Source organism: Humulus lupulus, chromosome 3 (genome assembly GCF_963169125.1).
Source record: "Humulus lupulus chromosome 3, drHumLupu1.1, whole genome shotgun sequence".
Taxonomy (NCBI): domain Eukaryota; kingdom Viridiplantae; phylum Streptophyta; class Magnoliopsida; order Rosales; family Cannabaceae; genus Humulus; species Humulus lupulus.
In genome coordinates, this window is record NC_084795.1 from 72,861,352 (window position 1) to 72,933,440 (window position 72,089).

At 37.0% G+C, this 72,089-nt stretch overlaps 1 protein-coding gene and 2 long non-coding RNA genes across 3 annotated transcripts; 2 read left to right on the forward strand and 1 right to left on the reverse strand.

The window, feature by feature from the left end:
- The first annotated feature begins 22,114 nt into the window (after positions 1-22,114).
- LOC133822823 (uncharacterized) lies at positions 22,115-24,052 on the forward strand. Its single transcript, XR_009888044.1, has 3 exons — positions 22,115-22,765; positions 22,841-22,899; positions 23,649-24,052. It is a non-coding gene; the product is annotated as an uncharacterized LOC133822823 (long non-coding RNA).
- Positions 24,053-27,433: 3,381 nt separating this feature from the next.
- Positions 27,434-34,258, reverse strand: LOC133822824 (protein STRICTOSIDINE SYNTHASE-LIKE 10-like). Its single transcript, XM_062255265.1, has 3 exons — positions 33,907-34,258; positions 32,858-33,127; positions 27,434-28,043 (listed from the first exon to the last, which is right to left on the reverse strand). Exons 1-3 carry the CDS (start codon positions 34,191-34,193, stop codon positions 27,512-27,514), a joined length of 1,089 nt encoding a protein of 362 aa, XP_062111249.1. The 5' UTR covers positions 34,194-34,258; the 3' UTR covers positions 27,434-27,511.
- On the forward strand, positions 27,554-28,143 carry LOC133822825 (uncharacterized). The gene is made up of 2 exons (XR_009888045.1): positions 27,554-27,693; positions 27,805-28,143. It is a non-coding gene; the product is annotated as an uncharacterized LOC133822825 (long non-coding RNA).
- Positions 34,259-72,089: the final 37,831 nt, after the last annotated feature.

The following is a 72,089-nucleotide window of genomic DNA, read 5'->3' on the forward strand; positions in this document are numbered from 1 at the left end:
TGAAGGTTAATTCATAACTAAATTATGAATTTGAGCTCAATAACCTTTCAGTCCCAAAAGTCAACCCTTAAGAGAACCATCATTCAATCTCTTGCGAGAAGGTATAGATTCCATATCTGTATACTATGTCCCCAGCCATCTATATTAATGAGTTCCCAAAACAAAAGTTTTTAGCCTGATCATTCTGACAGACCCTAACAAGTGAATCAAAGAACTCATATAACATAAACAGGAGTTCATAGTAACCTCAGGATTAAGATCTATTTGTATATGATCATCAGTTGATATATTTAATTAATACTTCGAAACGGTATTTAACTAAGTATTAATAAACATATCTGGTCCAGTTCTATATATTCTCTAATATATAAAGCACCTCCACTAAAGTGTCCTACCACACTAGTGATTCAGATCTAGATCACATGTATTCATAATACTAGTGGACCGTACTTGCAGTAATTAATCTAAAGATTCCATAACTTTATTTTACTGCGAACTATTCAAGTTCATTTATCTCAAACACAATCCTCTCGTACTAATACGTGTTTGAGATTACATACTTGAACTTAGGAATTTTCCTGATATTTACATAATATTATCATAGAATAATATAGTCCATAAAATATATGCATAAAAAATTCAATTTATTTATTTATTTTATAAAAACAATGTCTACTACATATGCTTTCACGGCACATCTCCAACAACAGTTTGGCGCCGTCTGTGGGAAGGATAAGTGTCAAGCCACTGTTCTTCCATTAGTTCCAGCAGGAAGAAATGCCAAGACGTTCTAAATGACTGAGAGAGCCACGAGAGGTGGAGGTCCGCCTTGATGGAGATCAGTTGAAGGCCTCCTTGAAGAACCCTCCTCTGCCCAGAGATGTGGAGGCCCCAAAGGAACCCGAGGTTCACGGAGTAGAGAGGGAGGCTTCATCCCCGACCGTCCCTCCAGATGAGAATCATCCAAGGTTAGCAACTACCCCTGCAAAAGATGTCGGCGAGTTCCCGCCCCCAAGGCCGCCACAGGTGCCAAACTCCAGCCGGCAGGATCCGGGCCCATCGATGCGGGGACCTGACAAGCATCCCCGGGTCCATTCCGTGAGCTCGAGTTCAAGGTCTCAATTCTATGAAGAGGAGATACATGAACTGCACCACAAGAACCAAAGGCTTGAAATCACCTTAGAGAACATGCAAGAGGTGTTGAATGGCCTGTTGCAAGGGAAGTCAAACATATCTCTTCCTAAGCGAAAAGAGAGAGGCCAAGAGGGGGCAGAGACCACCGTCCTAGTAGAGAATGGGAGGACTCGACTCTCCACCAGTAATACCCCCCGGGTGAAGCAGCACGAACGTCCTAGACCACCGAAGCAGCCTCTGAGGCCAGAGTAGAAGAACAATGCTGGCCCTCATAACGACGTCGAACTCACCTCAAGGAGGACACCCTCAGATCTATGAGAGGAACTCAACAAGAGAAGGGCGGATAAAAGGACTACACCTCCTATAGCGCCTCGGGAAGGCAAAGGAAAGGGAGATGCAAGCCCGTCCACGTTGAGAGACTCCTTGAAAAAGAGGAGACAAGACCTAGACACAGAGATGAGAAGCCTACGGAGCAAGATCATCACCACATCTGGAGGACAAGCCGTCGAGGATGAGTTCGACCATGAATTGCGCTTTGTTAAGAAGATCCAAGCCATCCGGCTCCCAGCCAACTTCAAGGAGCCTCATATGACCCCCTATGAAGGAAACACAGATCCTAAGTACCATCTGGACACGTTTAACGACCTGATGAGGTTAAGGGGGATTAGTAGCGGAGCCAGGTGCCATTGCTTTGCTGTCACATTGAAAGGACCTGCATACAAATGGTTCAAGAGACTTCGACCAGGATCCATCAGGTCTTGGCAGTAGTTTTCTGATGAATTTCTCCAACAGCATCACGTCGTGCGTGATTACACAATGTCAGGCACCATCCTCGCCAACGTGAAGCAGGGAGAAAATGAGAGTCTAAAGGGCTACATCCACAGGTTTAACATGGAGGCAGCCAAGGTAGGGAGCTTGACCCGCAGGGAGTTGAAAATGGCCATCATAGCCGGAGTGCGTCCGGGAAGCAAATTGTGGGATAATATGCTCAAAAGGGAAGTCACTGACCTAGATGACTTCTACGAGAGGGCACAAAAGTACATTCGTGTGGAGGATGGCCATGCGAACTTGAAGGCAGGAAAAAGTGAGTCCCATGTAAAGCCCCCAGCCAATGAAGGGTCGAATGGAGCGAAAAAGAAGAGGGCATATGAAGGGTCGAGAGATGATCAACATAGAAGGACCAAATGTGGAAGCGACCATAGGCAAACAGCTTACACCTTCTATATGAGCCTGGTGGACACCAGAGAACATATCTACCTCACAAATGAGGACTGGGTTCCCTTCAAAAGTCCCCCACCGATGGTAAAAAACCGGTCCAAGAGGGACCCTAGAAAATACTGTCAATACCACAAGGATATCGGCCATACCATGGCAAAATGTACCCATTTGAAGGAAGAAATTGAAGAGCTCATCCGAAGGGGACACCTGGGCCGATATGTCAGAAGGGAGAAGCAGAAATCTGAGGACGTGCCAGTGATACCTCGAACACAAGGAGGAGCCCCAGAGATACAAGGAGAGGTGAGAACGATCTTCAGAGATCCGGGGTTTGGGGGAGAGTCCAAGAAGGGTCGAGACAGCTACGCTAGAGAAGCCAGACGGGGTCCACCACCGTGTGTCATGAGTTTGGAGCAGCGACCCCCGAAAAGCTTAAAGGGAGAAAATGACTCAATCACTTTCACAGAGGAGGATGCACGAGGGGTGCACTTTCCCCATAATGATCCTTTGGTGTTGACAGTTCAGTTGGCCAACATGCAGGTGCATCGGGTCCTCGCAGACAACGAAAGTTCCGTAGATATCTTATATCGCCCCACCTTGGAGAAGATGGGTTTGGGTGTCAGACACCTGAAACCCTGTCAATCCTCCTTATACGGGTTCATGGGGGACTCGATACAACCCTTAGGGGTGATTGAATTGGCACTCACCATGGGAGAACAACCCCGACAGACCACAGTCATGTCAAACTTCGTCGTAGTAGATTGTGCTTCAGCTTTCAATGCGGTATTGGGGAGACCATCCCTAAGATAATTGAAAGCGATCACTTCAATATATCACCTCGCCGTCAAGTTCCCAACTCCTGGTGGAGTAGCGAGTATGAAAGGAGAACAAAGAGAGGCAAAGAAATGTTATAACACCTCCCTTCGCACGTCTGTGAAACTGCGAGAACTGATGGTGATGGTGGTGCATGGGGGCGCAAACCCGCAGGAACTAGACCCCAGAATCAAGGAGGAGCCAGGGGCTGAGCCTGTGGAGGAGGTAAAGGAGATCACAGTGATGGAAGAGCCATTGCGAAAGTTGAAGGTGGGAAAAAACCTTCGGAGCGACGCGAAGGAGAAGTTGGTAAGGTTTTTGAAGGACAATCTGGATGTATTTGCTTGAAGTCACGAATACATGGTAGGAATAGATCCAGCCATCATGTGCCACCATTTGAATATCGCCTCTAAGGCAAGGCACGTCAGGCAGAAAAGACGTGCGCTTGATCCAGAGAGGTACACAGCCTTAAAGGAGGAGGTGGACAAGTAGAAGGCCAATGGGTTCATCCATGAATCCTTCTATCCTGTATGGGTGTCGAACCCAGTGCTAGTCCCGAAACCGAATGGAAAATGGAGGACTTGCATTGACTTCTCAAACCTCAATAAGGCTTGTCCTAAGGACAGTTTTTCGCCTCCAAGGATAGATCAGCTGGTGGATGCAACGGCCGGGCATGAGTTACTTAGCTTTATGGATGCCTACTCTAGATACAACCAGATACCTAGGAACCCAGCCGACAAAGAGCATATGTCATTTATAACGGATAAAGGACTCTACTGTTATAAGGTGATGCCTTTCGGATTAAAGAACGCGGGTGCCACCTATCAAAGATTGGTGAACAAAATGTTCGCTAACCAGATGAGGAACATGGAGGTATACATTGACGATATGCTGGTGAAGACCAAAAATGCCACAGAACTCAATAAAGACCTAGGAGAGATGTTTGACACACTCAGGAAGTACAGAATGAAGTTGAATCCGCTCAAGTGCACTTTCGGTGTATCCTCGGGAAAGTTCTTAGGTTTCATGGTCAACTCCAGAGGCATCGAAGCTAATCTTGATAAGATAAAGGCCCTAATAGAAATGATCCCACCCAAGAACAGGAAGGAGGTGCAATGCCTAACAGGACGAGTGGCAGCCCTTAATAGGTTCATCTCGCGGTCTACGGACAAGTGCCTCCCCTTCTTCAATATCCTAAAAGGGAGCAAAAAGTTCGCTTGGGATGAAGAATGTGAGGATGCTTTTGTCAAGCTGAAGGAGCACTTAGGGAAGCCACCCTTGTTGGCAAAACCTGAAATGGGCGAAAGGCTATATTTATACTTGGCAGTATCCGAGCATGCCATAAGTGCTGCCCTGGTTAAAGGAGAGAAGAAACACCAGCAACCTGTGTACTACATCAGTAAATGGTTAGTAGATGTGGGGAACCGATACCTGGAGATAGAGAAGTTGGCATACACATTAGTTGTTGCTTCAAGGAAGTTCAGGCCCTATTTCCATGCCCATGTGATCAAAGTACTCACCAATAGACCTTTAAGGCAGGTCTTGCATACACCTGAAACCTCGGGGAGACTGATGAAGTGGTCGATCGAGTTGAGTCAATTTGACATCGCTTATACCCCAAGGACCTCCATCAATGGGCAAGTGCTCGCAGACTTCATAGTGGAATTCACCTATCGACCAAATGGAGGAAGAGATGAAGAAGAGGGACAGGTAGCCATAGAAGGAGAGCCAAGGAGTTCTGAAGAATGGAGCCTGCATGTGGATGGAGCATCCAACGAAGGAGGATCTGGAGCAGGTATCGTGATGACTGGACCCGAAGGACACAAGATGTACTGCGCGATACGGTTTGGGTTCGAAGCCTCGAACAATGAGGCAGAATACGAAGCGCTTCTAGTAGGGTTGCGGTTGGCCTAGGGGCTAAAGGTAACACATCTACACATCTTTAGTGACTCACAGTTGGTGGTATTCCAGGTGAAGGGCGAGTATCGAGCGAGGGGTCCCAAGATGGTTGCATACTTGGAAAGGGTAATAGACTATTTGGGGCAGTTGGTGGAGTATAGCATAGAGCAAATCCTGAGAGAGAGGAATACCCATGCTGATGCCCTCGCGAAGCTGGCTTCCACTAAAGATGGGGATACCCTTGAATCAGTGCCTGTGGAATACTTACCAAGGCCAAGCATTGTTAATTCAGACATTCACATGGTTAGCATCCAAAAGGAGTCATGGGCCAACCCTATTATAAGCTACCTGAAGGATGGAGTTGTGCCAACAGACAAGAGGGAGGCTCGAAGGCTAGTATATAAAGCAGCCCGATACACCTTGCTAGATGGGATCTTATACAAGGGGGGGTTTTCTGTGCCACTCTTGCGATGTGTTGATGAGGAAGAGGCTGTGAAGGTACTGTATGAAATACATGAGGGTGAATGCGGCAACCATGCGAGTGGACCATCCACGGCTCAGAAAGCCATGAGGCAAGGGTACTTCTAGCCCTCCGTGGAGAAAGATGCAAATGATTTCGCAAGGAAATGTGACAAATGCCGAGGCACGCAAACTACTCCCAAAAACCCCCGAATGAATTAACTAGCATGACCAGCCCTTGGCCCTTTGCTATCTGGGGAATAGACCTGATCGGCGCCCTTCCCCCAAGTAGAGGTGGAGAAAAGTACGTGGTAGTAGCTGTAGATTACTTCACCAAGTGGGTTGAGGCGGAACCTCTAGTAAAGATAACGGCCCAGCATATCACCACCTTTGTAAACAAATTCATTGTCTGCAGATATGGAGTGCCCTACAAAATTATTTCTGACAACGGCACCTAGTTTGAAGGGGAAATGTTTGAGGAGTACTGTAGGGAAAGGGGGATAAGGAGAAGTTTCTCGGCTGTTGTGCATCCACAGGCCAATGGGCAGGTGGAGGCCATTAACAAAGTCCTTAAGAGGAACTTAAAAACAAAGCTAGAGAAGATGAAAGGGGCTTGGGTCGAGGAGTTACCTAATGTGCTCTGGGCCTACAGAACCACTCCGCGCACAACCACTGGAGAGACCCCTTTCTCCTTAGCATATGGATGTGAGGTTGTCCTCCCGATTGAGATGAAGGTTAACTCCTACAGGATACAGGCATATGAGGACCAGGTCAACCATGCGGCAATGGCCAAAAGCTTAGACATGCTAGAAGAAAGAAGGGAAAAGGCGCAAATGAGAGTGGCGGTATACCAGCAGCGGGCAGCAAGGTACTACAACTCAAGGGTGCGAGAGAGAACATTCAGAGTAGGCGACCTGGTATTAAGAAAAGTACTCCCCAAATGCGAGACCCGGGGGCGGGGGTGCTTGGGGCGAGCTGGGAAGGGCCCTACCAAGTCGCTCGATACATACCACCAAACACCTATAAGCTATCGCGCATGGATGACACCGTCATACCTCGAGCATGGAATGCGGAACACCTCAAGAAGTACTACCAGTAAGACTTCCACATCTGATGCAAGAAGTATATGTGTTTAGTTTGTTGCATGTCATGTTAGCTTAGTAGACAAGAATCAAAGAGGTTGTCTAGATAACCTCCCAAGTAGATGTAAATTTTCATATATATTGTTGTAACCTGCCTACTATGAATGAAACTATTCACAACTTTGCATGTTATTTTTCTTCTCTATGCGAGCATCAACCAAAGTGCATGCTGAAATAAATTTCACCAAGCACTTGGGGGGTAGGACAGGAGGCACAAGTATAAGCAAAAATCTCTTATATTCAAAAGGATTAGCTACCCTTATGAATATCAAGGGAATAGTTTAAAAGGATGACCTCCAACCAAAGGCCGACACCCCAGGGGGTGAAGCCGTAAGGAAGGAATCTCCCAATAAGTCTAGAACGGTCATTAAGCCGGCTAGCCAAAAAGGGTCCTACAAGAGACCCTTGAAGAAATAGTACTATATATAATGACGAGAAGGACGCTTCTTGCAAGAAACAGTAAGCGCACGCAAAGAATATGAAATGACCCCAAGAGCCTAATGGGTTAACGTGTCCTTACAAGTATAATCAAGGTGCACCAGAAATATTATCATCATCAGATCAAGGAAGATATATGTAATCCACAAATAATAATAATAATAATAATAATAATAAGAGGGACTTACCAAAGTCCCTTAAGTTTGATGAACACAAAAAAAAGGAGAGAAAGGGGAAATAATGTGAGGGATGACATAGCAACAACATACATAGGCTGAATACAAAGGAACCTACAAATCTCCATCCTAACCCTTCCACTCAAAAATCTTCTCGACGGCATATTCTCCAAAGGGAGACAGGTCAACGGTGGGGTTTGTCCTCCATACAACATTCAGCATGCGCTCGACTATGCGATTCTCGGCATTCACAAGCTCAGCCTCGAGCGCAATAATCCTCTCGTTTAAAGTATGGATGGTAGCCTCCAGCTAAGTGTTGGTGTGAGAGGTTGATGCAGCCTGGGCTAAAGCGGCGTCCCTCTGGCAAACCGCCTCAGTCAGTTGGCTTGACAAGATGTCCTTTGCCGCCTTGGCCACCGATAGGTTCCCCAATGCCTCCTTGAGCTCGCGTTGTAACCGTTGAGTTAATGAGGAGTTTGAGGCAATCATCTGATGACTCAAGATAGAAGCCTAAGTAAGGGCGAGGACATAGAATAAAGCCTCAAGGGTCAGGCAATATCAAGAAAAAATGAAAACAAAAAAATATATATCTGTCACAAATGAATAAACCCGAGTGTCTCGACAAATACCTGCAAGGAGGCTCGCATGTAGGCATCTTCTAGCTCAGCGTCGGGGACATTGTGCAAAGTTCCCCACTCGTCTTTGGGAAAGTTTCCCAAATAATGGCTCATGGCTTCCCCATACTGGCTCGCCAGAGGATGATCTTCGAAAGCAGAAACATAAGCTTGAACGGGGGAGATGCATGTGCTTGCCGAGGCACGCTTTGTCAGGGATGGGGACTGAGAAGGTCCTGATCCATCCGTAGTTGTGCAGGGAGCAGAAGAGCACGGAGTCATCTCCTTAGGTAAAGAGGCACCTGAAGACGCCCACCTAGGACGCCTCTCCGAGGGTAGAGGAGCCCCAGCAAAAGAAGGAATAACGAAATTCCTTTTAGGCACGAAGGGGCGGGAGACAGAGGCATCAAAGGCAAACTCGTCGCCAAGCACCGACGGTGACATCTGAGAGGTAACATCGCCAGTATAACTGTCATTGGCCATGCCCCTAGCCCTGCCGGCAACAGAGTGCAAGCACGAGTAGTTCTCAGACACCACTGTCTCCTCGACGTCCATATGATCGCCCGAAGGGTAGACATAGTCCTTATCGGCTACCTCATCATAATTACCTTCATTGTGGTCGTATAGCCACGGATCCGCAGGTTCAGATGAGGAGGGGCATGGACCCGCAGATTCGGGTGATGCAGGGCATGGATCCACAGATTCAGATGAGGCAAGGCGTAGGTCCGCGGATTCAGAGGAAACGGAGCATAGAGTGACGGTCTGGTCCGGGGTCAGCAGCCTATACAAGTGAAGGTTGCTCTCTGTAAAAAGGGCGCTGGCTTGTTTGCATTCACTCGGCAAGGCCAGGATTTTCATCACTCGGTCACGAGCCGACGGTTTCAAGGTGGAGCCAACAACCCCTAAGAGACCTGCCATCAAAAGAAAAGAAATAACTACAATTAGAAAAACCATCGAAGAAAAGCCGAGTAAAAAGAGAAACCTCTCATGTATGAGATCAAAGTGAGAATAGTCTTACTTGGGGTGTTGAAGCTAGTGTGTTGGGTGTGCCCACTATAAGTGAAGAAGTAGTTTGTCTTCCACGAGCCCTTATTGAAATGGAGCCCTCCATGAGGGAATTCCCTTTATGGGCCATGGCTTTTTGGAGCTGGTAGAACCCGGGGGCAGATGTATTCGGCCTAAGGGTATAGAAGTAATGAACCTCATTGATAGAAGGCCCTCTGGAATGCACCTGATGGTACAACACATATAAGCTGCTAAGCGTCACCCAAGAGTTGGGGGACAATTGTAGAGGCGCCAGTTCAAAGTAGTTAAGAACTTTGACGAAAAAAGGGTAAAGCGATAGAGCCCCACCAGATCGGATTATGGAATCGCTGAAGGCCATGAACCCTTCTGGCGGTTTAGATGCGCGTTCATTACGCTTTGGGATGACGAACTTGAGATTTGATGCTAACTGATGAGCCTTTAGCATGTTGGTCAGTTTATTCATGGTAAGGCTGGACCTGCCCGTTTCTTCGGAAGTGTCAGAGGTTCTCTTCAGCATCTCGGGTACCTAGGCAGAGATAGGCAGTTTATGAGCCATAGACTTTCTAAGGATCCTTGAAAACCCCCCACGTGTCCTATATCTACCAGCACTTTGCTTGACCCTAGGGCGTAAGACTGGGGGCAGGGGAGGAAACGTGGGTGGGATCATAGAAAGGAACTCCGGTTCAACCGATTCACATCTACCGCCTTCGAAGAAGGGACCCCTATGACCGGGAGACTCATCACGACAAAAGGAAAAGGCTCAAGGGGCAAGTTTTCTTCTAGGCAAGCAATTTCAGAAAGGCAATCCTGAAGGATTGTTTGTAGCTGGGAAATGTATGTCGCATGCTAGGGGGAGAAACCTAAACCCCCGTCCCTGGTATTGGATTCTAGCTCCTTCTCCTAGTCGCACACTTTCTGTCTGAGGTAGGACAGTCTCCGGAGGTAGAGCATTCACACACCCCCATGGTTAAAGGGTCTACGTATGTTGGCCTCCGAGTTGGAGGATGACAACTCAATGAATTCAACATTGGATGGACCTTTGGGACATCGCCTAGACGCCATGGACCAGCTAGGACTCAAAGGCGTATATGCGTAAGGGTAACCCTATATCTACAACATGAGTGTGAGGGGTATAAGAAAAGGGCCTATGCATATGTACTTGAAATGCCATACGAAAAGAATGACAAACTCTGAAGAATGAGTGTCGTACAACCAGTAATTCTACCCCCGTGTAATCAATATAAAACAAAAAAAAAGAAAAAAGAGGAAGGAGGCATACCTGGAGGTATATGTATGAAGCCGAAGGTGTGCAAGGATAGACTTGTGGAGGCATAGGGTCGGTTGAGCGATAAGCAAGGGCAAGACCGTAGGAGCAAGAGAATGCCTAGCGTCACCGCAATGCTAGCCCAAAAAAAAAACCAAAAGAATCAGGAAAAATAAGGAAAAAAAAAGGAGGATGCATAAATGAAATGGAAGGAAAATTACCTCAAGAATGCTTTTGTGGTGGATGGAACCTTTGAAGTCTTGAAAGTGGTTTGGAGGGAATACCACTAAGCTAGGCAAGTTTTGATGTGGAGAAATGACTTCAAGCCTTGGGGTATTTATAAGGAAAGTCAAGGCCCCCTAGCCATTGGATTCAAGTCCATATGAATGGTGGAGATAAAGAGTATGGGTAGCCTTGAAATCCGCGATTGAGAATGATTGGCCCTTATGCAATCTTAGGAACATTCATGGATCCCCCAAAAGTTAGATGGTTTTTGTGTTTCTTTGGACACTATAAAGAAACACAACTTTAAGACTCACTTTGTGTTTCTTCAAGCAACATTGGGTAACGCTCCAAGGTTGAGTCCACCAAAATTGGCCGTACACATCAAACAAGAGAAGAAGAAAAAAGTCTACAAGCACACTTGAAAGTGTACTTATAGACTTGGGGGCAAGTGTAAATGTCGAGTAATATCCTAAGAAATATTTGAAATGGTGTCCATTCTTGAAGGCTTTGCAAGGTCCAATGTGCCCATGCTAGGGTGATAAGCTCAAGTGTCGAGATGCATAAACACATGCATCCGAGCATAAGTCTTCAAGGGCTGTCATGTGAGGGACTCGCCATGCAAGGCTACCCTATGTCTCGCTATGCGAGGCTGCCTTGTGCCGCGCCGTACAAGGCTCCTGCGCGCACCCTAGTACCCAAACATGGGTACCTCGAGGCACCACCCTCGCTATGCGAGGGTCAAGGCCAGCCTCCCATGCACACCCTAGTACCCGAATATGGGTACCCCGAGGCACCACCCTCGCTATGCGAGGTTCAAGGCCAGCCTCCCGCGTGCTGCGTCTACACGAAGCATCGCGCCCAGCCATCATGTGATCTGCCTAGGCTATCCTCGTTATGCGAGGCACCCTCGCTATGCGAGGGTGCAGCCTCGCTGCTTCTCACGAGTCCCGCGCCCATAGGCGCACGCATCCGCACCATTGGCCAGTCTCGCTATGTGAGGGTGAAACCTCGCTACTTCTCATGTGTGAACCTTGTTCCGCCACAAACACTCCCCGCGCCTAGGTTTCTCATGACATGTATAGTTTGGAGCCTCCTCGATATATGCACGAGGAACACTTGGAAACACCAAGCGGGTATGTCAAATAATCATTAGGTGCTAAACATGAATTGATGAGGACGACTGGGTACAAGGTACGTACACTGATATAGGGTGTACGATCATATAGGGGTCAGAGGCGTGGCCCTATCATCTGTGTCTGACGAGTAGTGGCGGTACGCACTTGTACGGAGAGTGGAGGCACTACCTGAGCACCCCCGAAAATATTCTAGAGTCCACAGTATGATGTCCTGCACCACTACTTGGGCATTGTCAGGGTAGACACCACTATGTCTTGAGCCACTACCCTCACCCTGTACTTGCATACGTCCATGTCCACTGGGACCTACTTGTATCAGGGGGCCAATAGAGCCCACCTATAAATAGGTTTTGACCCCTCAGGTTAAGGGGTTGGAAAACTGATTGTATGAGGGGACGTTTAAGAAAGATATGATCTTTGTTCCATTGTAGTTCTGTTTTTTCTGTTGATTCAAGTTCTTTCCATCTGATTCTTAGCTATCCTTAGTATAATAATCTAAGTTTTCTAACCTTAAATCATTGACGAATTCTTACCGTCAACAAGGGGCACCCCCTGGAGGATGGAGATAACTGAGCTGGACGTTTAGATTCGGGGGAAACCTCCTCATGCGCCCATTCAACATCACCCTTGTCCGAGTGAGGTTCTTCCGGAGTTGCCTTCTTCTTTTGCTCAAAAATGTGCCATAGCAGGTCGAGCTCTGAAACCCTGGATAGACCATAGTGATTAAGGTTGGCCATTGTAAAGAGATGGGCAACCATTTTCATTGCAAGGTCTACGCCAAGGAAGACATCTAGCGGCGCCGCCTCCGACTCAGGTACGTCGGGGATACTGAAGCTCTCTGAACAATCAACTCAGTTATCAATATGAGTATAATTTCCATAATAGCAAACTCAATATAAAAGGAAAGACTTGAAGTACTTACTTGGAGATAAGCGAAAATGTTCGCGGACGGAAAGGGGACCTTTCATAAAGAAAAAATCCTGCTTCCAGGAACCCAAGATAGAAACAAAGCCCTCTATCAAGGAGACCTGAGAGTTGGCTTTCTGTAAAAAGTAGAAGCCCTTAGATTTAGGAGTGGGCATAAGATTATACATAAAATTCACCTCCTGGGTCATGGGAGCGCGACTGTTAAGCTTCATGAACGCCATATACAGGCAGCTTAAGGTCAACCATCTGTTGGGTGCCAGCTAAAGCGGAGCAAGTTCGAAGTGATTCATGACCATGACGAAGAATGGTTGTAAGGGAATGGTCCCACCCGCCTTCAAAATATGTTCGCTCATAGCGACATAGCCCTGGGGGGGATTATCAACCCGGCACTTGTTGCAGGGTACATATAGCTTGTACTCTTTGCTAATGTGGTATTTTTTGGACAGCTCCAGCAGCCTGTTTTCTGACACGTGGGAAATGATGGTGGACACCAACAAAGGACCGGAGTCCAGCTTCTCAAGAGTGACCTGTCGTCCCATTCTCTTTGACATGTGTTCAAAACCAAGGGAAAAGGGGGAGGTTAAAACAGAGCATTTTACCCTCCATTTTCTTCTTCTTGCGTGAGTTTTCCACCGGGACATTGGGTGTGGAAGCATCAAACACGGGTGGATTAAGGACAGGGGTTGAGGGGAAGCAGGGGTGACCTCGGGGCTACTATAGGGAGAACACGGGGCTGGGGTTTCTGGAGGGAGGTTTCCCTACATGAACTCTAGCTCCATTCGTAGGTCAAGGAGGTTCACTCTAAGGCTTGCAATGTGATCATGAAGATCAAAGGAGAATGGGACTCCATCACCCCTCAAAGCCGAATCTATCTCACTCTCCACCACCCAGATTTTATGCCTAAGATCGGTCATGCGCTCAAGGTGACATATACGGGCCCTCCTCAAGGTGTCGTAGTTTTGGTAAGGGTTGTTTTCGGGGGACCCCTAGTCTGAGGACAAGTCTACAAACTCGACCCCTGGAAGAACGCAAGACGACCCCTCATATGCCATAAAGTCATGTCTCATTGGTGATATGGGTACAAGAGTATGTGGAAAGTGTACTACAAAACACAAAGGAATAAGCTCAAAACTTCTAGACACAAGTGCTCGAAATAACCAACTATGGGGTGCAAGGGAGGGTATATGTGCAAACAAGTGCATATACATGAATTAGCTCACGAGGAGCTCCGGCCAAGACAACCCTTCCCAAGTAATGCTAATTTAGACTCATTAAGCACAAGAAAGGGTGAAGGCGTACCTTGAGCGGGTAAATCCGTGCACCGTCGCAGCTGTAGAAATACCAGGGGTCGAAAGTACACACCTACAAAAAGAAAGAGATAGATGTTTTGGTCTCCTAGCACATATATAGATATTTACATAAAAAAAAAGGAGAAAAGAAAGACAAAGTGCCCTTACGAGGGATAGAACCACTCACCTCATGGAAGATTTAAAGTCAAAAGTACCACCAAGCTAAGAAAAGAAAGTGTAGTAATTGTCTTTGAGAAGAAGACCTATTTATAGGAGGCACAAACTCATCCTAGCTGTTGAATCCAATGCTTGATATATGGTAAAAAAAAAATGAATCCAAACACCCACATTGGGATCCGCAAAGCCAAATGATAGGCTCACATTCAATCTCAAGGGATCATGAGGATCACAACCTCCAAAGTGTGTTTTTACATACTACCAAAGGAAAGAAACACATTAACACAACCTATGCTTTGAAGAAACCATAGCGAAGAGTCTACCAGAGCACCTAAAGGCCCTCTCCTAGACTGGGGGGCAAGTGTGGATGCTAAAAATTCCATATCGGTTAAAGACCCACATCTCGTGCTAAGGTCCCATAAAGGCCTTAATACATACATGTGCCTACACCCCTAGACGTGTGTTGAGAAGCCTCGATAGGTGAAGCCCCACCAGCCACATGGCGCCTTGACTCACCAAGTAGCAGGTGCACCCCATGAGGCCCTCATCAGGTTCCTCGCGCACCACGTAGTTGCGCCCCCGTCTCGCGCCTCGCGTGCCCAGCAGGTGCACCCTGCAAAACCCTAGTCTCGCACCTGGCGTGCCCAGCAGATGCACCCTGCGAGGCCCTCATCAGGCGCCTCATGCACCATGCAGCTACACCCCCATCTTGCGCCTCGCATGCCCAGCATGTGCACCCCACGAGACCCCCATCTCGTGCCTCGTATGCCAAGTAGATGCACCACGCGAGATCCTCATCAGGCACCTCGCGCACAACGTAGCTGCGCCCTCGCGCGCACCAATCAACCATAGGGCGCCTCACACCACGCAGCCTCTCAACTCCTTGCTTTCCATGGAAGATGTCACCAATGGAGCAATTATATGAGTAGAGGAGGAACACTCAAAGGTTAAAAGAATAGGTGCCCTATGAGGGTAAGAACCTACACATGACTCAAAGAGATCGTACGGGTATGAAGTACGCTGGGGTACAACTTTGAAGACCCCAGGTATCTGACCCTAATATCCATGCCAGACAAGTAGTGGTCGTACGAGTAAGGTACTTGATGTGGTCCTTTTCAGCCAACCTTTAACATTCGTACTAAACGGGTGGTGGAGCTACAACCAGGTACTGAAGTTGAGGTGCTCCCGCAGACCCTTGGCATGTACTGGAGCCGACCACCACGCTCCTGGCACCACTACCATCTGTAGACTGCATATGCAGGGTCGTGTCCCCAAGTACCACCATGTACAGTGAGCCATAGTGCTCTACTATAAATATGACCTCCCTTCACCTGAGGAGGGGGGGGGGGGGGGGGGGTTGGAGAATTTTGTAACCAGTTATTGTTAATAGAAAGAGATATTCAACATTCTCTCCATTTTCACTCTAGAATTCCAGCATTTACATTTTATGTTCTTTAAATCATAAGGAAGGTTGCCTGAAGTTTAGTGAGATTAAGTTCACTTCTTTTACAACTCCAGAAGTTCTTGATCTAACTTAGTTGACGAGTTCTTACCGTCAATAGATAGTTATGGATTATATAAGTTTAACCTATAGTTTAGAAATATTAAGTTATCATAATGTTTTATTAATATAGCTGGTCCTATAAATATTATTTATTATAACCTAAGGTTTAGATAGAATAATTAAGAATGTTACATTTGTCGCATGTATGTTTTTAAGGATTTAAGGATTTTAGATGAATAAATTAATCTAGAACCTTCCCTCATATGTTAGGATATCGTATTTGTAACGCCCTAGATAGCCAAGACCGCTACACTGTGTATTTGTAAAGGTGTGAGACTTGCTAATCAAGTCGTTTAATCAAATCGTGTCATTAGTAAAAGTGTTCTAGGGCTAAAAGACATTTTGGCCTTAAAAGATACATTTTATAAGTTATAAACAATTTACAGAAGGGATCCCCAGAAGTACAAAGTTTAAAAGCCAGTTTACAAAACTCAACAGTTAAAAGTAAACATAAGCCATACTAAGGCAAAATACAAGGTTCTGGTCCTCTTGTCCCTGTAATCTCCTCAATCGTGGCGGTTGAGCGGCCTGACATGTACATTCACCCTGCAGAGCTCTCCAATCAAGGTTGATCGATCTTGCCCTTGCCTTTACCTGCACCACCCAGCACCCATGAGCCAAGGCCCAGCAAGAAAACAACATACACAGCATAAACAATATTATCAAACAGACATTCCAATAAGCACGTTCAGATATTCAATCCACAGCATATAAACACACTTCAAGGTGCAAGTAACCTCATCTATACTCAGATTATTCAACAATCTCCTTAATCACATTCATAGCCAAATATAATAATCAATTAACTCAAATACTAGGGTCGACACCTTAGGTCGCACCCTCTGTTTAACCCACTGACTCCGGCCCACTTAAACCGAGCTCTGTGCATAATAAGCTGTCCTCAGATACCAGTTTCCGAGCCGTGCCAATTGCACAAGTTAACCGTGGCATGCTTAGGCCGTTGGTTTACAATTTACATGGCACAATACCATTCTTTCAATCATATATATCAGGGAGCCCTTAGTCCCGTTCAAATATTCAACCGGGTGTAGTTTTCTTACCTTTAGCTTCTAGATGAATTAGCTACGGGCGATTACTCCTTGAGCGCGATCTGATCCCCGAGCCCTAGCTTAGCACCTAGTCACAACCATGATGAAGGATACCATTAACAATCTTAAATGAGTTTCTAAACCAAGTTCTAGTCCTCGGAACATTGAACTTCACCAAATATGGTAAAAGATTCAATCCCGAGCACCCTAGGTTAAATTCCCAAGCCTAAAATCTCAAAATCCCTTAAGCGCCCCGGCATAGGCCACCCATATCGTGGCATGGCCCCCAAACAGAACCATCTAAGGCACAAAAATAGGTAAGGGCCACGGCATTTCTTGGACCATGCCGCGGCCCGCCCTCCTTCCTCAGCATGCATCAGCTTCGAAGGGCCGCGGCTCACCAAGAACCATGTCACGGCCCGACCCTTCGAACCCAGAAAAATCCACCATTTTCAATCTATAAACCTCACCTTAAGCCATCCCAAAGCCATTAACTCAAAACCAATTAATAACAACATCATTAGAATGATTTAAACAACACAATCCAACCAAAAATCCAGCTTAACACTCACCAAAATCCCAATTCCAATTTATGAGATTTCAAACCCACAAAACTCAAAACCAGCCATGAAAACTCTCAAATTCAACAATCAAACTTTAAATTAAACCTTACCTCAGTTGTAGAATCGTTTCTCCAAGGACCTTCTGGCCTATCTTCAGAGTTTCAAGCCTCAAACTCCACCTTAAATGTCAAAATCACAACTATTAAAAACTCAGCCATTTTTCTTAAAGTTCCTAACCACAGAGCGAAAATCAATGCTTACCTTGGCTCTAATTCAATCCTTGATTAGTTCTTGAGCTTAACCTCTAATTCAACCCTTTAATTCCTCAAAGATTGAGCTTGATTCCACTAATTCCTCCTCAAATTTCAGTGTTGTTCTTCCTTAAGAGAGAGAAGAGAGAGGAGCTGAGAAAGAGTCGGTTTAAGTTTTCTGTCTAGTATTTTCTAAAGTCTTCCAAGTATATCCTTAGGTTAGTAGACTAATCCCAAAGCTCGGGGTGCCGGAAACATCCCCGAGGGCAAAACGGTAAAATCCCCCAATAATCCCGCCTAGACATCCCAACCTCAAATATATCTCCAATTATTTATTTTCATCACCCAATAGCCTAAACCACCACCCGATACCTAAAATACTCCTTGACTTGTCCAAAGTCAATTATAATGCCCCGTTGTGACTTTTCCCGCTATCTAGCCCTAGGATCGCCTCGAGTCGCCGGCTGCAGAATTATCCACATAATAATGTGGTTCTCGCATATATCTCACACATATATATCACATCATCATATAATATCATCAATTATCATAAGCCCACTATTAATCATATAATTACGCATTTAAATCAATAACATTCATTCTAATCCCAATTATGCCCTCCCGGCACACTAATCAAGGCCCTTAAGCCTTATTAGCAAATTTGGGTCGTTACAGTATTACTCAGTCAAGGTGGTTTTAAACAACTTCAAGTGTGCTGAAAGTGTGCAAAAACGTGGTTAATATATCAGCGTAAGCCGATATATCGCAGCTATAGGGGTCGATATATCACCTATGATTGATACGGAAAACACGTCGACTTCACACAAACGAAACAACGGAGCCTCAGAAATATGGGGCAAGCGATATATTGCCTATAGGGAGCGATATATCGGCTCCCTCAGCCATTTTTGAAAATCCGTGGAATCCGAGCTAGAAACAACCCTCAACAACTTGGACTTGCTCTTGAACGATTTTGACCGAGTTCTGGGCATCTATTGAGCACAAAATTCAATTTTTATTCATTTTAAAGGGAGTTAGTTTCACTCCTTGAACTCTATAAATAGGACCATTCACTCAATCATTTGCATCATATTTCAAACACTTCTCAGAGCCTCCAAACTGCTAATTTTGTTCTAGAGAGAAACACTAGGGTTTTGGGGTTAAAAACTTTTAAATCTAAGCTTTATAAACACTTGGGAAGTAAGCTAGAGTGTGATTTCGATATTGAGGTGTAGATCGAAGTCTAAGTTATCTAAGGCACTCTTAATCCTCAAGTTTAGTTCATCACATTTCTTCTTATTCTCTTATTTTAATTTAAATCCTAACTTGTTATAATGACTTTTGGTTAGGTGTTTGATTTCCTTGAAACTTAAGGTTTTTGGTAAGTTCATATCTTGATGGTTTGGATCTTCTTTTCATCTTCTTTACTTTAGAAAACTTATGGTTTTACTGTTTGGTTTTAGGAGTTTCCAATCCCGTACTTGTCTCCAATACCCCAGCTTTGGTAAGGAAAATAAGTTAGATTTTATGTGTTATGATTATGTTTATATGCTATGTGCTTTATGTATATAGGTATGTTGTTTTTATGTTTGTAGTCGCTTGGAAAATATGGTTGCTTAGATAGTAAATAAGCAAATCCTGAGAATTTTTTATCATTATCGTAGACTATAGTTGTGTCTAAACCTACCTCTAAATAGTAGCAAGATGACCTAGATGATTTCTATCACATTATGGCAAAGTGTTAATGGCCATTAATTTGTAGTCTTATGTTTTATGTTTTATGTTTTTTTACGTCTTATTTTTTAGGATATGCTTTAGTAGTTTTTCCTTACTGGGCATTAAGTTCATTCCTTTTTATTTCGATGGTGCAGGTAAATGAACATGGAAGGCAAGACGGATCCTAGGTGGCTTTGGCATGTGTATTGGGAGAGGACTAAAGGAATGGACCGATGGAATTGACCGAGGATGACGTTGATATTTGAGTCTTTTATTTATGTATTTATGATTTCCGCATTTAGTATTTGAACATTTAATTAAATGTTTAATTTTCTTTATGATTTTATGTATCAACAATGGGATCCCGTATTTTGGGTTTTCTATAATAAATTCCATTATTTTATGTATATATCCAAAAGATAGTAGTATGTCTTAGTAGTTTTTAAAGGTCCAAGGTCTTTAAGTTAGTCGGGTCTTTACAGGATTCTACTACCTGGTTTAGTAGAATTCGAGGTCCCGGAGGCTAGTATATTATTCTGAAGCTTTTAATTGGTTTAAGTTTTATTGGTTATCCATTATGGCGTTGTGACTAAGTTATACCGCTAAGGCACGGGATTAAGGATTGTACTTGGGATTGCCTTATACTTTCAGCTCGGGACTCGAGGTAAGAAAATTGCACTCGGGTTGTGATCGGGGCTTGGAGCCCTGTTAACGAATATGACTATGACTGTGATTATATTTGAAAGTGTGATTATATCTGTGTTTGAGAATATTTGGTTAGGCATACTTGTTTATGCTGCAACTGATTGCGTGTTATGCAATCTATTCATTTGATTATGTTTGATCTGAATGTCCGGCCTAAGGGAGTCAGGGCTGACGATAAGCGTGCGGAATGCAGCCCGGCCTAAGTGTGTCGAGGTTAGCTATATAACCAGAGGACTCGGCCTAAGGACGTCGGGCCTGAGCGTCACTAAAATAAACAGAAGTGTCATTTGCACTTAACTAACTGTATTGAATGCTGAGATTGAATTATGTGTTGGATTGAGGAGATTATTACTGCCTAGCTCATTGCTTATGTCATGTTATTGTTTGAATTGAATGATCTGAGTCTACTATTTATATATTGTTGTTCATTTGTGTTTGTTATTTAAGTTTTCTTGCTAAGCCTTAGCTCACAGGTTCTATGTGGCGTAGGTAAGGGAAAGGGAAAGCTGGACCAGTCGTGAGTTGGAGAGCTTTAGGGGCAGTGTGTACATTTGCAGCTGCTCAACCGCCAAGGCCGAGGGATCAACAGGGATTAGAGCTAACTTAATTTTGCCGCTTAGTTCGGCTTACCTTGTAATTATTTTGAAGTTGTAAATGCCTTGTAAAAACTTATTTTTGGGATCCCATGCATAGACACAAACTTTTTAATGAAAATAGTTGTTTCTACGATCAAAATCTGTTAGCCATAATCCGTTAAGTAACCTTAGTAACATGTTTATGTCCAAAGGACTTGATTAGCAAGTCCAGCACTATTTAAAATACACACTGTAATGGTCTTGACTATCCAGAGCATTACATGGACAATCTGAACAGACAATACAGATTTTGGAAGATATGTTAAGATCTTGTATGCTCGAGTTTTCAAAGTTATGGAGTCGCTATCTACCGCTACTGGAGTTCTTGTACAATAATAGATATCAAGCAACTATTGGAATGACTCCTTACAAATGGAAGTGCAGGTCACCTATATAGTGGGACGAAGTAGGTGAAAAGAAAATTTTAGGTCAAGAAGCAGTTGGGGAAGGCAATGAAGGGGTAGAGAAGATCTAAAATGTGATGTTAACTGCCTAAACTAGACAGAAGAGTTATGTTGATCCCAAGCAGGGGGAGATTGAGTTCATAGTGGGCGATCAGGTGTTTCTGAGAGTGTCACCTGTGAAAGGGGTTATGCGTTTTGGGAAGAAGGGTAAGTTAAGTCTAAGAAACATAGGTCCATTTGAGATTTTGGACAAGATTGGGCAGGTTTCCTATCGCTTAGCTTTACCAACAACCCTAGTAGAAACACACAACGTCTTTCACATTTCCATGTTGAGGAAATACGTGTCAGATCCATCCCATGTATTGAGTTACGAGCCATTACAATTGAAGTAGGACCTGAGTTACGAAGCCAGTGCAAATCATAGAAATGGGAATCAAGGAACTGAGATGCAAGAAGATACCACTAGTTAAGGCCCTATGGAAGAATTGTTCACTAGAGAAGCAACCTATGAGTTAGAGCTTGACATGAAAGAAAAATACCCCGAGCTGTTTGGTTAGTGTTTGGTGAGTCAAATTTCAAGGAAGGAATTTCTTTTAAGGAGGGTACATTGCAGTATTTGGTACACATATCTTGGAATTTATTTGTTTGTTCTATTATTTTTATTTTTTTAATTTTCTTTATTAATTAAATTAAATTACTTATTTATTTATGTATTTACATTTTTACTTGTTTATCTATTTATTTATTTGTTTGTGTGCGTGCGCACAAGACACTTGGACGTGTGGAATAGAAAGAAATGATGATAACTATGGTCTTGATTAAGGCCAAGAGAAAGGATTTTAGCAAATTACCATATATGGGAAAATATGAGTAGTTAAGATAAATATATGGGAGGTATTGCTATTTATTCTAAAAGGATCATTGAATCATTATATAAAATGAAGTTCAATCTTTTATAGTGTCATCAAAATGGTAAATGAAATTGCCATGATTTTCAAAGTGAATGGCAGAGATGAACATGGTCATGATTAGGTCTACATACTTTATTCTTGAAAATTATAGGAGATTGTAAGGTTGATTTCGAAGATAGGGGTTGATGGATGAACCTAGTAGGAATTACGTTTAGATTCAAGATTTGAGAAAAGTTCATAAGATGATATGATATGAGTTTTGATTTAATTAGGTTTAAGATGTGTGTGAATAGAAACATTTGAATCAATTAGGCCAGAAAAGCAACCTAGGAGTTGGAGCATGACATGAAAGAAAGATACCCAAGTTGTTTGGTGAGTCAAATTTAAAGGATGGAATTTCCTCTAAGGATGGTAGATTGTAGTATTTGATACACATATCTTGAAATTTATTTGTTTGTTCTATTATTTTTATTTCTATTTAATTTTCTTTACTAATTAAATTAAATTATTTATTTATCTATTTATTATTTGTTTGTTTGTGTGTGTGCGCACAAGATACCTTGGGCAAGGATCATTGAATCATTACATAAAATGAAGTTCAATATTTTAAAGTGTTATCAAAATGGTAAATGGAATTGGCATGATTTTCAAAGTGAATGGTAAAGATGAACATGGTCAAGATTAGGTCTACATCCTTGATTATTGACAATCATAGGAGATTGTAAGATTGATTTCGAAGATAGGGGTTGATGAATGAGCCTAGTAGGAATTATGTCTAGATTAAAGATTTGAGAAGAGATCATAGGATGATATGATTTGAGTTTTGATTTAATTAAGTTTAAGATATGTGTTAATAGAAAGATTTGAATCAATTAGGCTTTATGAGGAGATTTGATGGAGAAGTGGTTGGTGAATTTGTGAGCCTATACTAGAGAGTGAATAGCTTAAGCTGAAACACACATATATATGTAGAGAGAGAGAGGCAAAATTGGAGAAGCGTAAAGAAAGAAAGGAAGAGTCAAGAATTTTAGAGGTAAGCATTCTCCATTTGGTTTAAGTATTATCTTCATCTATGTGATTATCTAAGAGATATGATATTGGTGGTTAGGATTTTCCAAAACTTCAAAGCAGGAGGTATCACTAAGGTTTTGGTCACCACAAGGAAAGGTAACAATTTTGGGGTTTTTACAATTTTCAAATCTATGCTAGAAAAATATGTGATTGGTTGAGTATTTTCAAAAAGTGTTTCCAAATTTGAACATGAAAACTCAGCCAAAAATTGAAAATGAAATTTTCACGTTTTCTTCAAATTGAATCCCAAAATTCAGAAACCCTATCCAATGAGTTCTCTCACACGATTCTCTTCCGTCTCCTCTTTTCCTCACAGCTCTTCTTCTTCTTCTTCTTCTTCTCCTTCTTTGCAGCTCCTCGCCCTCCGCCTCTCTTCTTCTTCTTCACCAGATGCACAACACCCAACCAATCATAAAGTTTCTCGAGGACAGGTCTATATAGCCAATAAAATTATAAACCATCTTTTATTGCTAATAGCTAAGAAACAGAAAGTTATACTTTGCATACAAATGTATTGATTCTTTACTTCACAAGAAAGGATTATGATTGCTGCCATTTTGTGTTCTATTCACTTATGTGCCTTATTTCTTTCTACGTATTTCTCTGTTTATGTGTGGGGAGTATAACTAATTTATTGTCTATAAAAGTTATAGTACTTGAAGTGTCTTGATGACCAAATCAAGAGATTGAGAGGGCTCATTACACGCCCACCATACAATAAGTGATGCTATCAAATTTCCTTTTCCTGAGATGTTATCCATGTTCTTTTGGTGTTCTCTCACATTGCAGATTTGTTGTAATGTGGTTGTTTGATTAGATTTTGTTGTATTTACTGAAATATGCAGACCAGCTTGAAGTTAATTCTAGCAATTACACAGACCGACGGCCTTGTATGTTTAGTCAAATGAAAAAATAGTTAGAGTTGTAATATATGTGTATTAGTGGAGAACTTTGAGCCCAGATAGGCAGTTTTGGTGGGGATGGCTGGTTGAAAACTTTTTTTTTGTTTTCAGTGCTAATATGCTATATAACATAGAATAGTTTTCACCTTTTCCAGAAGCTGAAGGGATGTATGATACAATTCATTGAGGAACTTTGGTGAGGAAGAAGTGAGCCTTCTTTAAGCCGTACTCTCTTCGTATCTTTTTTGTAATATTCAAACCTAGCTGTTATAAAACTAGAAGTAAGAAAGACATGTTTCTTTCTTTCTTTATGTATTTAAATTTATATGTAGTTTGTGTTGTTTGTAGTCTGAATTCTTATACTGGAACTAAAATGCATTATCTATTTATTAAAAAAAATAACAATTGGAATATGTAATCTTAATTGATAACTATTAGTTAATGTTTCAGCATGCACTCTATTAATGACCTGTCCGCATGTTTCAACAAAGGTGGAGATCAATGTTAAATTTATGTGACTAAGATGAAAAATGTTGAAGATGATAATGCTGGACAATATGGCTAAGTTTTGTGTTTGGTAAAATTTTTGTTTTTGAATTTTTTAAACACAAGAATGGAAATATTATTTTTATTTTTGTTTTTTTATTTTAATAAAATAAAAATATGTTTGGTAATTATTTATTTTTTTTATTTTTAAAAGCAAAAAATAATAAATACGTTTGATCATTTTTTATTTTTTTGTTTAACAATACGAAGTGTTGATTTGAAAAAGAGAAGAAAAAAAATCGAAAACGATTTAAAAAAAATTTGAAAGTGAACAAATTTTGGTTTTGTTTGGTAAAATTTTTATTTTTGAATATTTTAAACACAAAATAAAAATATGTTTGATAACTATTTTTATTTTTTGTTTTTAAAAACAAAAAATAATAAATACGTTTGATAACTTTTATTTTTATTTTTTTATTAATAATATAATATGAGGCGTTGATTTGAAGAAGAGAAAGAAAAAAAAACAAAAAGTAAAAAATGGTTTAAAAAAAAATTTGAAAGTGAAAAATTTTTGTTTTCAAAATTTAATAAATTTTAATTAAAATTTTTTAAAATAATAAATAAAAATAGAGTTACCAAACATTATTTTATGTTTAATTTTTAAATTTTTAATTAATTAAATAAAAAACTATTTTTTTAAGTGTTACCAAACATCCCTTTTATTTTCAAAAATTTTAAAATTTTAATTAAAATTTAAAAAAATAATAAATAAAAATAGAATTACCAAACACATTTTATGTTTAATTGTCAAATTATTAATTAATTAAATAAAAAATTATTTTTTAAGTGTTACCAAACAGCACCAATAATAGTGCTTAATTAATTAAAAAGTGTAACTTTAATTAAAAAAATGTAAAGTTATGAGAATGAACAACTATTATAAATTTAAACAATGCATTGATTTTAAATTTTATTTAACTAAATTTATTGGTAAATTAAAATTTAATATTATACCCAATTTATTTCATGTTGATGTTATATCTTACAAAATAGATTTTAGATTCTACTATACCAATCACATATTTTGATTTTGTTATATTTTTCAGATTTTCTACTAATCACATATTTTGTTTTTGTTATATTTCTACTAATTACAGATTCAGTTTTTTAAAACTCAAAATTAGTTTACAAACAGTGAATCAATCACATGTTTAGAAACATGTTTTCAGTCACTAAATCCATATTTTCATTTTAGAATCACATTTTTTTTTTAAAATACCATTTGTGGTTTTTACTATTGTCAAATATATGCTAGAATGAAGTGGTATTTTGAGGAGATGTTTCTACATTTAATCTAGGGTTTTGGGGTTTACTTTAATCATTTTTTATGAGCATTCATAGAAGTTATTTGATGATCATAAGGTTTCGGACATAAGGTTTTCCTACACCACTTTTCTCTCAAAGGCACTCACGCCAAGGTAAGGAAGTTAGACTTTGTTCTTGAGCTTATGTTGCATGTTGTATGCTAACGTTTTCAAGCACAAGTATTTGGGAAGATGAGATATTTGGCAATAGTTCTCCTAGAACAGTGACCGGGGTGGCCTTTGAGGACAATTATTCCTCCCAACTTCTATCCCATTTACGTGGTTGTATGTTTATGAATTTATGATGAAAGTTTTATGTTAAAGTTTATTAGCTATATTATTATATGTTTTGAGATTGTATAATGTTGCTATATTGTTGTCTACTTCCTTGCTGAGTTTTTAGCTCACCTCTTACTTTTCCCCCTGCAGGCAAGAAATGATTGTCTTTGGTAGCATGGTGAACTGAGATCGTTTCCCGAGTAGTGTATGTATCCTGTGAGGGGCTCATGGACGGGAAACGATCGAGGAACACCATAAATATCTTAATATTTATGTTTATTTTGTTTTTAAGCCACGTTCTTCAGCTATAAGACGATTTCATAATTCATGCAAACTATTATTTTGGTTTTAAACTCGGATATAATTAGTATGCATGTTTTTTCAATAAAGTATATTATGAAATATTGAAATGTCTTATGTCTAAAGCATGTTTTATGTCATTTACTTAAATATTTGTGAATATTTATAGTTATTAAAATTAGGGTGTTACAAATGTCCATCTCCAAACCAAAGTCTAAATACAATTTATTTATTTTATTTTTACATATAAATTATGCATAAAATATAAATATAAAATTTTGAAAAAAAAAATAAAAATATTGTTAATTGGGCAAGTTGGATTTGGGCAGGTTAAATTTTTGTTGGATTTTTCAGATTGCATTTTCTGTCAATTTTTTTGAGTTGTTTTGAGCGGATTATTATGATTGGGCGGGTTGAAATAAAACATATGAACATCCCTATAAGTCACTGTCGTGACTAAGCGAACAATGGCAGTGTAGAGGAGGTTGGGAATGAGTCGAAAGAGAAAGAAATGGGGTTCAACTAAGAGTAATAATATGTGCACCCAAAAAATATACACTCAAATATTACACACAGTGATCTGGCAGTTTAGCTTAGCCAAGCACATTTAGTAGAATTGGGAACCACTATTTTAAAAAGCAGTGACACGTCACTGTGTATAATGTTTGGATGTCTACATCATTACTCAATTAAGAGTAATAATATGTGCACCCAAAATATACACTCAAATATTACACATGGTGATGTGGCAGTTTAGCCTAGTCAATCACATTTATTAAAATTGGGACTTACTATTTTAAAAAGCAGTGACACATTAATGTGTATAATATTTTGGTGTATATTTTAGATGCACATATCATTACTCTTTAATAAATATGATTGGTTAGGCTAAAGTGTCACATCACTATGTGTAATATTTGAGTATATATTTTGAGTGCACATATTATTACTCTTTATTAAAATTGGGAGTCATTGTTTTAAAAAGAATTGACAATTCACTGTGTATAGTGTCTTGATGTATATTTTGGATACTAATATCATTACTCATAACACAACCTGAAACAGTATAAATGCTTTTTTTTTTTTTTTTCTTGTTTACCTATATGAATGTAATAATTTTATGTAATCTCGTATATCATGTAATTTCCTTTTAATTAAATTCACTAGGAAAGTAAAACTGAGATCTCTTCTCGAGAGTATGATGAGAACACCATCGATCATCTTATTTTTTTTCTTTCTTTTCTAACACTAATTCAGTCGTCTATTTGATTGGATAGTTTTTTCAACCCTTACTAAAAAAAAAAATCGTACTAAATTTTAAATTCCATCCACACAATAATATAATAAGCTTCTTTTAAGAAAATAAAATAAAAATTATTTGATTGGATGTAAAACACCAACATAAGACTTGACAGCAGAGCCAAACCACATGCTTCCGCCATGTTCTTCAGCTTCACTAACAGATTCAAGTGGGTTGCCGCCGCCGCCGTCCAACGCTTGCACTACGTTTCCATCTCTGTCAAACTTAACGGCAACCGGGTCTCGAATCCAACTTGGTAACACAACTATCCCTTTAAACTTTTGGTGAACTAGACTTTTGACGACGGCTCTGCCAGTGTTCAAAGCTACCCAAAACTCACCATTTTGGTTCGTTTTAATGTTATCAGGAGACCTACCTAGTTGGGCGAAGAGTTCCAAGGTTTGTGCCTTGGGTCCTTGAAGCCAATACCTGAAGATTTTCATTGTCGTAGACTCGGCTAGGAGGAGAAATGACTTGTCGTTGCTTAGGGCCACACCATCTGGAAAGGCCAGGCCTTTGAGCAAAACTGTTGTTTCATTTGTTCGTGGATCGTATTGGATTAGCCTTCCTGTTCTTTCTCTACTCAGTAATGAATATAACCATACCCTTTTCACCCAAAAAAAAAATTCAGATACAAATATTAGTTATTGTTTACACAAATTAATGAAATTGTGTGTAATATATATAAACTTGTAATTTTTTATTATTTGGTGGAATTATGAAAATTCCATTTAATTTAAATGAATGAATTATAAATCGATATGAATTAATACCCACGTTGAAAAATTCTTATGTGTATCTGACATACAAATGTTGAATGGCAGCATATATTAAACGAAGTAATTAGTTATCGCTAGGACACATAAAATAAATTAATTATTGATGTGCCTTTGCATTTCTTTGGAAAAAAATAATGGAAATGAATCTAAATATTATAATCATATTATTTTAAATGGAATGATTTTTCCATTATTTCAAATCATCATTCTTTCAACAACAAAATAAAATAAAAAATTGTCATTCCAATACATAATATTAATAAAAATTAATCGATATCATATTTTATTCTAATCTATTTTCTATTTTCATTTTTCCCAACAAGATGTTGTTTTGTTGATAATAATAAAATAGAAGAATGAGATTAGGAACATAAAAATAATGTAATAAAATTTAATATAAGTATAATTTTATTGCTATGCATTAAAATGAATATTTTTCTTTAGAAAAAATTAGGTTGAACAATCATTATACAAAAACAGCAGAAAAATTATTTCATTTTAAAGACATTTCAATACTTTAAATTATAACAAAAGGGGTTTTTTTTTCGACTGCAGTCCTCATTCTTTACACTTTGTAACACTTAGGTCCTGAAAGTTAATTTTGTATCAGTTAGGTTTCCAATCTTTTCAAATCATATCATTTAGGTCCCTAAATGCTATTTTTATTTCTTTTTTCTTTCAAAATACATAAATAAAATATAAAAAATGGTGAATCATTCTTAAAAAAAAAAAATTGGACCACTTAATTTATAACAATATCAAACATGGCATTGTAAAAAAATATATATTTTCATGATATTTTAAAAATATTTTTATAAACTAAATTAAATTTTCATTAAAAAAAATTCTTACCTATAAATTTTTAATATTAATAAGTGAACTATCACAAGAATATCAATATTTATAATGTACATACATATTTTTATTTTGTAATTTTTTTCTATAATGCAACTTATAACTAATCATATATATGTGTGTACATAAATAACGTATACTCACTATTATTAAGTTTTAAAAAGAATGTATGAAATAAAAAAGCATAAACATAATAAAAATTGATAATATCAAAATAATCGAGATAATGTAATTATTAATATTAAGTATAAAACAACGATGTAGGTCAGAATATTTTTTTTATTAAAACATTAATTTAATTTATAAAAATATTAAATATTTTAAAAAATTTCATGAAAATATTTTTTTGTCATGTCATGTTTGTTATTGTCATAAATTAAATGTTCAAATATTTTAATAATGATTCACCATTTTTTATATTTTATTTATGTATTTTGAAAGAAAAAATAAACAAAAATATCATTTACGGACCTAAACGATAAGATTTGAAAATGTTGGAGACCTAACAGATACAAAATCAACTTTTGAGACCTAAATGTCACAAAGTATAAAAAATAAGGACCGCATCTGAAAATAACCCTAACAAAAAATAAATAAAACTATATTCATTTTGTTTGATTGAAGATAAAGGAATATAAAAGAGAAAAATGGGTGGAAAAAAATTAGTAGGGCCCACCAATTTTTGTTTTCTTAAAAGAGAAATTCTTTAGTCCCTCACAGGACTTAGTCCTTCATGTGGGAGCCATTTTTTTGGCTAAGTGTCACTTGTTTGGGTGTTGTTGAAATTTTTATTTTTTGGTGTTTACTTGCTATAACCGGTTGTCTAAACTGGATGAATTTTTTTTTGTGGTGTGACTTTAAAAAGTGAGGACGTAATTGTAATTGTATGTCCAATAATATATATAATTTAGGGCTTTATAGTAAATTTATATTGAAGTTGGCACTTATTTACGATATTGGACACGTAAGATTTTGGTTGCTACTAAGTAATTATTAATGATTTGTTACGGAACACTATTAGGGTAGCACGTAACAAAAACTGATACATATTTTTATTGTGTTTATGTATAAGAAATGAATTAAGTTTCTTTTGGACAAATTTGATTTTTGTTTTATTTTTTTAATGTTAGGATGATTGAATTGCCATTAATTAGGTATGAGAATATATACTATATACATGGTTTGAGAATATATTATGTGGTAGAATGAGTCATATGAATTATGTATTCTAATTTTTTTAAGTAGTGTTAAAAAAAATTAAATCGTATAGAATGTTTAGCATTAATTATTTTTGGTAATATATTTGACTCTAAGATTAATTGGATTTAAAAAAACAAACAAACAATTAATTTTTTTTTATAGATTGTAGAATGTTTAACATTAATTAATTTTGCAAATATATTGGACAATAAAATTAATTAGATGTTTCTTTAAGATTTTTTTATAAATGGTAGACTTTTTAGCATTAATTAATTTTGTCAATATATTTGACAATAAGATTAATTAGATGTTATATATATATATATATATATATAAAATAGATGGTAGAATGTTTAGTATTTGATTATTTTTGTCAAGATATTTGACACTAAGATTAATTAGATTAAAAAAACATTTTACAAGTTTAGCATTAATTAATTTTTTCCAATGTATATGTGACAATAAAATTAATTAGATGTTTATTTAACAAAAAAATTTATAAATAGCATAATATTTAGCATTACTTAATTTTGTCAATATATTATGTATTTGACAATTAGATTAAAAATAAATAAATAGGTAGTAGAATGTTTAGTATTAATCATTTTTGTCAATATATTTTACCATCAGATTAACTAGATAACTAAATATTTAACATTAAATATTTTTGCTAATGTTTTTGACACAATTGTTTGTAGAAATAAATAAGTCAATTTTTTTTTTTATAAATTTTTTAATCAAAGTCTTCTTATACTGTTGATTTATAATGTTTAAGATATAATTTTAATTTAGCGAAACACAAATTATGTTTGATTAATATATATTTGTAGTAATTATTATAATAGATGCATATAATTTAATAAAATTTAAATTTAATTAGTAAAAAAAGGATAAAATTAATTGTTTAGGTCTTATTATCATCTTATTGTCATTGAAAATTATATATGTCAAAGGCTTAAAGAGTAGCATTTAGAAAATTATATATGTAATTTTTATATTACACTACTAACTCTACAAAATAGAATTATTTTATCACATTTTAATGTCAAAAAATAAATTATTTCTGGAGTTTTTAATTAATTTATTATGTTTTGAAGTAAATTTGAATTAATTAGCATTATTTTATTTGTATAGAATTTGTGTGTTTTTACACATATTTTGTTTAAATTTGTTGTATTTTAATTATTGGTAAATTTTGTGTTTAATTTCTAATCCATTTTCCTAATTTTAAGTGTGTTTATTTGGACAAGAAATAAAACTTAGAAACTGGTTTAGAAATTATAAAACAAAATAAGTGTAACAAAAAGTATTAAAAACAAGAACGTTGCCGATTGTTAGGAGCTACCAAAGGGTATATGAGTATTTTAAGACATTCTCACCCAAATATATAAATCTAACCATCTAAACACATAGTAAAATAAATCTGAGGGCTGAAAATTAATGAAGGACTAAGTCCTTCAAATAAAAGTGAGGGATGGAAGAAGTTCCCTTCTTAAAAATAGGAAGAAAAGTGAATAGAAAGATATAATATATACATGGTAATAAAATTACCAATTTACTACAAAATTATTCAATTATAATTATAATTATAATTTTACTTTTATTTTCCATTCTCTCTATTCTACCAAACAAAATGAGAGAAATGCATTTTCTTTTCTTTCACTCCTATTTTCGCTCTTCAATTTTTTCTATCCTCTTATTTTCTTTTTATAGAAAACAAACAAAGACAGGATTGTAAGCATTCCTACATTGTCATGTGTGTATATATTTACAACCATCGATGACATAAAATACTAATTTTTGCTAAAAAATTACGTTTTTACGGTCAAACATTTTTTTATTCAATTTTATAGTTTTAAAGAAATTTTTACATTTTTACGGTTTTGTCTTTTTTCTTTTTTTGTGTTATTTTCAAGTTGTTTTTAGATTTTTTTTCTTTTTTTGTATTTTTACGTTGTTTTTATTGAGGTTTATTTGGTCCAGTAAGTTATTTTCAAGTTGCTTTCATGTTGTATTTTAGTTTTTTTTCTTAAAAATCGTACTTTTAAAAATTTGAGTATGTATTTTTTAAATAAATAATTAAGAATCATAAAAAAGTAAAACAAAAAAAAAGTGTATTTAAGAATATATGAAAAGTTGTGGGTCAGCCAAATGAAAATAACGTGCAAACAGTCAATTATTATTATTCATGATACAGTATTTGAGTCTTACTATTCAATAGTCCTACAAAATATCATAGACAATTAATACTCAAATTTTATAATTTAAAACAGTGTGGTTATACATTAAATACTAACGTCGTAAATGTGCTATATTTAGTGATTTTAATGAGTTGTTATAATTATGTATGGCCGATGTTTTAATACTCTGCCATGTTTAGGCTGGATATATATACTAATTTAACTCACCTCCTTTTCCCATAATGCTTTATTTTATAGTTAATTTAATTCTTATGATTAAAAATTTGGCATATATATGTATATACACACATGAATCATGATTCTTCATGAATCGATATACTTTAGTTTCTTTAGATACAAACGATAAATATAAAAGTATTAATATTTGGTAGTGAATTTTACATACCTTCTCTGGAATAAGGTGCTGGAATCTGTAAAATAAACGACTCCAGTTTGGGTGTCAATATCCAAAGCATTTGCAAATCCAAAGGGTGATCCATTAGCAGAAGTGGCAACTTGCTGGGCCACGCCTCCACTGGGCCCTACCATCAGCAGCCCAAAATAAGCATCTGCGATGTAGAGATTACAAGTCCTCTGGTCAAACTTCAGCCCCAATGGCCTTCCACAGATTGGCTCGGTCTCCTCGTTGGTTGACCCGTCACATATACTCCTCGGCCTAATCAAACACAGTTGTGCATTGGCTTCACTTTCTCCAATAAAAAAACATTTTCATTTTAAAAATCAACGTTTCAACGTTTATAGTACTGTATGTTATTCCTTAAAAAGGTCATCAACTCCGTATAATTAAGTTGATATATGAGAGCTCTCTGTGTCATACAATATAACAAGATACATGTTTTATATCAACGTAAATGTTATATTTTTTATTTATTTGTACGTTTTTTTTATTATTTTTATCTATCATTATTAAATATTAAATATTAGATATTTTACATTATTATTTTATTATTACCATTAACGATCACTAATAAAATATAATTTTTTTTTTATATTTTCAATAAATCTCAACTTTTATAATTGTCTACTAGAGTACAATGTTAAAAATTGTGTCAAATATATCATATATTAATTTTGAAAATTGTTAAGAAATATTATTGGTGTCCAACACCACAAGTCTGTAGTATATCGTTATTAATGCAATCTAATATCAGATATCACTTATTTGAATTTAATAAGTATTATTTGAATTTAATAAGTATTATGAAAGATGTATCACCTTATATAATGTCGAGCTCCTTAAAATTTCAAATAACAATATTCATTAATTTTGTATGTCAAATATAACACAATATTTATATCTCATTAGAGATCTCCCGGATAATCTGAGTAGCTAAATATAGTATTTTTAAGAAAGTTAAGATGATATTTAAATATTTAATAATTTTTTTTAAACAGAAAATTTTAATGGAAAAAAAAAAGAAGAAAAAGTATTACCTGTTAGGTGAAGTGATGGCAAACTCTTTCCAACCCAAGTTTGGTCCTTCCCATTTAAGGATTGTACCATCTGATGCGCTGACGTAGGGGCCATTTCCATGGCAATCGAAGGCAATGCTTTCTGGACCAGAAGCCCTTGAGAGCTCTATCTGCTCGTAGTTTCGAGGGTACACAAAGGAAGCAGCTACAGCTGCTGCTGACGACGACGTCGACGACGATGATGGACTCAAAATATAACCCAAACCAAAGATGATTAACAAAAGTGGTGCCTTCAACATCATCATCATATCATGGCAGGGTGAGTACTACTACTCCTTTATATTCTCTGGGGTTTATGGATGCTGCTGCAATATATACATTTTTATATGCATACAAAACTTCTTGTTTATATTACATTGTATCCCAACTACCGGTGTTAATGCGTAGCAGTTTTTATTATTTATATTTATATCACATATTTCAATATGGGACTAATCAATAAATATTTTTTAATTGGAACAAGAGAAGTAAATGATATGTCTGTTTTTCAAGTGAAGTAGTTAAGTTAGTCCTTTTTGACAGTAAATTAACTGCCAACGTGTGTCTATATTTAAAAAGTAATGTTACATAGAGTTATTTGCCCATTTAAAAAAATACACACAATGATATAATACTATTCTAAACGATAGATATTTGCGGCGAAAATACATAAGTTTTTCACTTTATAACACTTAAATACATAAGTCTTTTTTTTTGCGGCTAAAGTACATTCCGTTAACATTTCTTGGCATCCGTTGTTACCTGGCCGTTAAGTACCAGGTAAGTGCCTACATGGCACTTTCTGATTGGTTTACGTGGATATTTTTAATTAAAAAATTCATTTAAATATTTAAATATTAAATAAAAATCATTAAAATTCTAATAAAAACTGATTTGAAATTCATTTTTTAATATAAATTAAATCTAAAAATCATTAATTAAAATCCCTAAAACAAAAAGTCTAATAAAAAATAAAACAAAAATCTTGTTAATAACTAATAAAATCTAAAACTCAAAAACTGAAAAACTGAAAAATCAAAGCTTGTTCTCTCCATTTCCCCTTTCTTCTTCTTCTTCTTCTTCTTCTTCTTCTTCTTCTTCTTCTTCTTCTTCTTCTCAGGTCTACCACCACTGAAGTTTTGGGGCTACTGGCAATGCGACGGGGTGGAGTTATGGTGTGACGGAGACCAGAGACGGAGGTTTGCAAGCTTCTCAGATCTTGGCAATAGTACTGTCGAGTTCGGGGCTTCTCAAATCAATAGTCGAAGTCGCGCAAGGTTGGTGCTTCTCAGATCTTGGCGATAGTACTGTTGAGTTCGGGGCTTCTTAGATCAATAGTCGGTGTCGGCTGGGTTGGTGCTTCTCAGATCTGGGTAGTCATAGTTGGGGCTAGAGAAGAAAAATTTATACGGATGGTGTTCGACATGATTTGGGTGTTCAATGGGATTAGGTGTTCTAGGTAGTCATCAGAAATTGGGTTTTCAACGAGATTTGAGTGTGTTTGGAGTATTCGGTGTTGGGTCATGGACTGAGAACATTGGGCGACTAGGCTCGCAAGCAATAGGAAGGGAAGAGCTACAATGGTCTCAACTTGTTTATGGAGTTTTTTTTTTCTGTGTATGTGAAATGGTACCGATAATTGTTGAAAAATGGTTTTGGAATTTTATATGAATAATGATGTTGATAGTGTTGAAGATAATTAAAACAATGGTTTGATGATGAAAAAATAAATGCATTGATTTGTACGGATTTTGAGATTAGTTTTGATTATGAGATTTGATTGAAATGTTAATTTTTTATGATTTGAGAATACAAGTTTTGTAATTGATCGTGAATATGAACAAGCTTGGGTTTGTAAATCTGGAAACGATTCATTCTTTAGCTCTTAATTATTTTAAATTTATTTTAATTTTGATAATATTTTAATTTTTAATTAGCTATTTATCAGATTTTTGTTTTATTTTTAATTATATTTTTAGTTTTAGGGATTTTAATCAATGATATTTAATATTAGTTTAGTTAAAATATGAATTTTAAATAATTTTTAATTTTTTATTAGATTTTTATTTAATTTTTAAATATATAAATGAATTTTTTAATTAAAAATATCCACTTAGACCAATCAGAAAGTGCCATGTAGGCACTTACCTGGTTCTTAACGGCCAGGTACCAACGGATGCCAAGAAATGTTAACGAAAGGTACTTTAGCCGCAAAAAAAAAAGACTTAGGTATTTAAGTGTTATAAAGTGAAAAACTTAGGTATTTTCGCCGCAAATATCCCTTTAAACTACACATAAAGTTAGTATAGTTCCAACTTAATAAATTTGAATAATTTATGTAAAATGAGTGTATCTAGTATTATTCTTATATAATTTGTAAGAAAGGCTAAGAAAATTCTATTTCCTACCTTTTTCTTTACTTGACAAATGAAATTATTCAAATATTTTATATTTTAAAAAATTTATAATTAAACAATATTATTGTTTAACATTAACATGGGAGAGTACAAAAGATAGTATAAAATGAAGTGTTTTTTAAAAGATATATATCTATTATATATTATTTAACGACCCACAATTTCTAATAGGGCTTACAGCTTTGATTAGTATGCCAGAAGAGAATAATTAATATATATATATATATGAATGTTTAAATGGTTAAATGCGTGAATATGTGGCATGCATGATTAATATGATTATGTAAATATACTATGTGAGCCATTTATAGCTTATAAATGCATATTTATAATTTTGGCCCGTTGATGACATAAATGTTATTATATGTGATAAATGGTTGGGACCACATTATTATGTGGATATATAATTGCAGCATATGGCTTGAGATGGTCCGCGAAATAGTCACAGCGGGGTTTAATACCCGGCTCGATTGGAGCCTAGGGGTATTTTTGGGAATTTAGAGAATATTTTGAGATTTATTAAATATGGGATAGGTATTTGGTAATTAATTGGATGACGAGATTAATTGGTAGATATTAGGAACATTTTAAGAGTTAGCGGGAACTGGAGAGAAAAGACTATTTTACCCTTAGAGTAATTAAATGGCTAAGTAGTTTAGGGGAGGACATTTTGGTCATTTTGTTATTGGGAATATGATCAGCTAAGGTACTAGAAGATGTTAGAATCCACTAGACACAAAGAATCCTTAAACACTCTCTCTTCCTCCCCTTCTATACGATTCTCTCTACCTCTCTATCATGCTTGAAGAGTTTCTGCTCAACTGAAGGTTAAGGCTAAGGAATTCAGTGGGGAAAGCTTGGGAACTTAAACTCAGGGATGGATTGGAAGATTAAAGATGAGAAGTCTACCAGCCAATTGAGGTGAGTTCATGTCTTTTATTATGTTAGAGAATTTAGATCATTAGGGTGAAATTAAGCTGAGTATTAGGTGATGAATTTCTACTGATTTGGGATGGTAATTTCAGTAGGATTGTTAAGGTTTTGTGTTTAAAATATGTGATTAAAAGTCCTAAGCTCGTAGCTAAGCTTGATTTTGGGTTAGAGTGTTTCTTAAAGTTGAATTATGTGGTTTTGGCTGGGAAAGATGCTAGGGAAAACCCATAAATTCTGGGCCCAAAGGGGCGTGCCGCGACCCAGCTCATGGGCGCCGCAGCCCGCATGCCTAGAACGCCTGGGCGTGCTCTCTGTTTTGAGGGCGCACCGCGACCCTAGGGGGCAAGTCCCAGCCTGTCTCCCCCTAAAGCTTGAGGATTGAGCCTCTGACTTGGGGGCACGCTGCGACCCTTAGGGTTAGGTCGCGACCCGCCTAGGGGTTTTTGCCTTAGGTTGGTTTCTAGGATTGGTAAGGCTCAGGGGTTTGAACCTAGGTACTCTGTACAATTTCTACTTCCTGGTTTAGTAGAAATCGAGGTCCCGAAGGCTATTTTTCGTCTCCTAAGTATTTATTTGGATTACAAATTGATGATTATCCATTGGCCACTGTGACCAAGTTTATCGCCAAGGCTCAGGACTGAGGATCGTGCTCGGGACCGTTTTGTATCCTCCGCTCGGAATTCAAGGTAAGAAAACTACACCCTTGTGTGGCTATATTGGGACTGAGATTCCCTGTATCTGAGTATATGTGTTGTGTAACTATGATACTGTTATTTGAAACATGAAATGAACGGCCTAAGAGAGCCGGGGCTTATGATTTGCGCACGGGACGCGGCTCTGCCACTGTGACCCAGGGTCAGCTAAATAAACAAAGGAATCGGCCTAAGCGAGCCGGAGTCAGTTGAGTAAACAGAGGGCTCGACTTAAGGGCGCCGACCCTGAGCACTTGTATATTGGTTGAGATATATTTCTGAACGTACATGTTTACTGTTGTTAGTTTGATGCTTATGATTTGTTGAGCGTTTGAATGACTGTCTTATGATTGATTGGATGCTATTACTAATCGTGTATTTGCTGTTATGGTTTTTTTGCTAGACCTTGGCTCACGAGTGTTACGTGGTACAGGTAAAGGCAAGGGTAAGCTGGACCAACCATGAGTTGGAGAGCTCTGGGGACGAAGTGTACATTGTCAGCTGCTCGTCTGCCACGAGCGAGGGAAAGTACAAGGACAGAGCCTAAAATTTATATTTTTCCATTAGAGTGGTCACTGGTAGTATATAACTTTTCAGAATTGTAAATTTCTCTCTTAAACACTTTTTTGGGATCCCGTGTACCAAACGTCTATTTTAATGAAAATTATATGTTTATGTTCAAAATATTTTAAACATAACTTGGTAATTGACCTTAGGATCACATTACTTTTCAAATGACTTGATTAACAAGTCTTGTACTATTTTAAAACACACAGTATAATAGTTTGGGTTATCAAGAGCATTACATATTATAAGTGTCTTTTTAATGGAAATTATTATTTTATGTTAGATATATTATAAGTGCCTCTTTAACGGAAATTATTGTTTTATGTTAGATTTAATAATTTTTTATATTGTTTTCTAACACTCATCTAAATAAGAAAAGTAATAAATGAGTATATAATTTTCTAATCACCTATTTCAAAATTTCATATTAAAGTATTAAAATTACTCTATTAAATTATGTTTTTTTTATAAATATATTTTTGTATATACAATTTTTATGGATTAATACTACTGGGATATCATAATTTTTATTGTTATACTTTGTATAAATGATGAGACTAAAAATTACTTTTGATTTCTCTAATGTACTACGTATATAAGGAAAAAATAATATACAAGCATATTATCAATAAGGAGATGTATCGTTTTTAATTTTACCAATTCTAATTTTTTTTAATTTTTATTTTATCACAAAATAAATAATTTGCTAATTTATTAAGAGCTTTTTTTATTTAGTCTTCTTTACAAAGATATACTTTCACCTTTACGCATTTAAAATATATAGTAGTTGCAGTAGTCTTCTTTACAAGTATTAGTTACAGTAGTTTTTCTTGTAATATTACCGTAAAACCTCTTTATAGTAATAATATTGGGACAAATATATTTTATGTACGACGATGTTATAACTTAATAAAATTATATTTATAAAATGTTGGAAATATACACATTTAAATCTAAATTAAATATTAATTAATAAAATATGTCAAATTCAAGTAAAACATTGATAAACAAAAATAACATAAAAATATAGTTACAATATACATATTTATATAATGTTGGAAATATACAAAAGATATTTTACAAGTCTAAATTAATAGAAAATTAATTTTATCATGAATTTTTCGTATGTAAAAGATAATATATATATATAAAATATTTCTCAATAGATATTATTTATGGATGGTTACCATAAATCACTAAACAAGTTTTTTTATAAGAAATTATTATAATGATGATGAATATAAATAAATAAAATATATAAAATCAACAATTTCAAAAATTTTAGATTAATTAGGCAATAAATATTAGTTGGAAAGATAATGGTCACATTAATTATTCTCATTAATTCCAAAGAATTTTTTTTTCTAATGGAATGGATAAAAGAAATGAATCAAGAATGAAGAAGAAATGAAGAAAAAATATTAAATAAGATATTTTTATTCTTTATTTAATAAATATGTGACTATAATGTCATTAGATAGCCCTTCTAAAAGTTTGAAAGTCAAAAATTTATTTTTAGAAATATTAATTAACAATTATAAATATGAATTATTGATCTTAATTCAATAATTAATATTAAGTAATCATCTATGGATAGTAACCATATGTCTCCATATATATATATATATAAATAATTAATATTAAGACAATTATTACTATGTGGATGCATATTTTCTAAAGACTATGAGACTAAGAAATATTATATCTTATTACAATGTGGGGCATATTCTTATTTTTAATTGGTTTCAAGTTGGGACTAAAACTTTTTATGACTATATATGAGAGTTATTTTTATATAAAGTAACATTTTATAGATATTTTACTGTAATTAATTTTTAGTTTTATATCTCAATTATGTTAGGGAGTTACCTTCTAATTCTCTTGTTATCTTTACAAGGTAAATATGAGACTATTTTGTAGTAATTAGAAAAATTAAGATGTAAATATAAAGTTATTTAGATTTTATGTATTAACGAAATTTTTTGTATGTATATATTAATTATTAGTTGAAAATGCAGATATGGTATAATATTATAAGAATTAATTATGCATGTAAACTAAGAGTAGAATTATTATATATACGAGAGTAGACTAATGTCTCACACAATAAGTACCACGTGCAAATACAAATAGACTTTATTATTACTTTGATTTCAATTTTATAGTAGTGTAGTGTTCAATAATATCACAAATATATATATATCAGTTTTTTTTTAGAAGTACTAGCAATCTTTTATTTCAAATTTTTAATCAATTTCTATTTCAAAAATACATGTTACAATATTTTTTTCAATTTTTTTATGACGGTGTTCATTGTAGTTACAACATTTTTTTGTAAAATTTTGAAAAATTTTAGATAATTTAAACAAAGTTCCAGATATTCTGAATTTTCATGCGTATTATAAAATTTACAAATCTATTTTTAGTACGTAAATTATTTAAAATTATTCAAAAATTTAAAAAAAGGATGTCATAATAATAAAAAAATACTGTTATGAAAAAAATTAGAAAAAAAATACTTCATCGTATAATTCTAGGAATGAAGATTGATTAAAATGTTGAAGTAAGAGGTGAATCGTATCACCTCTCTTTTCTTTTTTCTGAATGGATATAATTTTTATATATTATTATGAGAATCACTTAAAAGTCATACACATTTATTATTATAGATATGGAGTAGACTGTTAAGATAAGGTGATACAACTACAAATCATAATGATACGTTTAGGAATAGGAATTTGCGTTAGCGGATTAATTGTGTTCAAATCATCCCAACGACCATTATGAACAACATATAATTCAATCTCAATAATAATTGTGACACAATTTCAAGCTCACCCCCACTAATATCCAACCCTTTATTTAGATTGATCAACTCGATATACCACTTCCAAATAACATGTTTAATAAATTAATATTTAACAGACTTATTAAACATACTATATGCAAATAATGTACAATAATGCATATTTATTTAGTTTTATTTAAAAAAATTATTAATTAATTTTATAAAATTTTTATAATTATCATATAAATTTTAAATAAATAAATAATATCATATATAAAAAAAAAACATAAACATATTAAAAGAAAAATTAAACCAAAATAATGTTTATGATTTTTTATTTAAAAAAAATGATACGATAATTTTTTAGAAGACAAACTACTTTATTTAAGATACAAAATATTAATTCATGATATTATTCAAATCACACCTTAATGATTGGATAAGAAACTTCTTTATTCTTGATAGAAGATAAATGTTATTCTAATTTCTTATTTAGTTATATAGTCATACTATTTGTATACCCACAGCATTTATACATAATGTATTTATTATGTATTATAATAATAATATTTTATAACATGTGAATCTATATTTATATAATTATTAAATATCTATTTTTGTATTAAATGTTATTATAATAATATTTTATAATATTTGAATTTATATTAATATTGTTATCCAATAAATTAGCATTAGTGACGTGGCGAATAATCTCTTGACACGTGCCTGACACCTGGAGCGTCTGCTAGAGTATCGACCATGAGACACACCAGAAGCAGGACATACCTGTTTTTACCACGACCAGACTGGTCGGTGGTTCCGCTGGCAAAGCAACATTTATGGAAAGATCTTATGTATCCCGAATTTATTTCACGCAATCTTCTGAATATCCCATGATTCAAGGGATAATATCTGTAACAATATTGGGCAACCCCCCATGGGCCTATAAAAAGCAAGAGATGGCTCATGGGAAGGGACCTTTTGGCAGCTAAAAAACCATAGGAATATAGAAATTATCTGTGAAAACGAGGATTGTTTATGAGGAGTGTTGAAACTCATTGAGCCCAAGCTCTCTGATCGCACTTTTGTACCCATATCAATATCATTCTAAGTGGACGTAGGTCATTACCAGATTCTGGGGCCGAACCACTATAAATTACTGTGTTTTCTTTACTTTTGTCATTACGTTATTATCTATACATATTCGCCTATATCATTCATTTTTTGACTCCGTGTCAGTTGGCTAAAACGAGGGTCAACATTCTGGTGCTTTCATTGAGAGGGCGACTCATCATTGTTGATAAAACTAATGGCGAAAGCAGGGAAGAAAGCTGCTCAGACTGCCGCTGCACCGTCGAACCCGCCACCTCCTCCTCCCCCAGCAAGCATGGCGGAAGATGAACCGCAACTAGATTTTGAAGAGGAGGAAATGGACGATGCGACTTTGAGGAGCACCTTGGGCACGTTGCAGGAAGAGCTGGCAAGTCTGAGGGCCAATCAAGAGACTGCCGCAGAAGCTATGGCGAGGCAACAGCAGGAACTTGATCGTCAGAGGGCGGAGTTGAGCGAGAGACAGGCGGAGGTGGATCGCCACCAGACTGAGGCCATGGCAGCCCTTGAAGCGGCCTTGCTGTTGGCCAGAAATCAGGCCGCGCCTGCCTCACAGCCTAATCAACCTGAAACTGGGCCACCCCAGGGAGGTCCCAATCCTAGCCCACCAGTCCATCCTTCAAGTCCGCAAAGGCCTGAACAGCCCCAGATGCCCCATGACGACGTCCCACTGGACCCCGAGGCAGATCCACCATCCCACGCTGCTCGAGGTAATCCCCCGCAGCAAAGGCAGAATAGGGCCGAGCGACAGCCTCGTAGTCCTAGACGCCGCGAGAATGATGGGCCACACCAAGCGAACAGGGGTCACTACCCTCCTGGTAACAGGAGAGACTCGGAGTTAGGCTCTGCGGTCTGTGGATCCCAGCAGCATGATAATGCACGGGGACATCGCGACCAGCGCAGGCCACCCCCTAACGCTCGAGGTGTTTCTGCCAGAGACGGGAATAGAGGGAACAACCAGTCTTACCATAGCCAGTCAAAGTTCAAAGATGGCCACGACTACAACGAGGCTGACTCAGGCAAGAACAATGCTGATGGGAGGAACGGAAATAAAGGTAGAAGCAGGAGCCAAATGCCTCGAGATGATCAGCCAAATAGACAAGATGCTGGGGGGCAACCCCGGAAAAATAATGTCTTCAACCGGCTCGGAGGTAGCGAGCAACGGAGAAGAGAGGAAGATCTAAGAGACATACTCAATGATCGTCGAAAGAAGCATGGTGAGAACATCCCCCCAGCAGCGGAGAACGTAGCTATTCCTACTGCCTTGCAAGCCCAGATAGACGCACTAAATCAGGCTGTGCAACAATTGGTCGGAGGAAGAACCTCTTATATTGACCACGATAGAAGAAAGGGCACTCCATTTATCCAAAGAATAGCCAACACAGAGACTCCCGGCAAGTTCAAGATGCCCACGCTCCCGAACTTTGATGGATACGGAGATCCCGTCTCGCATGTGAATAAGTTTGAAATCCAGATGGACATTCAGAAGGTATCCGAAGACGCTCGGTGCAGGATCTTTCCTGCAACACTTTCTGAAGCCGCGCAGGAATGGTTCTTTAAGTTCCCACCTGCAAGCATAGTTTCCTGGGAAATGTTCGTAAGGGAGTTCTACGGACAGTTCTACGCAGGTCGTGTCCACCCGACCGAAGCAAATCAACTGGTTGAGATCCGCCAGCAAGATGGAGAATCGCTAAAAGATTACATCCAGCGCTTTATGCGAGCGGCAGCCGGAGCAAAGACAGTCGGGGACGAAGGAAAGATGATGGCCATAACTGCGGGAGTGAGACGCCGCTCGCCCCTGTGGAAAAGTCTTCGTAAGGATGGGGTCAGAACCACCCAGGAATTCTTAGACCGAGCTGATCGATATATCAAACTCGAAGAAGCCATTGCCGATGATGGAAAATTCTCGAACAAGGGCAAGAAGGCTGCCGAACCCGCCAAAGCCGCCAATGGCACTAAACCAAATGGCAACGGCAAGGGCAATGGAAACGGCAACGGTAATGGCAAGAATGGTGGGAAACGGCAACACAATGAGCCTTCCACCTCCGACAATAAGCGAGCTAAGAGTAATCGTTATGAACCTAGGTTCACTAACTACACTGCCCTCGTTGAGTCTCGAGGAGAGGTATACCAGGCCACAAGCTCCAGCGTGCCCTACAAGAAGCCTGGGCCCATTCGAAAAGACATTTCGAAAAGAGACACTACCAAATTCTGTCGTTATCATAACGACTATGGACATGACACTAATGAATGCAACCAGCTAAAAGATGAAATCGAGTTCCTCATTAGACAAGGACACTTGAGAAGGTACGTACGAGCCTCGGGAACTTCCCAACGAGAAGCTCCAGGTGGCAACGAGCAGACGTCCACACGCCAATGCTCGCCACCATTACAGCCTGCCCCCGTAGCCGGAACACTTTTAACCATCTGTGGAGGCCCACACCTCGCTGGAAATAGCAGAAAGGCTAGAGAACGATATGCTCGAACTCTGCGCCACGACCACGACATCGAGATGATGACTGTGGAGGACCGAGCGCCGAAAAAGGCCCGCTCAGAGGAGTGCGGGATAACCTTCTCTGAAGGCGATGCCCAACACGTCCGGTTCCCACATTCCGATCCGCTGGTCGTAGATATCCAAATGGCCAATATGATGGTAAAAAGAATACTGGTCGATACAGGAAGTTCAGTAAACATCCTCTATAAATCAACGCTGGAACGCATGAAGCTGTCCATCAAGGACTTGGAGCCCTGCAATCAAACCATATACGGCTTCTCTGGAGAAGGACTCGTTCCAGCCGGAATGATCAAACTCCCAGTGACAACGGGTACAGCGCCCGCTTCAAGGACATTACTCGCCACTTTTGTAGTGGTCGATTGTCCTTCAGCGTATAACGCCGTTATTGGAAGACCCATACTGGTTGAACTGAGGGCCGTCATCTCCATGTGGCACCTAGCCATGAAATTCCCAACGAACGCATGGGTAGGATGCGTTTTGGGAAACCAAAGGGAAGCCAGGGAGTGCTATAACGCCTCGATCACAAAGGCAAAAAGTGGAACATCTAGGAGCGCTACCCCAGAACGATTGCAGATGACGGAAGACAGCAAAACCCAATCAGGTGGAAAAGTCACCAAATAGGGTGTTGCCCAAAGTGAGGATATAGATTTGGATCCTCGCTTTGGGGATTTTGAAGAAAATGTTGGGCCCGTCGAGGACCTGGAGGAGGTCCATCTCGATGAAAGAGACCCGACTCGAATCGTAAAGATTGGGAAGAATTTAGAACCTACCGCGAAACAAGCGCTGGTGGAATTCTTGCAAGGGAACCAGGGGTTTTCGCCTGGTCACATAAAGACATGGTCGGAATAGATCCTGCGGTGATCAGCCATGTCCTGAACATAGACAAAGTCTTTCCACCGGTACAACAAAAAAGAAGGCTGCTCGATAAAGACAGGTCAAGAGCCTTGAAAGAAGAAGTCGAAAGACTTAAAGAAAATGGGTTCATCAGGGTGGCGTTTTATCCATCATGGGTCTCCAATCCGGTGTTGGTCCCCAAGCCTAACGGCAAATGGCGGACCTGTGTGGATTTTACAGACCTCAATAAGGCCTGCCCAAAAGACTGCTTCCCACTCCCGAGGATCGACCAGCTAGTCGATGCAACTGCTGGGCATGAGACCCTTTCGTTCATGGATGCGTATTCAGGCTACAATCAGATCAGCATGCATCCCCCTGATGAGGATCATACCAGCTTTCGGACCGATACGGGCTTATATTGTTACAAAGTAATGCCCTTTGGACTGAAGAACGCAGGTGCAACTTACCAGCGATTGGTCAACCACATGTTCAAGGAGCTGATCGGGGTAAGCATGGAAGTATACGTGGATGACATGCTGGTAAAGTCCAAGAAGGCTGAAGGACATGTGAAGGATTTGCAGAGGTGCTTTGATGTGTTAAATAAGTACCATATGAAGTTGAATCCCCTCAAATGTTCCTTCGGAGTCGGGTCAGGAAAGTTTTTGGGATTTATAGTGAATTCAAGGGGAATCGAGGCCAACCCCGACAAGATAAAAGCCCTGATCGATATGAAGTCGCCAGAAAAGATCAAGGATGTCCAAAGCCTGACCGGAAGGATAGCTGCCCTTAGTAGATTCATCTCAAAATCAACTGACAAGTGCGTTCCATTCTTCAATCTACTTAGGGGAAATAAAAAGTTTGAATGGACGGAAGACTGCGAGCAAGCATTCCAGACAGTAAAGGCTCACATGTCGCAACCTCCTGTCCTATCAAAACCAATGGAAGGAGAGACTTTGTACATTTATCTGGCAATTACCGAAGTTGCTGCTAGTGCGGTACTGATACGGGAAGAAGAAGGCGTGCAGAAAGCTGTTTACTACGTCAGCAAAAGGCTGATCGGTGCAGAATTAAAATACCCACCGATCGAAAGATTAGCGTATTGCCTAATTCTAGCTTCCCGAAAGTTGCGACCGTACTTCCAAGCCCATCCTATCACGGTTTTGACTGACCAGCCCCTTCGGCAGGTCCTCCAAAAACCTAAGGCGGCTGGACGACTGTTAAAATGGGCGGTCGAATTAGGACAGTTCGACGTGACTTATTCACCGCGAGCAGCAATAAAAGGGCAGGCCTTAGCCGATTTTATTGCGGAGTTCACCGAACTCCCCAGCAACGAGTTGTGCGAGAAACCTGAGGCGCCCATGCCTCAAGACAAGACTCCTTCGTGGAAACTATTCACAGATGGATCATCTAATGAATCTCACGCTGGAGCAGGAGTGATATTGATAACGCCCGATGGGCATCGATTTCACTGCGCAATCAGGTTTGATTTCGCAGCGTCAAACAATGAAGCGGAATACGAAGCACTCCTCGCTGGACTGAAAATGGCCAGGGAGATGAACATAAAAGCGCTCGATATTTTCAGCGACTCTCAGCTGGTCGTAAACCAAGTCCTGGGAGAATATCAAGCGCGAGGGTTAAAAATGATGGCCTACCTTAATAAAGCAAAAGATTTGCTAGCACAGTTTACAAAATACACCCTCCAGCAAATTCCGCGAGACCAAAATTCGAATGCAGACGCCTTGGCCAAACTTGCAAGTGCCAAAGACGCTGACACCTTGAACATAGTCCCAGTAGAGAGATTAAGAGAACCAAGCATTGATGCAGCCGAAGCCAGCATGGAAATTCGAGTAGAAGATACATGGATGGCACCTTACCTGGAGTATCTGACAAATGGGACATTGCCAGTAGATAGAAACAAAGCCAGAACTCTACAAAGACAAGCTGCTAGGTACATACTGCTCGACGGTGTTATGTACCGAAGAGGATATTCAATGCCACTGCTCAGGTGCATTACATCAGAAAAAGCTAAGGAACTCATGAAAGAGGTGCATGAAGGGTTCTGCGGAGATCACGCTGGGGGGCAGAGTTTGGCGAAAAAAATTCTTCGACAAGGCTATTTTTGGCCAACGATGAACGAGGATTCGATGGAGTACGTACGAAGGTGTGATAAATGTCAAAGGTTCTCCAAAATCCCACGAGCAGCTCCAAACGAGCTAAAGCAGATGCAAAGCCCGTGGCCTTTTGCAATATGGGGAATAGATTTAATTGGATCACTACCGACAGGAAAAGGGGGAGTAAAGTACGCAGTTGTGGCAGTCGACTACTTTACAAAATGGGTCGAAGCTGAACCACTCGCAACCATAACGACCAAGAAAGTTCTCGACTTTGTCATCAAGAACATTGTGTGCCAGTATAAATTGCCCAGAAAGATAGTTTCAGACAACGGAACCCAATTTGACAGCGACCTGTTCACCGATTTCTGCGAAAGGCATGGGGTAATCAAGAGCTTTTCTTCAGTCGCACACCCCCAAGCGAATGGGCAAGTCGAAGCTGTAAACAAAACCCTCAAGGACACCCTGAAGAAAAGACTTGAAGAAGCGAAAGGAGCATGGCCAGAACAATTACCGGAAGTCCTCTGGTCATATAGAACATCTCATCGAACAGCCACAGGGCGTACCCCATTTTCCTTAGCCTATGGGTATGAGGCAATGATACCCGTCGAGATAGATCCCCCCTCACATCGGCGTTTAACGTATGATCAAGAGAAAAACAGCCAGCTAATACTGGAGTCCTTAGACTCAATTGATGAGATACGAGAAAAGTCTCAACTCCGAGTTGCTGCTTATCAACAAAAAGTCGCCCGGTACTTTAACTCCAAAGTTAAAGAAAGAAGATTCAACGTCGGAGACTTGGTGTTACGACGAGTCTTCTTGAATACCCGCGACCCCACTGCCGGCGTGCTCGGACCTAACTGGGAAGGACCTTACCAGATTGAAGAAGTCCTTCACCCAGGCACCTACAAACTTGCACGCTTAAACGGAGATCTCGTTCCACGTTACTGGAATGGAGAACACCTGCGCAAGTATTATCAATAAACAACCCTTCTTAAAGGGCTGGCTTGTTCAAATTTTCCCATTAATTTTTACAAGTTTTGCAAAGAGGGTTAGCTACAGTGTATGGCTAACTGCTCGTATATGTAAGATTCTGTTTCAGAATCATTCGTAAAGACATGATTAGTCCATTTTTAATACGAAATTATAAGGGACTGTGCTTAGCCAGTCGTTCTTGCCAAACTTTGTGAATTTACATTTACAAGTATTTGTTCATTACGTGTGTTGTTTTGCTGTATTACAAGTATCATTTTTCCGCGCGAACAGTAATGTTCGAACAGGCCATGGTCAAGGCAAGTGACCAAGGACATAAGAGCTCCTCGATCACTTGGGGGGCATATAAGGCACATCGATAGCAAAGCATACTCTCAAGGTATGTAAACACATGAACAAAATGAGTGAAAGCATGCTTCAAGTACTTAGAGTATTTTTTCAAAATATATGATGCCAAAGTACTATGCTAAGTTCAGTCATACGGACAAATGTTATAATAAGTAAAAATATTATAACACCAAGAGTTAAGCTTTTACACCGCAAGCATTGCTGCTTGGATGTAATTGTTCAAACAAAAAGATTTACTGCCCGTGCAGCAAAGTTTAAAAAGAAATTATTGTCTTTACATGGCGACCCGTGGGTCGCGTGTTTAAAAAGAAAGAAGAACAGCTAAATAAATTAAGAGGCATGGGGGGCAGGAGGATCCTGGGCAACAACCTGGTCAGTCTCTTCCTCGATGGTTTCTTCGTCCAAACCAACGACGCTTGGGGTTGCAGGAGTCGCAGCTCTCGCCTCCTCTTCAGCCAGTTGAGCAGCGCACCGAGCCAACTCTGCAACTCTAACCTCCTCTGAAAGGTAGCTAAAGTCAGCACCCCGATTATGTTTCCAAAAGTTATAGAAACATCGGAGTGTCGCCCTCTTATACTTTTCCAGATTCTTGGAGTTGTCGAGCTCCGACTGCTGCAGCTTGCCCTCGAGAGTGGCAATAGTCTCGTCCTTAGACTTGACTACCCCCTCCAGATGCTTGATCTCGCGGAGATGAGTTTTGTTGTACGACCGATACTCTTCCCTCAGCTTAACCGCTGCATCTTTAGCAGCTTCAGCCGCAGACAGTTTGGTCACCGCTGCATCCCGCTCTTGGACCACCGTCCCCAACTCCTTAGCATGTTTGGCTTCAGCAGCCGAAAGCTCCTCAGCCGCCTTCACCTGATGTTTCTCGAGAACTTTAACCTCAATCTGCTCAAAGTAGGCCTGGGCTCGGGTACGAGCAGTAATGGCAGAAAGTAAGGCCTGTAAACGAAAGAAAAAGAAGTCAAGACTCATCGCGAGAACTGAAAAAAAACAAAGACTCGAGAAACAAAGAAATACTTACGCTGGAGATCTCGTTCAGAGTCCTGTTCGGGATCTGATCGACTGGTAGCTCTACAGCTTGGATCATGGCAGCCCCAACACGCTCACCTCTGCCAATCCGTTCAATTCGATCCTTAGCGGATCGAATGGTATGGCTCACGAGCCTGGCCTCATGAGCCTCTTCGCGAGAAAGATGCTCCCTAGCAGGCGCAGGTGGAGGATTGGACCGAGCAGGGGTGTTTTGCTGTTCAGAAGGAGCTGGGGGAGGGGTAGGAGTTCGCCCAGTTGGCGCAGGACTTTGCCCAGTTGGAATGCCCTGAGGAAGGTCTTCTGGTCGACTCTTCTTGGCTGAAGGGCCTCGACTGGTTTCGCCAGTTCGTTTCTTTGACCTCCGTTGAAGTTGAGGGACTTCTTCTTCCTCTTCAGCCTGGTACATGTCAAAGATATTGGGAGTCGACATATCTGCATGAAAATAAACACAAAAGGTTAATAAGGGAAGAAAAAGGTGGAAAAGAGTAATACAGCAGAAAGAAGATAATAAAGTGAATACCCGAGCTACAACTACTGGTCGCTATACTATTGACTCTATTAATCATATACTCATTTTCTGGCATGAAGAAGTTTGGCCCTAGATTTGGAGCATATGTAAAGTTGCCATCCCCATCGAACATGTGACAGGGGATTGGCAGACCATTTAAAAGCGAAATAACGTTACCATTGTCATCAGAAGACTCTTCCAAGTCAACAACTGGTTCTTTGGCCTTTTCTTTCCCCTTGCCTTGGGGAGCAGAAGGCCTTTCTGCAGAAGGGCTGCCCGTGGGTGCCCTGATCGTAACTCCTGTTGGCCTCCTCCTTGGAGAGGGCACAGGAAATTGCTGCTCGGGGACCCCCCCAGCAATGGGTTCGTCCGTTTCGGACCCTCTATTGTCATGGCGAGGAGCCAGAAGGCCAGACGACCTCAAATTCTTTTCTTGTGTCAAGGTCTTGACACATTTGGTAGCGGCAGACATCCTGGCCAGAGTGTCAGACCTCGACACCATGTCTGGTGTTGGGGTCGGGCGCAACCAGGGGCCTGAAAAACGAGTCGAGTTTGAGAAATGACGAAGAGAAATACTTTATGATAAAGTATCGACCAGGACAAAGACAAAATTGTACCTCCTCTCGCGAAGGCCAAGTTGTTGCTGGATATATCTGGAGTAAAGAAGTACTCCTTGTTGTAATGTCCCACGTTTGATATGTGGGTGGTGCCACTCAAAAACGTCCGGCCAGTTTCCTGATGGCAGAAGTGAAAAAAGCCCGTCCCGTTGTGTTGAGGATTGGACTTAAGATCAAAGAGGTAATTAACCTCATGAGGTGAAGGTTCTGGCCACTTGTTAAGTTTGTACAGGACATAGAGCGCAGCCAACATCCTATATCCATTAGGGGTTATTTGAAGGGGAGCGACGCCGAAATAATTGGCCACCCCCACAAAGAAAGGATGAAGAGGGAGATAAGCCCCCGCTTCAATGTGATACCAGGACCAGGCGCTGTTTGCCCCTCCTGGACGGTTAGCCCTCTGCTCCGCAGTAGGACGTGTAATGGTCACCCCCGTTAGGGGGTATTTTCTGAAGCAGTTCGCGACCATCCGAGGGGTCATCGAACTGGCTGGAGGAGTGTACCACTCGACATCAGGCGGATTGCGATGACGAGGACGAGCCCTAGTTTGGATATTGGGGTCAGGAGTAAGATTTTCTCGACCACTGGTCGAGGGAGCCCCCGCCTGCGAGTCAGGCTGAGCAGAAGGAGATGGGTTACTTTCAGATTCGGGCCTTTTCTTGCCAGAGGATTTTGAACGGGCCATAGAAGGGTGCGGTCTGGAAGAGACTCGAGAGAAGGGTATCTGGTGGATGCGATCGGATATTTGTTCTTCTCCCTCGAGCAGTTGGGCAAGGAGGTCGTCGTCGATGGATCTCTCACCTCCCCACAAATCTGGCATTAAAATCTGCAAACAGAAGAATGGGGAGGCGAGGTCAGAGGGATCTAGGAGATTCTTAAAGTAGCGTTGGTCGAAGTATGAAAGCTAAGCCTTTATATAACAGTATTCTGACTAAGTCTCTCTGCGCAAACAGTTTAAAAAGCGGGCCAAAAGGGTGAGAGTGAAAAGTTTTCCTGAAAAGCTTTTTCGACTCCCCTCGCGACGGGAAGAAATTATTCCCAACCGGATTAAAAAATCGAGATGCTACTTCGATCCTACGTCCTAAAAGGTGCTAATCCTGGGTTTTAAACCTACTCAAAAGCATACGTTGACGACAAAAAACATCTTATCTACAGGCGTTCAAAAAACCAGAAACCAAGAGATTCAAACAGTAGACCATTTAAAAGCATGCACCACGAAAGGTTAGAAGCATGGAGTTGCAGAGTAACTTACCAAGGAAAGTGGCCGTGAAGATGGAAATGAGAGTTTCGGAAGTCAACAAGCCCACCGTCTGATCCTACAGCACGAAGGAAGGTTCGCCGGAGAGAATAAAGCTCTGGTTTTTAGGGTTTTTCGACAAAGAGTTGACGTGCGTAAAAAGGAAGAAAATGGCTCAAGTAACCTTATATAAGTTTGTCTCTGGTACTCAAAAGGCGTGATCATTAATTTTCCATTTTCGAAGTATGGGGAAGCGTAATGGCCGTCAAAATTGTTTCTGGGAAACTGAAAGGCCTTGATTAGACAGGAGTGGTTTGCTTTTTTCAAGAACGCATGAAAGGCTCTGACACGTCAGGAGGGGTTACCGAAGGGTCGTACGCTCAAAGTTTATTTACAGTTCGTAGTAAATAAACTTTGGGGGGCAAATGTTATCCAATAAATTAGCATTAGTGACGTGGCGAATAATCTCTTGACACGTGCCTGACACCTAGAGCGTCTGCTAGAGTATCGACCATGAGACACACCAGAAGCAGGACATACCTGTTTTTACCACGACCAGACTGGTCGGTGGTTCCGCTGGCAAAGCAACATTTATGGAAAGATCTTATGTATCCCGAATTTATTTCACGCAATCTTCTGAATATCCCATGATTCAAGGGATAATATCTGTAACAATATTGGGCAACCCCCCATGGGCCTATAAAAAGCAAGAGATGGCTCATGGGAAGGGACCTTTTGGCAGCTAAAAAACCATAGGAATATAGAAATTATCTGTGAAAACGAGGATTGTTTATGAGGAGTGTTGAAACTCATTGAGCCCAAGCTCTCTGATCGCACTTTTGTACCCATATCAATATCATTCTAAGTGGACGTAGGTCATTACCAGATTCTGGGGCCGAACCACTATAAATTACTGTGTTTTCTTTACTTTTGTCATTACGTTATTATCTATACATATTCGCCTATATCATTCATTTTTTGACTCCGTGTCAGTTGGCTAAAACGAGGGTCAACAAATATAATAACTAAATATTTATTCCATAATTTTTTTTTATAAAAATTAGGATTATATATTATTATAATGATATATTTTATAACATTTGATTTTATATTTATATAATTATTAAATATCTAGTTTTGTACTATATAATATTATAAAAATGACATTTTATAACATTTGAATTTATATTAATATAATTAATAAATATCTAATGATATTTTATAATATTTGAATTGATATTAATATAATGGTAAATACTCATTTGGAACCATGTGTTTTATTAAAATACATAGTTGCTACCATATGTTTTCAATAATGCTCACCTAGTATCTTGTAATATGAAATCGTACATAGTTGGTACCTTGGAATTAAATTTCAACAATAAAATTTTATCAATATTACAAAATTACACTCAATTATATGTAATTACGCAATTAAATTTGAATTTGATATTCATATAATTGATGACAGTTTGGTCATATTGATAATATTTTATTGTTCAAATTTGAGTCCAGAGTACCAAATATGTACGATTTCAAATTGCAGGGTATCAAATGAGCATTATTGAAAACACAAGGTACCAAGTTTGTATTTTGATAAAACACGTGGTACCAAATGGTTATATACCCTTAATAATATAATTAATAGATATTTGTTTTTAATTGGTTTTAAAAGTATAGTTTGTTAAATATTTGGAATATTTCGTTAAAAGTAAGAAAAAATAGGTAAAAACCAAGTCCTTATGTTATCTACACACTTTTTATATAGGAGAGATTTTAACTTAAAATAGTTTATATATTTTTAATATTAAAATAAAAAACAATCAATTTCCAGGAGAATTGTGACCTTCAATCCGAATTATTATAATAAATTTAATGGTCATTGTTTGAAATAATTTTTAAATAAATTACAAAGGGAAATTTTACACTATATACATCATAATATAATTAAATTTTTTAACATGTCATCATAAAAATTCTCCCACTAATGTACATTCTCCCTTATTTTGGACAAAAATACCCTCATCAGTTAAAAATAGGGGAAATTTAACACTTCACACATTTCTCTCTCTCTCTCTCTATCTCTCTCTCTCCTCCATCATCCACAGTCATTTTCACAGCAACTTAAATAGCATTGTCGAATATACTGAAACCAGTGAAGAAATTGGACTGCTCGGATCTAGAAGTTTCATTTCAAGTGAAGAAATTGTCATTCTTGGCATTTTTGAAGAGAAAAATCATGGGTAAGTATCATTTCATTTTATCTACTTGTGAATATGAAATGCTATGGTTAGATATTAGATTCGAATTGTTCTGGTGTTGAGTGTGGTATTTTTTCTGCATTTTTTGATCTGTTCTTCGGATCTGGAAATATGTGGGTGCCATTCGATATCAATGGTATATCAATGTTGAATCGATGGTACATCGATTGCATTTTGATGGTATATCGATGGAATTTCAATATTGGGGCGAACATATAATTTATATATTATTTTCAATATAATATCAATAGTATATCGATGCTGAATCGATGCCATATATATTGATTTGGTTCAACATTGATATGGCATCGATATACCATCGAAATGGAATTGCGTACAGATGACGACCATCAGCATCGATTATGCATCGAAATGTCATCGATGTTGAAATGCAATACAGATAGTGTTACATAGGCATCGATTCGTCATTGATTTACCATCAATTCATCATCAATTATACTTTATTTTATAATTTTCTTATGTTTTTTTTTTGTTAATTTGCAGGTTCCAGAGTTAAAATAAGTGTTTCTTACAACGATGTTTGGGAACGGAAATGAGAGAAATGGAATTTCAAAGCTGGTTTGAACACTGTAATACACGTACCAACTGATGTTGGTTACATAGAACTATTGGAGAAGTTGTATTCGAAGCTGAAAGTGGATAGGTCATTGTTTGGCTTAAAGTTGGAAGTGTCGTTTACATTCAATGATTTTAGCCTAGATCCCATTGACATCACAAATGATGAAGGAGTTAGTGCTCTTATTCTTTACAATTTGAAGTCCTTAAGACATTGGGTTCCTTTATGTGTTAGCTCGATTGCAAAGAACATTGCTCTTCTTGATCCATCTCCTAGAGCGAATGTTAATACGGAAAGTCATAATCAATCCTGCATAGCTATTCCACAAACAGCTCTTGGGCCAAGTGCATGCATGGGAGGTCCTAGTCAAAATGAAACTTTTTTCCCCCAACAAATCTCCCGCATGATGATGGATATGAGTACGAGCCTTATGTCAATGACGATCCAATTGCCCATTTTGGTGATGATGATGATGATGAAAGAGTTGAGGGATGCAATAGTTTTGATGATAACTTTGAGGATTGGTTGTCGATGCTACCTGTGGAGCAAGTAGATAATTTAAATGTACAACCCTTGCCAAGACGTCAAGAAATCCATGGACGAATGACTCCTGGCTCAGAGAGCAGTCGTCCAACTACACAAGACGATAGAAATGGATGGAGTTCTCCGAAATATACTGTTGAAGACATCTCATGCCCCTCTTATGTTATCCCCACGTTATCTGGAGTGAGTTGTGGAGTAGTAGAAGTTGGGAAGGTTTTTGAGAACAAGTTAGAGTTGAAGACGAAGGCACACTTGTATGCAATGAAGCAGAACTTCGAGTTTGTAGTGAAGAAGTCAGGTACTGAAGTTTGGTATATCACTTGCAAGGATCCTGATTGTGGGTGGAGATTGAGAGGGAAAAGAATGCCTAAATCTAATATGTTTGAGATAACTCATTTCATCAATAAACACACTTGCTCACTTGGCCTCCGACATAAAGGTCATCGCCAAGTTGCACCTTGGATTATTGGTCATTGCATAAAGAAAAAATATCATACTGGATCGAATGCGTACATAGCAAACAACATAAGAGAAGTCATTAAGAATTATTATGGCATTGAGTTTTCATATGGAAAAGCTTGGAGATGCCGAGAGAAGGCTCTTTCTTATGTCAGAGGGACACTGGAAGCATCCTACCAAAAGTTACCATCGTACCTGTTCATGCTTCAACAGAAAAATCTTGGGATGTTGACAAATTTTGTCACTGAGGATGATTGGTTCAAATATTGATTTTTCTCACTCGGAGTTAGTAGAAGAGGGTTTCGTACATGTTGTCCTGTATTATGTGTGGACGACACTTTTTTAAAGAAAAAATATGGTGGGCAGATGTTATGTGCAGTCGCGCTCGATGCAAATAACCATCTATATCCAGTTGCATTTGGTATTGTGGATAGAGAGAATCGTGATTCTTGGAAGTATTTCATGTCAGGGAAGTTGAGGACCTGACATTTGTATCTAACAAGCATGCAAGTATTACACATGCCTTGGAAACTATTTTTCCTGATGCCTATCACAGACCACCACATTAGTATGAATGTGGTTGCTAAATTCAAGACTAACCATTGTCATGTGTTGATGTATAATGCAGGATATGCTTTTAGGAAATCTGAATTCCACGCTCACTTCGAAAAAATAAAATCAAAAGACCCAGTTATTGCTCAATACCTAGAAGGCATGGATTTTGATTAGTGGTCTCGTGCTTACCTTCTTGGAAATTGGTATGTCATTGTGAATTGTATTTTAATTTATGAAATCTTGTAAATGTACATCACTATTTAATGTTAGTTTTCCTGGATACTAGGTATAATATAATGACAAGCAATTATGCTGAAAGTTTCAACAATAAGACCCGTGACACTAGGAGATTTCCAATATACATTCGTCGAATTTATTCGCTTCACACTGCAGTCCTGGTTCTATGATAAGAGAGAAACTAGCAAGAAGAAAACTACAACTCTTACACTGACCTATGAGAAAGATTTGGTGGATATGGCTAAGAAAGCTCGATTCTTGATCCCTTATGCAATAGGGAGGCATGAGTTCCATGCGTTAGTAGTGAGTTGAATGGTGAAGTTGACCTCCTAAATAAGACATGCACATGTGCCATGTTTCAACTTATTGGTATCCCATGTGTTCATGCACTATCTGGATCCTTTAAGAGAGTGGTGAACTTTTATTCTTTGTGTTCAAATTACTATAAAATTAAGAGATGGATGTCTTCTTACACATAATCTATATATCCTACTGGTAACGAGGAATAGTAGATTTTTCCACACGACATTATGACAATAAAATTGAGAACACCTGCACACAAAAATCTAGTTGTTCGTCCAAAAAAGAAACAAGGTAGGCCTAAGAAGAAACGCCATCCTTCCAATGGAGAGAAAGTAGTTGTAGAACGCAAGTGCAGCATATGTGGAGGTCTAGGCCATAATAGGGCAACTTGTAAAGTTCGAGTTTGAAATTTATGGCATCGATGTTAAACTTTTTATTTGGGTACTAATGGTCTTTGTTAATGTTTTATTTGTGTATTTATGGACTTTGTTAATATTTTTATTTGTGTACTAATGGACTTTGTTAATCTTTTTATTTGTGTTCTTTAATCATCTAGCCATAAGCATTGATGTGGTATCAAAATGGAAGGATCCAGTTTTTAAGGAGGCCTGTGATAACTCCATTTTAGTGTTGTTTTAGGGTGTGTTTTTATGGCAATCTTGAGTATTTATGTTTGTTTTGTGCAAGATTACACTTGTTTTAGTCTTTGTGGTAGGTCGGTGCATTGAATCATGAGACAAATGTGAAAAGAAGAGGAAATAGTGAAAAAAAAGAAGCTTTCAGTGGTCACTTGAATCAAAATGCCGGTAAGGACGAGTTATAATAATTTTCTGATGAAGGAAGGATGTTGAAAGGCTAAAATTTGAAAATAATGGAATTAGAGTCGCAGCATTGGCTTATGGGTCGCGACTCTAGTCAAGTCAGAAGCTCAAGGTTGCTGAAGGGAAATAGAGTCGCAACACTAGTAGAGGTCAGAGGCGAACCTAGGTGGTGCATCAACACACGGGCTGCGACTAGGGTTTAGAGAGTCGCGGCTCCTAAAGACCTGACCAGACTTTGAATTGCTTTAAAAATGACACGGGTTGCGACTTGACCTTTCTTAGGTCGCGGCCCGCATATGAAAAAAGAATTCGTGGTTTTTTAGTATAAATTCAGACTTTATGTGTTTAATTAGGGTGATGTCAGATTTTATTTACGAGTTTAGAGATTAAATTTGATTTTGAGATTAGTTTTTCTGCACTTTCATATTTTTTAGTTTTTCTTCAAGTCTTTGAGTTTTTCTTCAAGTTTTTCTTTAAGTCTTTGAATTTTATGTTTATGAATAATTATTTTTTTGTTTTAGTCATGTCTAATATGAACTAAACACTTCTATCTAGGGTTTAATGTAGTCACTTGGATTTCTATTTAATCTTATTATGATGTTCTATTGATTCTTCTTCTTTATTCTAATCTATATAATGTTTGCTTAATGCTAGTAAGTACCTGATCAATATTTGCTTGATTTATGATTTTGATTCAAAATTCGAAAGATGAGAATTGAATATGCTATCTTTATATAGACATAGGTTACATATTGGACGAAAGTACCTGTATGGCTTGTGTAGTAGTTAGTTTTCTATGCTTAATGCCTGCTATATGTTTAAGTTTATCACAGAGATGTAGAAAACTTGCATATATGTTGAGATCTTATATCTTGAAAAAGAATAGGAATCGATTTTTGTTAACCTGCTATTACAATAGGAAGAAATAAATTTAAAACTGATTAATAAAATTAATGGATTGAAAAGTTGATGAAGTTAACACTCTAGGTGAGTGCAAGGCTTATGTCCGACACTCACTTATCTGAAGTGGGAACTGATCAGTGTCTTCTTGTCTATGCTATCATGACAGGACTCTCTGTAGATATTTGACGAGTTATCCAAACTAGTATCCGAGATTTATGTCAAATGAATACCACTGCTGGTTTTGAGCATGGATCGATGATTACTAATTTATGTGAGGTGTGGGAGGTACCTAAGTATCCTAATGATATTTATAGGAAGGCAATGAGGCCCATTTCTCACGCTTCTATGTTTAAATTCAATGCCCCATCTTTGGAACCGCCTTAACCACAACCCTGTCTTGTGAGAGTTGAAGAAGAATTAGATGCAGCTGATGAACCAGTCCATGCCAATGCTCAGCTAGAAGAGTCAAGGGCCGCTGAGGAGGAGAGGAGAGGATCTTATCCTAAATTTCTAACACTTAAGGCTCTACCGGATTCGTAATTGGCCCGATTGGATTACATCATCCGTAAAAACCAACACACTCATAATTATTTGGGGGAGCTTCATGATTATCATCAAGCTCAGGCAGACAGACAAAATGAGTTGGTTTACTGGTGGTCGAGTCAGGAGGAGGACAAACATTATTTTCCTTATCCACCACGTTGGCATCATTTCCCCGATCCACCACCCTTTTGATAGGATTCGCACCAGGTAGGCTTTGTTTTCTTTACTTATTTTTAAACATTAGGGACCATGTTTAGAGTAAGTTTGGGGGAGGGAGCTTATTTTTTCGTTCGTTTTGTTTGTATTGCTTGTGTTAGTTGTTTGGTGTAGAGTTTTGTTTTAGTGTGTGTTTAGTACCAACATGAATGATGGTTGACAACAAGTGTCAATGAGAACAAAGTGAATGTTATGCATATAATCCAAAGAAAATGAAATCTGAAAAAAAATATATATATATGTGTGCTTGATTGAACACTCTGTTAGTTCATTTTAGTTTAGACAACATTTGTTGAATATTTTGTCATGATGTTTAAATTGATGTTTTTGATATTGATTATGCTTGTTGAAATTGGTTGGTGGATTGATGAATGGAAAGTGGAAATTATTTTCTACAATTCTAGAACTTTCTTACTTGTTATTTGAGGCGAAATAATATATCATGTATGCTTAGGATATGTTTTAGGTTATCATTTGGACTGTTTGAGCTTTTCGTGCCAACCTAAAATTAATTGATCCTTTGGTTAACCTTTTTGAGACTAACATTGTATATTTTTGTTCTAAGCTACTATTTAAGCCTAATACTTGAAACTTGGTTATATATCTGTCCCTGATATTCTATGAGCACATGATTGAAAAAAGTTATGGGGATTGATGTGTAATGAGGTTTATTTGTGAATATAGTGGGATTAGAAAATGAAAAGTACAAAAGATTAGAGAGAGTATATATTGAAAAAAAAAAATCAATAAAAACTACACTGCCAATATGAATATACAAAAGAATCAAGTTTGGGGAGAAAAAAAACTTATATCTCTCTAAATAAAATCAAGAAAGGGGAGGATGTGATTATATTTATTATGGCAGTAAAGTCGGTGATTTTTGGTCACGTGCTTATAGTAGAGCGAGCTTAAAAATTACTTTCTCATCTACCTTTACCTAAGCCATCACTACGAGCTTATACAAGTCCTATTGATTCTTATGCATATCATGATTTATATTAGTTGAGAATAGCAAGTAAGTGAGCATATAGAATTATTTGGTTTGAATGGATTGATTGGAAAGAATTTGGCTAGCATAATTGATTTCGAATACGTTTATGTAATGATCATGACTTGGAAATCCAAAATGTTAGTAGACTAAAGTGTGCTAATAGAGTGTTTTTATTGAAATTCTGGATTGCATAAATAGTTCAGTAGTTTTTTTAGAATTATATGATTAACATTCATGGTTTTGAGCCATAAGTGTTGTTGTTGGTATAATTCATGTTGCGGGTGTTGTCTAGTGTTGTCTTTGTTGTTAGAGTCTAGGTTTGTTTTGAGTCCTTTGTTCGAGGGCAAACAAAGAGTAAGTTTGATAACACCATTTTAGTGTTGTTTTAGGATGTATTTTTGTGGTAATCTTGAGTATTTATGTTTGTTTTGTGCAAGATTACGCTTGTTTTTGTCTTTGTTGTAAGTTGGTGCGTTGAATCATGAGACAAATGTGAAAAGAAGAGGAAATGGTAAAAAAAAAAAAAAAGGAGCTTTTAGTGGTCGCTTGACTCAAAATGGCGCTAAGGACGAGTTATAATAAGTTTTTGATGAAGGAAGGATGTTGAAAGGCAAAAATTTGAAAATAATGGAATTAGAGTTGCGACATTGGCTTAAGGGTCGCGACTCTAGTCAGGTCAGAAGCTCAAGGTTGTTGAAGGGAATTAGAGCCACGACTTGCTCTTATAAGTCGCGGCGCTAGTGGAGGTCATAGGCGAACCCAGGTGGTGCATCAACACGCGGGCCGCAACTGGGGTTTAGAGAGTCGTGGTTCCTGAAGACCTGGCCAGACTTTGAATTGCTTTAAAAATGATACGGGTTGCGACTTGGCCTTTCTTAGGTCGCAGCCCGCATATGAAAAAAAAAATTCGTGGTTTTTTTAGTATAAATTCAGACTTTATGTTTTAATTAGGGCGAGGTCAGATTTTAATTCGAGTTTAGAGATTAAATTTGATTATGAGATTAGTTTTTCTGCACTTTCATATTTTTTATTTTTTCTTCAAGTCTTTGAATTTTATGTTTATGAATAATTATTTTGTTGTTTTAGTCATGTCTGATATGAACTAAATACTTTTATCTAGGGTTTAATGTAGTCACTTGGATTTCTATTTAGTCTTATTATGATGTTCTATTGATTCTTCTTCTTTATTATAATTTATATAATGTTTGCTTAATACTAGTAAATACCTGATCAATATTTGCTTGATTTATGATTTTGATTCAAAATTCGAAAGATGAGAATTGAATATGATATTTTTATATAGACATAGGTTACATATTTGATGAAAGTACATGTATGGCTTGTGTAGTAATTAGGTTTCTATGCTTAATGCCTGCTATATGTTTAAGTTTACCACAGAGATGTAGAAAACCTACATATAGGTTGAGATCTTATATCTTGAAAAAGAATATGAATCAATTTTTGTTAACCTGCTATTAGAATAGGAAGAAATAAATTTAGAACTGATTAATAAAATTAATAGAATGAAGAGTTGATTAAGTTAACACCCTAGGTTTTTAAATACTGAATCAATCTATATTTTTTGCAAAGTTTTTTCAATTTGAAGTCTTAGTTTAAAAATCAATTTATTTTCGACAGCCAAATAGAAATTTAAAAGCATTTATTGGTAATTGGTTGATAGTCCTTGTGGGAAGGATACTTTATTTACTATCTATATTACTTGAATCGATTACGTATACTTGCGTATCATATTTTCACGATCAGTTTGCCATCGATATGCCATCGAAATGACATCGATGTGACATCGAAATGGAAGAATTCATTGTTCTTTAATCATCTAGCCATAAGCATCGATGTGGCATCGAAATACCATCGATGTGGCATCGAAATGGAAGGATATAGCTTATAAGGAAGGTCTGCCAACGATATGCCATCGAAATGACCTATAACAGGAGCAATTAGTATCCAATCTCTTTAAAACATCTAAAAACTCATGGATTAGTAGTACCTAAGACCGTCTGCACTGGCTGAGGAGGTGTGGCTTCTCCAATAGGAGGCTCGTAACATGTGGGGAGAATTCCGTAGTCTACATCCTCTGCTGGAGTAGGTGAAGGAGTAGGTATACCACCAAGTGTTGCCAGCTTCTCCAATATGACTTCTTGATTCTTAAGGACGATACTTAGAGTGGCCTTAACCTCGTCCACCGCACCTGATTGTTTGGCCATCTCACCCAACACAACCTCATAAGCCCCAGGTGCAGAAGCAAAAGTAGGTTCTACACTAGTATCTGGAGCAGTCTCCGTCGAGGCATCCTCCACAAATATGCCAGCCTCCACGGTTATCTCAGCCACCGCAGTAGCCTCTGCCTCAGGATTGTAAGGTCTTCCATCCTCTGGTGCAGGCTGGATCATATCTTGCAGCATCGCATACCTAGGAGCATCCCCCTCTGTCCTCTGATATATGGTGCTGAAGAAGTCTCGCTCATCTGGTTGAGGCCTTAGGATAGAAATGCATGACAGCTGTAATGGAAACAAAACAAGCAAATTAGAAACGACATAAGTTGATTAGTATAATTATAAAGTTCTTGAATTATTTAAATTTAAAATAACTTACACACCTCCTCGCTAGTACATCCTTCACATGCAAATGCTTCAGCTGGGCTGTGCTCTCCCACTGTAGCATCCAAGGGAACTTGAATCAATAGGGCTTGGCGTATTCCTTCCGAAAATCAAGAATTGTCTCGTATGCCCAATATTGCAAGGCTGGTGGATACCCCTTGCAGGTGTACTTTGCCTCCACCCGAATTCCCTTAGAAGACTCCACCTCAGTGGTCTTCTTCGCCTTCTTACCAGGTATTGTAGCACCAATCGCTTTCATATCTCTACTAAATTGTTTCACAGTTGTATCGAAAGAAAGGGATCCCCATGGATACTTCTCAAAATAATCTAAATCCTCGACCATCGACAATGAATCTCGCCAAATAGCATTTTCGTTCTCATCAGCCAATAGTATGCCCACCACAAAGTAAACCAAACCGAGCTTGTACAAATCATCAGGTACATCGCACATACTAAAAGCTCATTTTAACATATTGAACCTGATGTCTTTCTCAGGTTCCACATTGAAATATGTATCAATTTGGCAGGAGGACGTAAGGTGAGGTTGAATGCCAGCGACAAGTGGTGAACAGGAGCAGCTCAGGCCAGTCATAATGGCAAACTCGTGCACCCCAAACTTACATAAGTTTGGGCCCATCAAGAAGTGTACCTCATTGCCACGCGGAGACTTCACCTTCTGCAAAAGTAGTGTGTGCACCAATGCCCCAGAGAACGAAAAGGCATGGGTTGTGAAGAATGGTCCAAAAATAGACTCATTCACCCTCCCCAACAATCCATGCTCCTCAAATCTTTTCTGTAATTTCGTTAACCTCCCAGAACCCCTATAGGTCATACGACCGACATAATGATCCTTTATGGGGATCTCAAGCGGTGGGATACGTTTGAGTGACATCTGCAAAATATCCAAAAGAGAGAGAGAGAATTAGTTGAATTTACAAAAAAAAATACTTAGTCTGCTGTTGTCATCGAAATGCCATCGAATTACCATCAATTTGGCATTGAAGCAAAAAGCAAAAATCAACATGTACAAGCATGCATCGAAACAACATTGAAATAATATTGATATACCATCGAAATTGATTTTACAAATAAACAAACAAACTATCGATATGCCATCGAAATGGCAACGAAATACATTTAACAAATAACAACTGACTAAGCCACCCTCGAATCAGCATCGAAATAACATCGATTATATAAAAAATAAAATCAACGAACAATGTATCGATATGCCATCGAAATAGCATTGATTATGCATCAAATATCTTTCAAGTAGATAACATATACAAGCTATCGACATCGCATCGACATAGCATCGAATTACTATCAATGCATCACCATCAAATTAATGTGCTCGAACAACCATCGAAATAGTATCGAAAAAGCATTAGATTTATCAAAGTATAATTAAAACCAAGAAAGCATCGAAATACCATCGAACTAGAATCGAAATTGCATCGAAGTCAGCATCGACATATCATCGATTTTTATGCAAAAAAAACTGAAAACCATGCAAGCATCGAAATGACATCGATATACCATCGATTGTGCATCGATTGACTTTCGCCTTCATTTAATGGTCCATTGAAATACCATCGATGGAGCATCAATTCTGCATCAATGACACAACATTTCAATTATTTAAAAATATACACATGCACTGAATGTCATCGAATTACCATCGATTAAGTATCAAAATGGCATCGATGTGGGATCGAATGAACATCGACCCACAAATTTTTTGCATAACTTAAACATATTTAAAGCTACATTTTCGCAAAATAGAGATTAAAATCAAACTCATTTCATCGTTTTATACATTACGATTCAATTTTTATTTTTTTTTAAATGAAAACATAAAAACCGACTTACCGTTGTCGGCGATGGAGAAGATGGTGGCGACGGCGGCGATGGAAAAGATGGTGGCCTCAGAGAGTTTCCACTGAGAGATAGTGAGAATGTGAGGTCTGAGAGAAAATTTTACTGAGAGAGAACTGAGAAAATTAAGCTGGGATGAGAGTTAATATTAGGAGTGTTTTTTTCCAAAAAATTAGAAATGACATATGTTTGAGAGAGTAACTTATGTTGGCATTATAAAAAAATTAGTTATATTATAAGGCATATAGTGTAAAATTTCCCATTACAAATCTGAATACATACATAGAGTATCATCCCAAGTACATTAACTGTAATTAATCCTTAGCAACTTCATTATTATAGTCTATAGAACGAAATTGTGTCGTAATGGAACAGAGTTCAAAGTTACATATAATCCGAATATGAACTTATGTTAACAGCAGTAAATAGTGATAATTAGTATATGCTACCAACTCCATATATATATATATATACTTATTTTGTTAATAATTAGGCGCCGCCAGTTTAGCATAGCTAGTTCATAATCATAATATATATAATGCACCATCGCTGTAGCTATTTTTATTTTTTATTTTTTGGAAAAAATGCACTATATCTATTTAATGTAGATACATATAATGCAGTGTAGCTATTTAATGCATTGTCTGTTGATCAGACATTACACAACTGTACAGTTTAGAAAATCGTCGCACATTTTGAACGTAGAATATCTGTATTTATTTTAATTGTGACCATGCATACATATTCACGTAATAATATTTATATGTATGAGAATTTACTTATTTGGTACATTATATTTTTTTAAAGTATTATTTTGGTACTTTCTATTTTCAATAATGCTCATATAATACTCTGTATATTAAAATTATACATATTTGATACCCTAGACTCAGATTTGATAGATAAAATTTTGTCAATATGATCAAACTGTCATCAGTTATATGTAATTAAGTAATTAAATTTAAATTTGGAACTTACATAATTGACAGCAGTTTGATTAAATTTGTAAAATTTTATTAATTAAATTTGAGTTTAGGGTATCAAATATGTACGATTTTAAAATACAGAATACCATATGAGCATTATTGAAAACAGAGTGTACCAAAATAATACTTTGCAAAAACACAAGGTACGAAATGATTATATACCCTATATTTATATATAAATATAGAGATCTTTTGGGCATTACTTTTGCCCTATTGGGTATTTTTTTATTTTTGGTATTCGGCGAAAATATAATCCAATTTTTTTGTATGATTATATAGAGGATAGTTATAGTAGGTATCCGACTAATTTTGTGGGAAATTCAAATAATTTACAGTACCGAAATCAGAATTTAAATAGTATGTTTTCTCCGTATATAAAAAAAATTAGGCACATGTACAATTGACTGTTTGAACTCTGATTTCGACATAGTAAATTATTCGAAATTTCTCGAGCTTGTTATAACTATAATGTACACCATTATAAAAAAAATTGGTTTATAGTTTCTCCAAGTACCGAAAATAAGAAAAGCTCCCACGGTAGGGGCAAAAGTGATACACCTACTTAAGAAAATTCCTATAAATATATGGAGCTTCTTAGTTAGGGACATTAAATATATATATATGGAAATTCGTATATAGGGGCACTACTTTTGCCTCTACCGTATGGACATTTTCTATTTTTAGCACTTGGAGAAACTATAACCCAATTTTTTTATATGATAGCGTACATTATAGTTATATCAGACATCCCACCGAAACTAAAGTTCAAACAGTTAGTTGCACGCGTGTTTTATTTTATTTTTTATATAAATGGAAAATAGACTGTTTGAACTCTAATTTTGGTACTGTATATTATTCAGAATTTACTGAAAATTGACAGGATACCTACTATAACTATTATGTATACTGTTAAAAAAAAAATTGAATTATAATTTATTCACTGTTACGATGGGGCAAAAGTGATACCTTATGAAACTCCTTATATTTTTTATCATACACGCAAATTAGAAGGCAATATTGCGTGTGTGTTGTGTGTTGGGCAACAATTTGTTGGAGAATATGCAAGAAAGAGTCGACATTATGAGAAAAGAAATAAAATATATTCGTATTTTTTATTAGAAAAAAGATAAAAGAAAAATGAGATGTCTTATTTAGATAATAAATATGGGGGAACAAAGTGAAGTTGACCTATACGCAATTTGAAATCTGAACACCACATTAATTAGTTACCCTCGAATATGCAATAAAGAAACAACAACTTGCTAAGATTTGTATTTAATATCTATATCTATAGAGTAGATGTACTGTCGTTTCAACACTAGCCTTGTTTTATTATAGAGTAATGTACAACATCATTTTTTTTAAATAGGATTTACAACATCATTAGTATAATGTTATTTCTAAATTATTTCAGCAGTAAATTAATGCAAAATTAAAAAAAAAATACTATTATAAGAGCGATACTATATCCGAAACCTTGTGTCATATTTTGCAATTTTTTTTATTATTATTATTAATAAGTAAAAATAATAATCTAGTTATTATATATAGGAATTTGTTTAGGTATGGGGCATCACTTTTGCCCTTATTAATTGGGCGTTTTTAATTTTTGGAACTTTAAGAAATTATAACATAATATTTTTATACGATGGCATACATTATAATTATAAAATATATCTTGTCAATTTTCGAGAAATTCCGAATAATTTACGATATCTAAATCAGAGTTGAAACAGTCATTTGCACGCATGCCTGGTTTTTTTTCATATGCGTGGAAAATAGACTGTTTGAAATCTGATTTCGGCAATGTAAATTATTCAGAATTTTCTGAAAGCTGGTGGGATGCATACTATAACTATCATATAAGTTATCGTACAAAAAAATTTGTGTTATAATTTCTCTAAAGTACTGAAAATAAAAAACGTCCCTACGATAAGGGCAAAAGTAATGCCCCTACATAAGAAGTATATATATATATATATAAATTTCTTAGGTAGAGGCATCACTTTTTACCCCATTGTAGAGACGTTATCTATTTTCAGCATTTGGAGAAATTATAATCCAATTTTTTTGTATGATAAAGTATATTATAGTTATAACAGACATCCAGCCAATTTTTGGAATTTTTTGAATAATTTACAGTGCTGAAATCATAGTTCAAACAGTTAGTTGCACACGTGCATGTTTTTTTTATGCGAGGAAAATAGATTGTTTGAACTCTGATTTTGACATCGTAAATTATTCGGGATTTCCCAAAAATTAGTGGAATACCTACTATAACTATCATATACGATGTTATATAAAAAAAAATTTAGTTATAATTTCTTCAAGTGCCAAAAATAAAAAGCATTCCTATGGTAGAGGCAAAAGTAATGTGATTCTAATAATAGTTATACCATTCTAATAAAATACTCACAATTCTCTCTCTCTCTCTTAAAGAAAAATACTTCATTGCTCAAAAAAATATTACCCAAAAGGCATGTATATGCCTCATAGATAGCACACGCACTAGATGGTAAAACCCCATTTCACCTAGCACAAGTTTTGTTTTCTATACATCATTTGCTAATAAATGAGTTAAACTAGCAACTGTACACCTCAAATTTAAAACCTTAAAAAGCATAACTTGGAGCAAGTGAGTTAATACTCTCAATCACCCTGTCCATATTATACTCACAATTCTTAAATACTAGCTTAATAATTAGATTAGAATATGATCATTCTTATTAGTACATTGTGTTCTTTATAGTTTCGGCCACCAATGGAACAACTACATATAATGAATAAATAGTTGAAATATATACATATCTCGTTTTGGGATTGGTTCCGTTTCATTATAGAGTAATATACAATGAAATGTTATTTACTATAATAATATTGTAAGTTACTTTTGAATGGAATGATACTAGTAAAAGAGCAGAAGTACATCCGCAATACATGTTTAATTCTTCATTTTCAATACTATTTTATAGTATATATCTCATCGAACTAATATCCTAAAATAAATTGGAGAACTATTAGATAGCCATTGCAATCGTAATAATGTGAAAAGACGTAGATAAATATTTTAAAATTTTCTTCTATTACAAAATATATAGTGCTTTTACACATTTACAGTAGTCCAGCCTCTCACGTTATTCATGAAAAATATAACTTTTTGACCCCTAAACAAAATGATATGTACACTTATCTATTCTAGCATTTTAGTCACCAAATAACTCTAATTAAACACGATGATAGTAACATATGCACATGCAAGGGATAAGTAGTAATTATTAATGTATCTGTAGACTGTAGGCCTACAGATAGTTGGAATTATTAAAAGAAGATATTAATATATATATATATACATATAGCTTTCTATGTGTACAAGTTGCTCTGATAATTTTGTATGACTTATGGTAGGGAAGTATGTTTTGTCCTCGTAAAATAGGGACATTTTGTTTGGACCTTTGATTACAATAACTTCAGGATGTTCACAGTAAATAGCATGCATACAAAACTTTCCAAAGAAAAGATAAGACTTGGGTTCTCGCCTTCTTCACCAAAAACTGTAGAACACAAACTTCTTCTTTTTAACTCATTCTCTCTCTTCTTTTATATCCCACCGTCCAACAACTCTCTCCCTCTCTTTCCTTTACTTCTTTCTATGAAAATTATTGGTTTATATTATTTCATTTTAATATATATATATATAGATTATGCATTGGAAAATGAATCCAAAAGAAGGTTGCTGATGGGTATTTATTAAAGCATATTTTAATGGTCTAGCTAGCTTTTAGACATTTCAAGATCTTGAAGGACACCATCATCTGAATACCCCCTACTACAATCCATGGTGATGGTGGAATCAAGTCTTTCTAAGAACTTAATATTTGAAAAGAGAGGATATTAGATTCCAACATTGGTTATATCTTTTCATTTTTTCTTTAATGTGAATAATTTCTACTTTAATCGTATGCTCTCTTGTTACTTGTTTTAATTCTTGAGTCTTGACAAACCTGTGTGAGGATAAATTAGTTTGAACAAAAAAAGAAATAAAAAAAATTCACTAAAAATACCCAAATTTGAATCTGTAGCTAGTCATTAGAACACAAATAAATAATACTCAAATGCCTAAATGCTCAAAATAAGAACAAGAAACAATAAAAAAATAAAAAATCTTAATTATTAGTATCGCATACCTAACCATTCATACATAGATAAAAAAAAAACTCAAATCCTTATGATTTCCTAAGTTTGCAGAGGACAATTTTGAGAACAATTTTTCTTGGCAAACAAAATTCAAGTTTGCAGAGGAGGGAGAGATATAAGACGCGGCTAGTTTTTTTTATTTATTACGTTTAAGAAAATATATATTTTTTTATATAAAATTATATTAAAATAATATGAAAAAATAATGAAATTCTATTATACTTGATGGTCTACATAAATAAGGTGTACCTCTAAGCTTAACAGCAGTCAGATTTTTTATTAGTGGTCCACATTTTGTTCCTGGGGAAAAAACTCACGTTCCCATATAAGAATTCTCCTCCATATAAGAATTCCCATATAAGAATTCTCCTCCATATCTCTTACATATAAAAAGTTTATTTTCTTAATTTTAACATCATATTTTAAATATTTAACGAAATATATTTTTAAGTAAAAATAAATATTTATTAATTATATTAATATAAATTTAAATATTATAAAATATCATTATTATAATAATATCTAATATAAGACTACATATATATTAATATAAATTTAAATTAAAAAATTATAAAATATCATTATTATAATAATATATAATACAAAACTAAATATTTAATAATTATATTACTATAAATTTAAATGTTATAAAATATTATTATGATAATAATATATAATTCTAATTTTTTTTACTAATTATATTAATATGAATTCAAATATTATAAATTATTATTGTAATAATATTTAACACAAGATTAGATATTTAATACTTATATCAATATAAATTAATATTATGAAATATCATTATAATAATAATATATAATACATAATCTTAATTTTTATTAAAAAATTATCATTTATGTTTAAAAATATTATCATATTATATATATTTAAAAAAAATCATAAATAATCTTTTGGTTTAATTTTTCATTATGTTTATGTCATTTTCTTATATATAATATTTTTTTATTTATTTAAAATTGATATGATAATGATATAAATTTAATAAGTGTAATTAATAAATTCTTTTATTTTTTATCAAGAAAAGGAAATTTTTTATTGATCAACCAAGCTGGTACAACCAAAAGACTGGAGCAAATCACTCCCCCTCAATTACAAACTAGAGAAAAAATGGATCATCAATTTCTTTCTCAAAGTCAGCTTTTTAGCTCTAAAACTAAGGCTAAAATCTAGCTTTAACTAATTCTTTAATAAGAAAATCTAAATGATACACAGAATAGCAGCTACTTTCAAAATAGCATTTATTTCTATTAAGCCAAAGATAGTACACAGTTGCAGCCAAAGTGGCTGAGACTACCCGAGCCATGCCACCATTCCTGGAATCATTCAGCCAACTGCTCCAGTCTATGAACTTTTC

Bases quoted from the DNA above. Each gene is read 5' to 3' on its own strand.
- LOC133822824 (XM_062255265.1), bottom strand. From the start codon at position 34,193: ATGATGATGATGTTGAAGGCACCACTTTTGTTAATCATCTTTGGTTTG. The intron at 33,128-33,906 runs GTAATACTTTTT...GTGTTTGATTAG, and splicing joins GCCATCACTTCACCTAACAG to GCCGAGGAGTATATGTGACG. The intron at 28,044-32,857 runs GTATGTAAAATT...TTGGGTGAAAAG, and splicing joins AGCACCTTATTCCAGAGAAG to GGTATGGTTATATTCATTAC.